The 72,089-nt window shown below is 34.5% G+C and overlaps 1 long non-coding RNA gene across 1 annotated transcript; it reads left to right on the forward strand.

Annotated features, from left to right (window-relative positions):
• Positions 1-21,873: 21,873 nt before the first annotated feature.
• Positions 21,874-53,042, forward strand: LOC141521410 (uncharacterized). Its single transcript, XR_012477932.1, has 5 exons — positions 21,874-21,957; positions 31,720-31,770; positions 49,450-49,540; positions 51,933-52,086; positions 52,750-53,042. It is a non-coding gene; the product is annotated as an uncharacterized LOC141521410 (long non-coding RNA).
• Positions 53,043-72,089: the final 19,047 nt, after the last annotated feature.

Below are 72,089 nucleotides of genomic sequence, written 5' to 3' on the forward strand. Positions count from 1 at the left end.
AAGGGAAGGAAAGAAGGGATAGAGAAAAATGTGGAACTCAAAATCCTTATAAAAATGATGGTTAAAAAAATAATTCTACATGTAATTGGAAAAATAAATAAATTTATTTTAATTTTTTAAAAAAAGACTTTATAGAGATATGAAAATACACAAAAAGGTCATTAGCTACCACTATTTTTTTCTATCACATTTTTTCTTGGAAAGTAGAGAAGATACTTTCAGCAGTGTGCTTTTTTCCTCCAAACATTGTATATCCACATGCCTTTCAAATATTCCTCAACACCTTCAAAATTATTTGGGCTCTCTTGTGGACCTCATCTATGTGTACTTGATCTAGATTTTCAACTCTTTGCATTTTTGTTTTTTTTAATGCGCTATTTTTTTTCCTTCTTATGTAGAATAATGGAGATTGTGACCTTAAAATATAAATCTGATAATTCCATTGCTGATGATGGAGATACTAATTTATTGTAGAAATTTTGAACATTTTTTCCATTTTTGATCTGTTGTCTTCTTACTTTAACCATAAGCATATTTTAAATTTAGTAACAATAAGGGAGAAAAAGTTAAATATGATTCAGCTAGATGTGCATTTTCTTTCTACATATTGGATTTTCTTTTTGTTTTTTCATTTTCTAATTCCAACAACTAAGTGTTCTTGTTTAACATGACTAAAAATATTTAAAGTGTCAGACAGGGGGTGGCTAGGTGATGCAGTGGATAGAGTGGATAGAGTCAGGAGTACCTGAGTTCAAATGTGACCTCAGACACTTAATAATTAGCTGTGTGTCCTTGGGCAAACCACTTAACCCCATTGCCTTCCAAAAAAAAAACCCTAAAATAAAATAAAAAAATAAAGTGTCAGGCAAAAACTTCCAAGATTTTTCCTGCAGAATAAGAGAAATTCAGAAATTTACTCAATTTGTATTGACCCAGTAAATGTAAGTTAGAAATCTAAAAGCATTAATAATATTTACACTGGAAATGTTTCAGATTCTCTTTGAAAATATGCTGACTTCTGAAATGTGTTTGTCTTGTATTGGTAAATAGAAATCCTGTGTAACCAGATATGTCTGCCTAGCCTAAAGTTTGCTTTGTTTTAATCAAATCTGATTTATCAGTTCACTTCAATGAAGTCCTTGTTACATCTACTCTATTCTCTGTCAGCACTGAAACATATGGTATCCAACCAAACTCTGTGATGGAAAAAAAATAAAATTTTCTCAAACAAATGTGATAAATCTATATAGTCACAGCATAGTAAAGAACTAATTCAGTTGAAGTCTTTCTCAAAAGGAGTTTAAACAACACTAAAAGGCTTCAAAATTGAAATTATCACGTCTAATCCTGACTCTTGAGAATTCATAATGAAACACTTTCCTCTTCTTGGTAAATAGATGATAGAATATGGGTGTAGGTTGCTATGCAAGTTTTTAGTTTCGATTGCTCTGTTTTGTTTCACTTAGTTGTGGAATGTTTGCTATTGTTGTTTGGTGATGGTAGTTGTTTAAGAGAGGACTTTAAGTATCCCAGGGTTACTTTTTAAGACAATAAATTGCAAAAGTTTCTGATCTGCATTGATGGAAGATGTCCCCTGACCAGGTGCTCTGTACATTAATGAAATCTCGTCCTGTTCCTCCAGTTTATTTTGAGAGGGGTATTAGGAAGGGAAAATATTGCAAGTACAGTAACAATAAACCATTGTAAAAATTAAGTGTTGATTCTGAGTTGGATTTCCTATATAACCTCTCTTTTCTGGGGTTTCATGACACTATATTGGTTCTCCTCCTGTCTGTCAGCCTGTCCTCACTGCCCTGAGATAGCCCTCACTGCCACCATTCTCTCTCCCTCTGTCCCTGTCCCTGTCCTTGTCCTCCTTCTCCCTCTTCCTCTCCCCAATTTCATTACACAACTCAAATTGAGCTCCCCAAACTTACCAATGATCTTCTCAATGGTCCAATCTAATGGCATCTTCTCAAATCTTCGTCCATCTTAACTGCTTCACAATCTTTAACGTTGCCTCTTTTTAAAAAATCTTTATGGTATTTCTCTTCTTTGTCCTCCTGCCTCACTAATTACTTCTCAGGTTCTTTTGCTCATTCTTCATGTTTCATACTCACTAACTCTGGGTGTCCCCCACAGATCTGTCCTGCATCTCTTTTCCTTTTTTGTATTCTGTATCACTTGTGATCTCATCAGTTCCCAGAGGTTCAATTATCAACTCTGTGCAGATAATTGCCAAATCTATATATCCAGTCTTATTTCCTCTAATGAATCACAGTTTTGCATCACCAGTTACCTTTTTCAAGATTTCAAACAGCATGATCAAAAAAGAACTCATTTTCCCCCTTCTTCTCTTCCTAAATTCCCTATTATGAACGCACCATTCTCCTCCCAACCAACCAGGCTTGTAATTTTGGTGTTATCCTCTACTTATTTATAATCTTATTTATATTTTGACAATATCTCTCATATGCACCTTCATTTCTCCACTAATAGTTCAGACTCATATCATTTCTTTACTATACTATTTCAATATCCTTCAAACTTGTTACCCTGCCTCAAGTCTCTCCCTATTTAAAATAATCTACTTAACCACATAGGCAATTCTGTTTGACATTCCTCCCACTCCCCACTAAATGAGCTGTAATGACTCTCTATTATTACCTGTATCAAATATAAATTCCTCTGTTGGTCATTTAAAGTTCTTCATCACCTGGTCGCTTCCTCCTACTTTTCCAGTCTTCTTTCTCTTTATTCTTTTCTAGGCAGTCAATAATCCATTTTTCATTTCCTACTTTCTATCCCTTCTACATGATACTCTATCTCCTATATCTGTGCCTTTTCATTAATTGTCCTCATACCTGGTTCTCCATTCTCAGTTCTACCTTTTCCTCAAACTGCTAATGCCTTCATCTATTAGGCTGCCTTCCAACCACACTTTTTAAATCTTGTATATATCTAGTTATTTACATGTTTTCTCACCTATTAAAACATAAGCTTGTTTTTTTACCCTTGGGTACTTCTTAGCGCAATAATTTGTATATAGTAAATTGTTAACAAATCTTTGCTGACTGATTAAAAATGGGATAAAAATAACAACATATTTTTAAAAGTACTTTTTTTAGGTGACAAACACATTCTATAGGCAAGTAATTTGCAGACTCAAAAAAAAGACTAAATGTTCAAGTGGAATTCAGGTGTTCTAAATATTACCCAGCCATCATGTTTGACTTTACATCACCTGACTTTATATTCACCTACCTTTCAAGGTATCCTTGGGTCCCAAGCAGAGCTGTGCTGAATGAAGTCAGTTCAAACCAGTTTCTGAGAGCATCTTTATAAATTTTCAATGTGAGCATTAACACCTTGGAAATGAGCAAACATTACAAATCAGGGTTTGACTTTTTGTTGTTGATTGTCTATGCCTATTAAACGATGGGAAAATGGTAATAATACAAATTAAACTTAAAAATGCTTTCTGTGTATATTTTATTTTTTCAGAGTCAGTTATTAAAAACTATCCTACAACTGGTCCTAAACCACTGAGATCAACAATTATATGCTTTGGGAAAGTATAAGGAAGTTAATCTCTTGCTTCAAAGTCTTCAATTATAAATTTTCCTTCTAAAATACATTAAGGAAACTTTCTGGAATGCCCTTTGCCTTTCTGAACCTAACAATTACAAATGTTAAATAATTGAATAAAAAAGAGCAGGATGTTTCAGGAATTTCCCTTACTTGGAGGTCTTCAAGCAAAAGATGATTGATGAGTTGTCAGGTATAAGGTAAAGAATATCTTTTATGTAAACATAGATTGAACTAAATGATGTCTCCTCCATCTCTGAAATTCAGTGGTTTTATGTGTGGCTAACAGGGACATGTATGTGCATAAAGCTGATGTTTCTTAGGGAGATTTGCTTTGCAGATACACTCAGCATTTCCTTTTGACTTCACCCTTCAGCAAGTGTTCTATGAAAAAAAAATGTAATGTTAGTATTATGTGCCCAAACTGATATTTTTGGTCTGTTCACCTTGCTTTTGATCAGGCAATGATCCTCTCATACATACATACACACAAATACACACAAAAGAAAATCTGTATAATTATTCATATAACTAAACATTACTTGAAACATTGCCATGGGTTTATGAGCATGGTGATGAATTTATAATCAGAAACACAGTAATTGTATTCCACTGTGAATAGGGTATGTAATGCTTTCTGGAGGCAAAAGGCTGTCAATAGGCAGCTTCAAAAAAATAATGGATGTTTGCAGTAATAATTTCATGGGTTGACTGAAACTTAATAGCCTTTATTTTCAATTTAGCATCATGATATGTTCTAGCAGTAAATAGTTGCTTCAATGAAATATAGTCTATTACTAGACTACTTAAATCCCTTTAAAATATTTTGTTGCTAGATTATCTGTTTTTGTATATAGGCGCTGTACATGCCACTCATCTTTGATTTTTGTTGTATTTATTTTAGGCTTCTTGAATGAATTTCCTATTATCCAGGGGTAATTTCTACAAGGATTGATTATCTAGGTCAGGGATATCCAACATACCACCTGTGGGTGGGTTTTAATTTTCAAGAGTGAAAAAATAAAATAATTTGCAATGAATACATATTTGATTTTTTTTAATTCCATCACTAATAAATAATCTTATTGATGTTAATTTTCATTGGTGTTTTTAAGCAGTATTACAACCAGAACATATTGCACAGAATTTTCAATTGATCTGTGGAATGTGTTCCATCTGAACAATGTAGACTAGTCAGTATGCTCCTACCTTTGTACTGTTGTGTTGTCACTTTGTTGTTTTGTATTTGCTTTGTTGCTGACATGCATTCCTCCACTTTCTAAGAAATTAAAAGTACCTTGATTTTTCATAGTACTTGCTAAACCTAACTAAGGTAAGACTACAAATTAACTATTATATCAGTGTATTTTATTTTTTATTTTGATTGTGGCCCTAGAATAATTATTTTATTTTAATGTGGTCCTAAGATAACCAAGGTTGGATAACCCTGATCTAAGTAATATTTTTCACTTTTTCTTCTGTACCTGTACTTTCTGTACCTTCACCTTTCTTCTGTATCTTTCATTCTCTATTAAGTGGCACCTCAAAAAAATGAATGAAAAAGGGGGAAAATGAAACCAAAATTAGTTTACTTAGTTTGCTTCTGGCCTAGCTAATGGAGACAAGTTTAAGATGCTTGGTTAAAATGAGACTTTGGTATCTATGAAAGTTCCATTTGCTATTGCTATGGATATGAATTTGTTGTACCTTATTGAGGGAGTTGGATTGCAAGTATTCATATGAAAGAAGACACTTCTATTTATACTTGCTGATATGTTTTTTCATATATACTGAATACAACCTTAAATAGTTGGGGAATAAGGATGCAAAGAAGCTTAGGAGCCCTCAAGAGTACAGAAGATAAAGTTTGTATGGCCTCTTGTGTCTCTAAAGCAGGGTCCATGCAATGACAAAACAAGAGATTTAAGGCAGTGAGAGAGGGGAAAAAAGATCAATAAAACTGTGTTTTCTGTAGCATTTACCAAAAAAAAATCAATTTATTGACCACTTTTCACTTTCCAACCGTTTATTTTGGTGTTGTACAGTGACACCTACAATTGTGGATTTTGTTCCTGTTGATACCTTCTTGTGCAGAAAAGCTACCAACTCATTCTGCCACAGCACAAACCATTATGATGATTGTAAGGACTGGGCGTTGATTATCTCTGTCCTAAGCTAACTTTAAAATAATAATTTATTTCACCAAGCCCCCCATAGAATTAACTTAGCTTGAACAAAATTCCACAAAGTATTCAGTTTTAAAATTCAGAGAATGAAATTCTATCAATTCAATTCATCAAACATTAAGTTCCAATGACTTATGAAGCATTGAGGATACAAAAGATAAAAAAATGAAGCTGTTCCTGAATCCAAGGAATTTACATTCTAAGAGAGGTGTTTTTAGTATTTCTTCTTGATCTTTTATAATTAAACCTTAATTTATGAAGCAATTTTGTAATAGTGGTATATTTATGATTTATATGAGTTATAATTCTATTAAATCATGTGGGTATTAACCAGCAAGTGAAGAGAGATTTCTAAACAGTTCTATATTTCACTGAAAATGTTGCAGCTGATAAAACAGGTGTCATTTGCTTGTTTCCTTAAAAGCAGGAATTGAACTAGCATGTTCAAGAACTTGGGAGCAATAATGTAGAGGAAAATACACCATAAGTCTTCAAGTCTCTGATAAATGCTGTGATCAGTCATGACTTCTGACCACTTGATGACAGAAGCATGGCCCTTGCTTTTTGTTTCAGTAAGGGAAAGTGGATGGATAATGAATGAGGAAAGAAGACATTTCAAAAGTGACCAATGAGTTGGTTTCTTTATCTTGATTGTATTTATCTGGTGGGTTCTGTTATAGTGTAGGGGGAGTTTCATGGAAGGAAAGGGGGACAGTGATTTTTTTAAAGAAAAGAGTATCAAAGAAACATTTTTTAAAAGATATAGGAGCAGAGATATGAATGGAGAGAATTTTTTTTTGAGGGAGAAAGACATTTAGAACTAAAGAAAAAGTTTTGTCTCATTGTGTCAAGTAAAGTAAACCCTCCACAGTATTAAAAAAATCAAAGGAAGGGCATATAGAAAAGCCCCCAAGTTGCCCCTTTTATCTAAAAGTGCCAGTAAAGCACTCTGGTGCCTTAGATAGAAACCAAGACTATCTTTATATTTTCAATAGCACTAGGCATTTTGTGGGTCTTCAATAAAAGTTAATAATTATAATACACCCTGTCCCCACTGGGACCCCTGACAAAAGTTATCCTCTAAGTTCCTCGTATCTGAGAAGACCATAACATTCTCTGTGTTCAAGGCCAACCCACTTCCTTAGGCAGCAATGGCCCTCTTCCAGGTCCAGTCCATTCCTGCTGGCAGCTCTTGTCTGGATCCAATTGGTCTCAGCTGGAGGTCCAGATGGCTCATTCCTCATTCCCCTGCAGGGTTTTGATGGTGTCCACCCCTTCCTGATCCCTCTGCCATTAGTGAAATCAGACAGGGCAAACTTACACTAGGTCACAACAAGAGCTAAGTAGGGCTTATGAACTTGACTACTGGAGGAGAGAATCACCGTCTAGCTACAGAAAGAGGCTGATAGTTTTTAGCCAGCTGCAAGTAAATAAAAAGCAGTAAGGGAGCCATGGAAATTCATTAATGCTCATAACATTTTATTAGAGTATATGATGATCTTCATGTTGTCTGTACAGTAAATAAGATCCCTGAGGCAGCTTCAAGCATTGGAGGAAAGGAGATGTCTATGTTGAGCCATTTGACTTCAAAGTGTGCAATGAGCTCTTATTCTCTAAGTCTTTTTGCTGTGAACTTTTCAATGTGCATATAAATAGATAGGTTTAACCACATTAAGAATCAATACTTTTATTTCCTTTAGTGAGTTAGCAGTTTTATGGGAACTAATTTATCAGTCATTTTGACTTCCATCTTGTCTTATTTTAATATGTTTGTATCTTAGAGATTTCATAGAACTGATAGTAAAAAGTTCCATTAAATTTTGTTTGTAATCCCACTAGTACTAAACTATTCCCAGAGAACAAAATACTGACTTTCCATATCTCTTTGAAACTAATCAAAGGTCAATTAATTTAACTTACCAGAGTTAGAATGAATTCTTTCTGGGGAGGACATATGAAAGAGTAGCCTTTAACAGAGGAGTAATAGTTCTTGAAAGTCAGCCATCAGGATAATGCATGATTTGAAAATTAGTCAGAGTCTCAGGACCCTTAAGAGTTTTGTTGGAGTCTGGTCTTTGCACATTTTGAAAATTTATCTAATGAACAAGTTGATGGAATGAATAAGCAAATCCCCCAAAAAACCAAATACATAATGATTATATCGATGTAAATAAAAACTCGCTAACAGGATTATCAATGAAGATTATAAAGAAGAGATAATAAAACATATCTCCTTCTTCATAGTGCAAAGGAAGGTAGAGGCCAGAACATGATGGGATTTGAGGGAATTATACCTGGTCAGATGCATATTTTGTCTAATTATCTTCAAAGAATAATAAAACTTTTTATAGATATATAACAATTTAAAACCACTATAATTGCTTGCATCATCAAGAATTAAAAGAAACTCATATAATCTCTCCCTACATTGGAATGTAAATAGTTCATATTTATAAAGTATAAATATTGTCAATATAATCATTTATTAAGCACCTACTATGTGATTTGTGCTGGATATACAAAGAAGAAATTAAAATAGTCTACAATCTCTTGAAATCTAACAACCACTGCTATTTGTGTATTGTTTTGTTTTGAATATTATTATAAAGGAGTGTCAGCCTAGAGCTGGAAAGAGGTTTTATTTTTTCCTCTAAAATCTTTTATAAAAACAAAAGGCAGCAATAAAATCTATTTGTAATTTTAAAAAAAAAGCATTTTCAAATAATTAAGGGGAAAAACTGCCTATGCTTTGGATAATAATCTAATATTTTTGAATACCCAATCCTAGCAATGAAAAAATAAAAATGGAATAATATGTTCCTTACTTCAAGAAGTTTATACTTTTGTTGAGGAGTCAAGACATCAAATAATTGATAAAATTATATTAATGATATAATGTTATATATATATATATATATATATTGATATAATGATAATTGAAATAAAATGAGTGTGATGAGTAGGAGTTTGTCCTTGATGGCAAGACCTCAGTTAAGTTCTGATATTTTAACTAGGTGTATAATCATGGACTTAACCTTTCCATCACCCAAGCAACTCTTTAAGACGAAGTTGTTGATCCACTTTGTCAGAGGGAATTTACACTCAAGGCATTGAAATCTACACCACAGATGAAATCACAGATCCCAAATAATAATTTCTGCTAAGAAATACTAAATATTTTACAATTTATGATGCTTCTCTGATTTCTTTCTCCTTCCAGACCAGCCCAAGGCAAAAATCCTTCATAGGAACTCTTTCTAAAGTTTTTTGAATCAGAAATTAAGTAGCCATTAATTGATTGGAAAGGCTGCTAAGACTAATCAATAAGAGTGATACAAAGACACACTACAAGCATATAAACGTGAAATAGTGTAATGCTTGCAGCATGTTGCATAGAAATGATCTGTGTTTTAACTGCACAACAAGTATAGGACATTTTTGTTATTGTATATAAATGATATATGTAATAATATATACATATGCACAGTGCATATATGTGTGTGTGATCTGACTTCCCTTAAGACTGAGAAATTTTTCATATTTGCTATATTTGTAAAAGGAGATACAACCATTGTTTGATGTAGAGTAAATGCTGACTGATACTACAAATCTATTTAATGGGGCTAGTTGTGGTAATCTGAATAATGGACTTACTGAGATATACTTATATGAGTAATGGTCTTACTGAGTTTGTTCCAAAGAAATTTTTCTACAAAAAAGATACATCAACAGAGAACATTCTAGGAAGAAGAGAAAGTCTCTGGAATGGCAGACATTAATGGGAATTCATCTCTATAATATGTGCATGCGCACACGCACACGTGTGTGTGTGTGTGTGTGTGTGTGTGTGTATGGAAAAAATGATATCTTGAAAAAATGATAGATAGATAGATAAAGAGACAGATAGAAAGATGGATGGATGGATAGATATAAATATAGATGCATCCATATTTGAAGATAAAGATAGAAATCGATCTACATACATACATACATACATATTTAGAGTTATGTGGTACAGTGGATATAGCCCTGGTCCTGGAGTCAGAAAGACCTGCATTCAAATATGACCTCAGGTACTTATAGCTTTGTGACCCTGGGCTAGTCATTTAACCTCTATTTATCTCAGCTTCCTCATTGGTAAAATGAAAATAATGACAGCACCTGCCTCCCAGGGTTGTTGTGAAGATCAAATGAAATAGTAATTGTAAAACATTTAGTACAAAGTCTGGAACATGGAAAGCAATTTATAAATGTTAGCTATTATTATTACAAAATATATCAGTATATCTAAGTATATTCATATGGGACACATGAGTATTGTACCTAGAGGTACATGTACACATGTGTGTAAATATACACCAATATAGACATACATGCATACTCACACAAAAATAAACATGCCCAACTGTGTAGTACTGATTTAAAAGTGGAGTATTTATTTAGAGAAGAGAGAAATCAGTACGAAAGAGGAAATGTAACTTGGACTGTACATTGAAAGATTAGTGAGATTTAGATTGACCCCCAGAAGTCAGGAAGCTATTCCAGTAAGGGAAATAGTAAAAGCAGAAACACTGAAACAAGAATGTTCATGGGTATGGTGTCTACAGAAAGAAGACTCTGATTGGGAGAATTTATTCTTGTTTCAATCGTGCCTGACTCTTCTTCCTCTGTTCATGAGGTTTTCTTAACAAAAATGACTTTATAATCTCCTTCCCCAGGAGACTTGAATCAAGGACATTTCTAGGCTGATTTTGAACTCAGATCTTCCAAACCCAGTGCATTATTTGCTTACCATCCAGCTGCCTAATAGGATGAGAAGAGAGATTTCTAAGACAAAAGCAACCTGTTTATTGACAATTGCAAGAAAGAAAAAGAACATTATGCTATATTTTACTGTTTTGGAAACTGGGAAATAAACTCAATTTTCCCTTTCATACCCTTTTAAAGAAAGAAGTAAAAGATTTTCATAGTGACAATAAAATGTATGAAGCAAAAACACTAAAAAGCTTTTATAAAAATGTAGGATTATCTCTTTATGGCATTTTGAAATTGTATCTCTGTAAGCTGCAATGGGAAGAACTGTGATTTGAGCTCCCTAGGGAATATTTTGTGAGAAAACTTCTCTCAAGGAAGATAAACCAGTTTCTTTCCTCCCCAGACTTTCTCTACAATACCCCAGAAATCTTTTACCCTGAAGTTCAATTCACCCCTGGACTTTACATGTTGGAAGTACCCTCTGGCCCTGAGATGTTTCTCTGATTGACTGGTTCCTCCAAGCACCTCTATTTTCAAGAGCCAGTCTTGTCTTTCCTGGATGTACTCTGAACTCTCCTAGCCTTTTTCTACAACAGCTCCTTGTCAAGTACCTTCTTCTTTCCATCCCCACCCCAACACCTCCTTTTTTAAGCCCAATGGATAGAGAATACTATGCTTAGTCAGAAAACAGAGTTCAACTAAGGTCTCAATTTAATAATTTTATGGGGGGCAGCTAGGTGGCACAAGGGGGCAGCTAGGTGGCGCAGTGGATAGAGCACTGACCTTGGAGTCAGGAATACCTGAGTTCAAGTTCGACCTCAGACACTTAATAATCGCCGAGCTGTGTGGCCTTGGGCAAGCCACTTAACCCCATTGCCTTGCAAAAAAAAAAACCCCAAAAACAAAAAAAATAATAATAATTTTATGGCTCTAGACATATCACTTAAAAAAGTCTGTCTGTTTCCTCAAGGGTAAAATGGAGAATCAGCATGAACTGATGCTGAGTGAAGTGAGCAGAATCAGGAGAACATTGTATACATAAACAGCAACATTGTGAAAAATCAGTTAGGATGGACTAGCTCCTCTAAGTAGTTCAGTGATCAATAACTATCCTAACAGACATCTGATGGAAGGTGCCATCTACATTCAGAGGGAAAAAACTGTAAGTCTGACTATGAACATAGACCAAAGCATAAAATGCTCACTTTTAAAATTTTGTTTTATGTTTTTTTCTCATTCCCACCCCCTTTAGTTCTGATTCTTCTTTCACAGCATGACTTTATATGTACAACCTATATCAGATTACTCACTGTCATGGCGGGGGGAGGTAGAAAAATGTGGAACTCAAAACTTTGCAAAAGGATAAATGGTGAAAACTATCTTTGCATGTAATTGGGAAAAAATAAATTAACATATAAAATAGATTTTGAAAATAATAATAGTGCTTACTTCCCTTGTTTGTTGTGAGAATCAAGTGATATATTTCTAGAGTATTTAGCACAGCTATATAAGAGATGTGGACTTCCTTCCTTTTAATCTTCCCCCAATAAAATTTAAGATCTTTGAGGTCAGGGACTGTTTCTGTTTGTATTTGAATTCTCAGAGCTTAATACAATGATTGACTGTTGTTGTTGTTGTTGTTGTGTTGATGTTGATATTGAGTCATTATCTTTATGACTGCAAGGACCACAGCACTCCAGTCACTTCTATCCTCCCCTATCTCTCAAAGTGTGCTTCCATGATACTATTTATCCATCTCATCCTCTCCCATCCCCTTTTCCTTTTACCTTCAATATGGTCCAAAATCAAGTCCAAAAAGTTCTATTTTCCCCTTCATGAGGTCAAAATATTTAAGCTTCAACTTCAGTTTATGACCTTCCAGTGAATAACCTGAATTATTTCTTTAAGTATTAGTCAATTTGATCTCCTTACTGGAGGCTCTCAAAGATCTTCTCCAGAACCACTATTTGAAAGTAAGGATTCATGAGGGCAGAGCCAAGATGATGACAGAAGATTCTCCCTTAGGTGCTCTCTCTCAAAGCTTATAAAATAAGGACTCTAGCTAAATTTTCGAGAGACAGAACCCACAGAGGGACCCAGTGAGGCAATTCTCCAGCCCAAGGTAACCTGGAAAATGTGGAAAAATCTCAGCTCCATGGGGTTAGAGGGGCAGCCCACCAGAGTGAAGGAGCTTCAGCCACCCAATGGAAGCCTCAGGGCCCTGGGAGCTGTGGCTCATGGCAGTGGGGGCAGTTTCTTGACCTATACCCTGGGGAGCACTGGGCACAACTTGGAAGATCAGTGGAGGGACCTCTGTCAGAGCGAGCACATGGAACCCAGCCCTCAGAGCACTCAGTGAGCAGTGTGGCAGCCCAGATCCAGGAACCAGAAGCAGGCAAAGCTGGTAAGCAGGAGCCCCCAGGCAACTTGAGCCTTGAGTGCCGAGCCTAGGTAGGGGAGTGGAAAGAGAGACTTCTGAGGCCTGTCCTCTGTACCTGGAACAGAACTCGAGGGCTCTGGTCACATTCAGATCCTGATCCCAGTCTAGGCCTCCCATAGAACAGCAGGACCACCCTTCTACCTAAGCCCCGTGGCAGAGGGGTCACAGACCAGGAGGGAAGACAGTGCTTCACACACGGAGATCCTTGTGGGGGGGTGTCCCAATAATACTCAAAAGCTCAAGAAGCACCCCAAGACCAGGCACAGGCTGGGGAAATGAGTAAACAGAGAAAAAAGAGAAACACCATTGAGAAATACATTGTCTATGATCCCAAGAAGGATCAAAATATTGAATCTGAAGATGAGGAAGTACAAACTCCTGCTTCTAAAGACTCCAAGAAAAACGTAAATTGGGTTCAGGCTATAACAGAGCTCAAAAAAGATTTTGAAAAATCAAGTGAGGGAGATAGAAGAAAAATTTGGAAAAGAAATGAGAGAGATGCAGGAAAAAGATGAAAATGAAGTCAGCAGCTTAGTCAAGGAGATCCAAAAAATGCTGAAGAAAATAACATGTTAAAAACCAGCATAGGTCAAATGGATAAAGCAGTTCAAAAAGTTATTGAGGAGAAGAATGCTTTAAAAAGTAGAATTGGCCAGATGGAAAAAGAAATAAGAAAGTTCTCTGAGGAAAACAAATCCTTCAGATCTAGAATGGAGCTAAAGGAAGCTTCTGACTTTACAAGAAGTCAAGACACAATTTTTCAAAACCAAAAGAATGAAAAATTAGAAGAAAATGTGAAATATCTCATTGATAAACAACTGATCTGGAAAACAGATTCAGGAAATATAACTTAAAAATTATTGGGTTACCTGAAAGTCATGATCAGGAAAAAAAGCCTTGACCTCATTTTTAAAGAATTCCTACAGGAAAATTGCCCTAGAAGTAGAATGCAAAATAGAAATTGGGAAAATCCACCATTCCCCCCAGGAAAGAGATCCAAAAAAAAACAACCCCCAGTAATATTATAGCCAAGTTCCAGAACTCCCAAGTCAAAGAGAAAATATTATAATCAGCCAAAAGGACAGAATTCAAATATCATAGAGCTGCAGTCAAGATCACACAGGACTTAGCAGCAGCCACATTAAAGGTTCATAGGGTTTGGAATATAATATTCTGGAAGACAAAACAGCTCAGAATACAACCGAAAATCAACTACCCAGAAAAACTGAATGTCCTTTTCTAGGGGAAAAGATGGACTTTCAATGAACCAGGGAATTTCAATTATTCCTGCTAAAATGGCCAGGGCTGAACAGAAATTTTGATCTTCAAATACAGGACTCAGGTGAAGCATTGAGAGTGGAGGAGAAGGGTAAAAAAATGAGGGACTTAATGATGATGAACTACATGTATTCCTGCATAGAAAAATGATACTGATAATACTAATAAGAAACTTTTCATTTAATAGAACAAGTAGAAGGAGTCTTTATAGATGAAGAACAGGAGAAAGCTGAATTTTAAGATATAATATATTGTAAAAATGGAGTCAATGGCTAAAAGGGAAACGTAATGAGAGTAAGAGAAAGGAGAGGTGGAATAGGCTAAGATATTTCATATAATAAGATTTTTTTATTACAATGAGTTATTGCAATGATATGGAAGGGGGTAAGGCAAGGGGGAATGAGGGAATCTTGGCTCTCATCAGAGGTGGCTCAGAGAGGAAAAAGCATATATACTCAATACTCTAGGTATAGATATCTAGAGTAAGAAGGAGAGAAGGGGGATGGAGAATGGGGGATGTTAGTGATGGAGGAGAGGATGGACCATGGGGGGAGAATGGGAAGATATAACACATTTTCTTTTTTACTTCTTGAAAGGGGCTGGGATTGGATGGCCTGTCCAGGACCACAGGGTCGGGTGGTTGCTGGGCCTTAGGGATGGTATATGGGCTCAGGGCCTCTTGGTCCCTGATTAGTCTGTTGTGCCACTCAGCTACCCTACAGCACATTTAAGAAGAGGGACAGAGTTAAAGGAGAGAGAAAATATAATGTATGGTAGTGGGGAAGTACAAATGGAGGGACTTGTGATCAGCAATGGTAACAGTGGAAAAAATATGGAAGTAGCTTTTGTGATGATCCTAAAGAATGTGATCCACTTGCAACAGAGCTGGTGGTGTTGGAACACAGATTGAAACACATGTATTAATATTTATTATTATTATTATTATTATTATTGGTGTTGCGGGGTGGATGGGGTTGGGTGGCTTGCCCAGGGCTGCACAGCTGGTTGATTCTTGGGTGTCTGGGGTCAGATTTGGTCTTGGGTGCTCCTGACTCCAGGGCCAGTGCTCTGTCCACTGTGCCACCTAACTGCCCCTATTATTATTATTATTTTTAATTTTAATTTTAATTTTTCCTCTTTACTTTATTGGTCATGAGGGTCTATATTTTTGGGGGGAGGGGGAATTGTGTGTACTCTTAAACAAGAATATTTTAGTAATGTATTAAAAAACATCATTTGTACAAAATAAAATAAATTTAATTAAAACTAAAAAAAAGAAAAAAGAAAGTAAGGATTCTACAGAGCTCAACTTTGCTTATATTCCAACCTTCATAGTCATATATTACTATTGGGAGAGACCCTTGTTAGCAAAGTGATGAGATCTTTTTGAGTGTGCTGTCCAGATTTACCAGAGCTTTCCTTCCAAGGAGTAAATGACTTTTTAATTTCATGGCTGCAGTTGTCCTCTGCTATTATCTTTAACTTCAAGAATATAAAATCTGACATTACTTCCATTCTTCTCCCCTCTATTTGCCAGGAAGTGATGGGATCAATTGTGATGGGGGTGGGGGGTGGGGGGTTGGGGGGTTGTTTTGTTTTAATATTAAGCTTTAAGCCAGCTTTTGTCTGTTCTCTGCCAACCTCATCAAGAGGTTTCTTAATTCCTCTTCACTTCCACTTTTAAGAGTGACATCAATCTGAATATTTGATATTGTTGATATTTTCCCCAGGCAACTTTAAATCCTGATGAGCTCTTAATAGTGCTTGTTGACTTAACTTGATTTGTTTTATACCTTTACTGTCTTAACCTTAGAGAGTTAGTTGCCTAGGGCACTGACAGGTTTAGTGACATATTCAGGGTCACACAACTAGAATTTTCCAAGAGACATAACATACTTGACTTGACTTGAAAACTAGCTGTCTATTGACTGCATCCTATAACCCTCTCTAACCTTTTAAAAATTACAATATACTATTTAATTTGGTGAATCAGAATGTTTATTATTTTTCTCTCATAATACAGGGGCATATTTCCTTTGTGTGCTTGAGTTATGTTATCAGGTTTATTTGTTTTCCCATTCAGTGACATAGGATAAGTCAGGAATTGTGACAAAATGAATTACAAGAATTCACTCCCTCTTGTCTGGATTGGCTGCAAATTCTGTATTCTCTAAATAATGATTAAATGGATCTACTACCCAGAAGGGAAGCACATGATAGTCAGAAAGATTTTTACAAAGAAAAACAGCACTGTTTAATGTTTTATGAAATGACCTAGGACTAAAGTTAATTTTTGATTCTAGTGACTCATGATGACACTATGGGCACTTTGGGAATTTAACATCTACTTTAAAAATAGGTCCATAAGTCTCTTCCTATTCCTTTTGGATCTTTTACATAGATTTCAAATTAATTAGTGAAATGATTTTTAGTAAAAATGTTTTAAACTATTATTAAAGATAGTGATAATAGATATCAGTAATATCTATGTTTCCTCAGACAATTAGAGCAGTATATAGCTGGAATGGTTCCACCTCCATTAAATTTGGGTTTTTAATTTTCTAAGTGCAAACTTAAATGGAAGATAATTAGAAAGGATGATCATCAAATTTTCTTAACCTATGTTTTTTCTAGTTAACTAATTTTTCCTAGTTTTATAAAGTAATTCTTTGGTAGTTAGATTGGTATGACATTGAATAAGTATACTGATTTTAGATAGTAGCTTTATTATTGTTGACTTATCCTACCCATAAACAATTAATATTTTTCCAATTACTCAGGTCTGTCTTTATTTCTATGAACAGTTGTTGGTAGTTGTCCTTACATAATTCTTATGTATATCTTGAAAGAAAGACTACTAAGTATTTTATATATTCTGTAGGATTTTAAACGGAATTTCTTTATCTTTTTGTTTATGTAGAAATTATATAGAAATACTGTTGCTTTTGTATCCTGAAAGTCTGCTGAAGTTACTTCACTTCCTTGCTTGACTTTTTAGGGTTAATATACCATCTTATCATCTACAAAAAAAGTGACAATTTCGTTCTTTCTGTACATATACTTAAACCTTCAACTTTTTTTTAGTTTTTTTGCAAGACACATGAGTTTAAGTGGTTTGCCCAAGGCCACACAGCTAGGTAATTATTAAGTGTCTGAGGTCTGATTTGAACTCAGGTACTCCAGGGTCACTGTGCCATCTAGCCACCCCAAACTTTTTTTCTTATTGCTAGAGATAGTGTTTCTATAGCAAATAGAAAAGGTGATAATGTATAACCTTGTTTTGTCTCTGAATTTATGGGAAAAAATTAAATTTATCTCCATTACAAATAATAGTTACTCTTGGCTTTAAATATATACCATTTATCATTCTAAGAAAAGGTTCATTTATTCCAATGTTTTCTGGTGTTTTTTTCAATAAATGGGTTTTCTGCATCTATTGATATAGTCATATGGTTTTGTTGATTTCACTATTAATATAGTTAATTAATTTTATAGTTTTCCTAATTTAATACCAACTTTATATCTCTGTTATAAATCCATTCTGATCATAGTAGACAATTTTTGTGATTCATGAATATGTATTTTTATATAGCCATTGAGAGAATTTGTTTTGCTTGACTATGCATATATGTTACAAGAAATCTGTTTTTCATTTTCTTCTTTTCCAATGGTATGGGGGGAGGGGAAGAGAGAAAAATAGATTTCTCAACATTTTTAAACACAAGCAGTGGTCTTATGGATGAAAAATGTCGCATTCATTTTCAGATAAGGTTAGTGTATATTATTTGTTTTGCTTTATTGCCAAAGACTTCTTGCAAAGTAGGATAATCTGTAAATGTAATATATAAAGAGAAAACATATCAACAGAACTTTTATTTGATGCATTAGGTACATAAAATGTTAAAAGATTAGAGTTCCTTTCCTCTAAAAGTTGCTCTACCTCAATAGATTTAGAAAAAAGACAAAAGAGAGGCAAAGCAGCATACTATTTCAGAATACATGCTATATTTACCTGTTTTAACAAAAAGCTCTCTAAGTAAGGAATTTCCAGTAGGAAGATTTACACTTAAAACTCAACTCTATCATAGATGTATTTGTAATATGAAGTGGACAAATTTCCTTTATTTATTGAATAAATAAATTAATTAGTAATTTTTTGAGTAATTACTTGATCAAAGAACTCCTTAAGTAAACTCTCTCTAAAAAATTGCCAAAACAATTGGCAATAGCTCTGCAACTTAAGAGTCTCAGAGGGTTATATGGGAGAACTAAGAGGTACCTAGAGTCAAATATTCACTGTAAGGGTGAGTGTATGGGGGCAACTAGGTGACACAGGATAGAGCACTAACCCTGGAGTCAGGTGGACCTGAGTTCAAATTTGACCTCAGACACATGATACTTACTAATTGTCTGACCTTGGGTAAGTCAATTAACCCCATTGGCTCACCCAAAAAAAGAATGAGTGAATGAATGAAGCATTTATTAAATACTTACTATGTGTAAAATATTATAATAAGCCCTGGGGATACATTTAGAAAAGTAAAACAGTTCCTTGTCTCCAGGAGCTCACATTCTAATGAGAAAGAAAGGAAAGTTTCAGGTCTAAGTCAAATAAAAAGATCCCGTGGTCCTTAGGGTTCAGAGGGTAAGTAAATAGTAATTCCTCTTCTCTAAAGGTAATTTCTATTGATACTGATTGATCAGTTATATTGATAATTAATATTAATTTCTGATTTTTGATGAAGATTTGATTGTATTAAGGACTTGTGACAATAATTTTCTTTTATGTAACAGGTTATGTAACTCAGGCTCTTTCAGACACAGCACAGGGGTTGTTTTCTGGGAATGATTGGCAAGGGTTCTAGTCTACAAGCATTGCTATTCCAAAGGATTAGGGAGCCCAGTGTCCCGAGAGGATGGATGGTCATCAAGGTGGTGGTAGTTTGGTTTGTTGGGTACAACAGGTCTCCTTTCTCAACCTCAAGGAATCTTGCTACATCAGCCAGGCTAGCTTGCTGTCTTTCCTATGTGTGGTAGTTGGTTGGCAGTGGCTAAGGATGGCTGATTCCTCCACAGGACTTGCCTCTCTGACTCTACCCTGTGAGAGCTGGTCTAAAGGCAAGAATGGTGCTCCTGGGGGAAGCCACCACTCCCAGAGTTCCTGTGCCTATCTACCAGGTGATGACAATTGACCAGCATTTGTAACTGATGGTAATGAAGAAAGTAGGATTCCCATTCACAATTAAACTTCCCCAAATGATGGCCTTGGTAGGTGGGTCATAGAAGTAAGTAAGGTATGTTGGTTTGGAGGACACTGCTATTCCTGAGACTATGTTCTAAAACTCAATGGGATCCTGAACTGTCTCCAACAGGATATAAGGTAGGGAAAAGTGGTCAAAGTATTGCTAAAGGACTTGAACCAATATTTCCTTGTCTGCTAAACTGGACTTCTATCCCCTTTTCCATGCTGCCTCTCACTGTAGTGATAAAGTAAATACCAAGTATTCAGTAATACTAAAGAATTTTTTATTTCTCTAAATTACTTAGTCTTTAAATTACTAAATATCAAGTAGTATTTAGTAAATATGAAGAAATATTTATTAAGTCATCAGTCAATAAATATGTATTAAGCACCCACTATTTTCTAGGTTCTGTGAGTACTTTGGCCACTAAGGGTTTTTTAAAAAATACTAGTCAGAGGAGCAGCTAGGTGGTGCAATGGTTAGAGCACAGGCCCTGGAGTCAGGAGGATCTGAGTTCAAAGTTGATCTCAGATACTTAATAAATTGCCTATCTGTGTGACCTTGGGCAAGTTATTTAACCTCTTTGACTTGCAAAAACAAAAGCAAAAAATAAAATAAGTCATGGCCTGTTCTCAAAAAGTTTACAATCTAATTGAGGAGACAAGACTAACATCCAGGAAATGGGGTCAGAGTGGGAGAAAATAATTAACAGTTAAGTAAAACTCTTGATGTACTGACTAGATCTATAGCTGTCTACTGTAGGAAGAAAGGGGGCAGAACTCTGTGATGCTGACTATAAAGACAATAAGAGTCTGGAGATGAGATGTCTAACTTTTCAAACCCTTTCTCTGATTCTCTCCTTCAAAATTATGTAGAAATAAGAATACACTTGGAGTAGTTCAAATTCTGAGCATAAAACTAGTTCTGCTTTAGGTTCACATTGAAATGAACATTCTTTCTCCTTTTGTAAGAACAGCAGGACAAAATCAGAGTATGTATAGATATAAAAATAAATGATTGCTATTCCTCACCATCTAGCATAGTCCCTAGCACACAATAAGCCCTTAGCAAATGTCCATTGACTAATTGAAAATATGCTTTCATCTTCCTTTGTGGAAAAAACAGAGATTGTGGACTGGAAATAAAAATAATTGTTTGATTGAAGGTAGATACACATGTAATAAAGAGAGTACATTGTTAAGCATTAGCTGGTCTAGAAGAGGGCAAGAATGAGTCAGGAAGTAGTGAGTCAGAACACCAGAAGACCCTTTGAAAAACTGTATACAGACTGACCATAAAAACTTAAACAAAAATGAAAGGCCACTGAACTCATACTAGAGGCAATGTCTAGTCTTAGAGTCAGATAAACAGCTTGGTTTTTAAACTACTAGTGTTAGAGAATTGCCCAGAAAACAGAGGGGTTAAGGGTCATAAAGATTGTCTATATAAACAGCAGGACAAAACTTTGGAATTTTCATCACTCTAAGGTGGATGTGATACCTTCATGACTATACATATTTACATACACCCATCTCCCCATATATCTAGCTATCTATAAATCTATAGATGTAATATATACATATATACATATATGCACACACACATATATATATAAACTCATATACAAGTACCAGTGTGCATATTGTGTATATGTGTGTATATATGTATATATGTATGTTATATGTATATGTATATATATCACAAGAAAAGAATTTGAACCAGAATAAATATAGATACTATTTGTATAGCATTTTTAAGGTTTCCAAAGCATTTTAAACATGTTATATATTTGATTCTAACAATAATCATTTAAAGCATAATTTTTATCCACATTTGATAGATGAAAAAACTGAAATTAAGAGAGATTTAATAACTTTCTCACATCTAGTAAAGGGAATCATGTTTCAAATTAAGGTCTTCTTTAAGTCCAGTGTTCTTTCTACTCTGCCACCTATAACATAAGGAGAAAATAATAAAAAACAAAGTATATGAAAGCAATATTGAAAACAAAGAAATAAAATACATATATATATATATATATATATATATATACATATATTTAAATTGAAGAATTGAAAACAAGAAGTATTTTTAATTTTCCTGGCTAGTTCCTGACTGGGAGGTGAAGGTAAATCATAAATGAGCACCTTTTCTGGTTCTCTCCAGAGTATCTTAACTAGGCAATGAAGACAGAATTCTCTTTATGTGTCATTCTAAGTTGGGGAGTCTTTTCCTGGGATCAAGTCCAGGAGTCAATGTACCCACTTGGTAGACACTCGCTCATGATTTGGTGGTTTTGTATACTTTTAAAGGGAACTGATTAAGTGATATGTTTTCTATCAACTGAAATTCACAGGCACATTATTATGTTTGACAGGAGCAATGAGCTACAGAACAAGGATTTCCTGAGGAGAAATATCCAGCCTGCCATAATGGAGGATTTTCTTCTAAGGCTAACTTCATCAATGTGAGTTTCTAAAATATTCCTTGAAAAAAAATGCATGTACATGCTTCACATTTCCAACATTACTCCTTTTCCTTTAGAAACCTGGAATAGGATATGATACATTCTTTTATTTGCCAGCTGCTCTAAATGGGCTATTCATACAAATCATAAAAAGATGAGGCTCCCCCCCCCCCCCCCCCCCCCCGTCTGGACAGAGCATAAGTTAAATATCCTGACTAAAAAAGATTGTTGAGGGCTCAAAGGCAATGATTGCTGTGCTAGGAAGAAAAAGACTGGGTTTCTTTGAAAGACAAATGAATAGAGGTAAGTCTCTTTCAAAACAGATTGATTTGTGTATTGTATTGGGCAGGAGGTACAGCAGTAGAAAGATATGAACAGGTTAATGAATTGCAGGAGGTTAAAGAAGATGAGGTTAATAGCAGATTGAATCTCTGAATAACCCTAGTCCTAGAGAAAAAATTGTATTCAAGAAGGAAGGTTTTTTTAAGCCTTATCACAAAGGAAGTCTTGAATATAAAATCCATATCATCTAAAAAAAACCCACCCATTGAAGATTAGAAACCCATCACCATGTCAGAAGAAAGTTAAACAGTAGGTCTATGACTTATACATATATTCCTTTTGTATTTATGATCCTAAAACAGGGCACTCAAATGACCATTAATAACCTACTAATACAATCTTACAGATAAAGAAACTGAGTCTTTAAAATAAAGTTAGTGGTATTTTATAGAGAGAGAGAACCTTGCAAAAAATTAGAAATCCTAACTCATTACTTAAATACCAAACCAAGTTAAAAGCTACTTTCTCATTCTCAAATATCCTTAAGCATCAATGTAGGGTCTGGAATATGAACAAATTCTGAAGAAATAAATGATATTTGATGATACAAAAAGAAAACTAGATTAAGTTAAGAGCCAAGATGCTCTACTATTTACCATCTGTGTTTTTAGGGAAACAGTCAAAGAATCAGCAGACATTTTTTAAGTATCCACAGTGGATAGTGTAAGATCTAGAGACAGAAAGACTCATTTTCATGGTTCAAATCCAGCATCAGGCATTTACTAGTTATATGATCCTAGGCAAGTCACCTAACCCTATTTGCTTTCATTTTCTCATCCATAAAATGATCTGAGGAAGAAATTGGCAAACCCCTCCAGTATCTTTGCCAAAGAAAATTCTAAATGCATCACAAAGACTCAGATACAACTGAAAAGAGTGAACAACAACAAATGTTTCAGATGCTGGGGCAAGTTCTGAAGAAACAAAATAAAAATGAAATATTCCCTGACCTCAAGAGCTTACCTCCTATCAGGAGAGACAATATGTGCACATAAAAGTATAAGCAAAATATTTAAATACAAGATAATTTTTCTGGGCACTAATTTCTCATGTGGGGTTATTGGACCAGAGGACCTCTACCAGACTTTGAGAAAACCCATTGAGATTCAAATGATGCTACTAGACTATGTCTTTAAACCCAAATCACTCTGGCTCTCACTGATTGGCCATTAGGTTTTGATATCTCAGAGTGAGAGAAAATAGCAGTAGTTTCTGCCAGATCCTGAAACCCTGAGGGTCTTCCCCTCCCAGATATACTCTTTTGGGATAGCAAACCAGATCGTCTTTGGCCTCAGTTCTTACCTAGCCTTTAATCACTAAATGGGTATTGCTTCAGATAAACTGAGACCTGGGAATGTTTAGAAAGGTCATGGTCTCCCACTATATCCAGGGCCATCTCCAGTCATCCTGACCTGTGTCCTGCTACTGGACTCTGATGACTCTGGAGGAGAAAGTGAGGCTGATGACTTTGCACAGAGCTCTGCCTCACTTTAAACTCTAATTCACTTGCAAGGCAACATATAATCCTTCTTAGAGAATGAAGGACTAACAACAATAGGGTCTCTTCCATCCCTGAGTATGAGTTTATACTTCAAAGTAGTTTCTATCAGGATATCGGTACAAGAAGAACCCAGTTTTCACTGCTCCAAATAGTCTTTATCTGAATAGGATCTAAAGGTAGAGAAAGATTAGATAAATGTCTTCATGCTGCTCATGAAGAAAGTATAAGCTTCTGTCAGAACTCTTAGCAGGGGCAGCTAGATGGTGTAGTGGATAAAGCACCGGCCCTGGAGTCAGGAGTACCTGGGTTCAAATTCCTTCTCAGACACTTAATAATTACCTAACTGTGTGGCCTTGGGCAAGCCACTCAACCCCATTTGCCTTACAAAAAAACGTAAAAAAAAAAAAAAAAACCTCTTAGCAAAAGAATGATTCATGAACTGTGTCTTTGGAGACCTGGTGATGGAGGAAAAACCTGGTGCTTTTCATGTGATAGATTCATTCATTTAGCACTTATTAGACATTCAAAGACTTTTTTATTCATGCAAAAAACTCAGCTAGGCACATAGTAAATACTTTTTTAAAAAAAGATTTTATTTATTTTGTTTAACAATTTTTCCCCTAATCTTACTTCCCTTCTCCCACCCCTGACAGAAAGCAATTTTCCAGTGTTTACATTGTTTCCCTGATATACATTGATCCAAATTGAAGGCACATAGTAAATACTTAATAAAAAATACTTTGACAGTTAAATTTATGTTGTTACTATCATTTGCTCATTTTTCCAGTCATGTTTGACTTTTGTGATCCCCTTTGGGGTTGGCAAAGATTCCATAGTGGTTTGCCATCTCCTTATCCAGCTCATTTTACAGATGAAGAAACTGAGCCAGGTTTAAGTGACATATGAAGGGTTACATAGCTAATAAATGTCTGAGGTCAAATTTGAACTCAGGTTTTCTGACTCTAGACCACCTAGTTCATATTTATGTTGTGTTACAAGACCCTTTGTTCACAACTCCATTCTGAGATCAGTAGTATTTTATTATCCATATTTTGCAAATGAGGAAACAGCCTTAGAGAAGTCACCCAATGGTGACTTGTTCACAATTTTAGAACCGAAATATCCCTCCAGTAGAATGTCAATTCCTTGAAGGCAGAGATTGTTTCATTGAGTCACAGATTCAGAACTAGAACAAAATGTAGGAGCCATAGAGTCCATCTGCCTTCATTTTATGGTTGAGGAAACTAAGACCCAGAGGGATCAAGTGATCTGCCCAAGGTGATGCAAGTAATAAATGATGGAGGCAGGATTTGAACCCAGGTCCTTTGTTCATATCCATGGCTCTTTTCCCCTGTCCCTGCTTCTGCTTCTTCTCTCATTTTTGTCTTTGTAACTTTAGCACCTATAACAAGGCCTGACAAATTGTAGATACTTAATAATTACTCATGGAATTGAATTGAATTAACATACCAGAGCTGGTACTCAGTATTAGAACTGAGATATTCTTAACCTAAGCCAAGTATTCATCACCTGTTGTGAAATCATGAGACTAATAATATATATGAAAGAAATGTCTTTAGTCTATTTGAAATGGTTAGAAAGAGGCCTATTACAATCCCTTTCTAGTGTTACTACCATTACCAGATATTCATCCAAAATGAATAATAAAAATTTTAAAAAGCAATCCAAACTTCAAAGGTAAGATAGGAAAGACATGCTGACAAATGTTTCTCTGTTATATGACTTTTTTTTTATTTTCTATTAGGAACTAAAGGCAGATGCAAGTGGAAAGTGAGTCTTCAATGTGTTTTGTATAAACGCTAGGAGTAAACATAAAGAGCTGCTGAATTAGAAGCATATGTGTGGAAGGAGAAGTGTGATGTAATTTGAATAGCTAATTTGGGACCAGTGATAACAATGGCCAGGACACAAATTATCTAGGTTTTAACTTCATGAAGGGAAGAGGAATGGATAGAGGGTAAGCCTTTGTGGGTCTTTAGAGTTTTTTAGGTTAGAGAGTTATATAGCACTATTCTACCATCTCTTTAATATTTTTATTAATGACTTAGAGGCATCATGGAGAAGTAAAAAAAAGTGATAACCTCAAATCTAGAAAGACCCTCCTCTGGCCCATGTTGGCTGGACTTTAAGCAAATCATTTAACCTCTCAGTTTCCCTAAGTAGCTCTCTATGTCTCTTAGTTGTGGAGAATTTCCTCTCCCAAAGCTCCATTTGTCAATAAAGTCTACTCTTCCTATTCTTGTCCCCCCCCCCCCTTTTTTGAGGCAATCTGGGTAAAGTGACTTGCCCAGGTCACACAACTAGTAAGTGACTGAGTCCAGAATTAATCTCAGTTTTGCCTCATGGTCAGTGTTCTATGCATGGTACCATTTAACTACTCCTAGTTCTTTTTTTAAAAATAGTATTTTATTTTTTCCCAATTACATAGAAAGACAAATTTTTAATATTCTTTTTTTTTAATTTTAAGGTCCAAACTTCCTCCCTCCCAAACAGGCTAACAAGCAAGTAAGAGCTCACTAATCAAACTGGTTTTGCTATGGAGACTAAGAAGGACATGGGAAGGACAATATATGGACTGAGTTGGGGATTGAAATTAATGAAGCAAATGTCATTTATGTGTGGGTAGACTTCCTAGGCTGGATATCTACCTCACCCAATGAGCACTAAAATATATTGAAATTTAATTTCCATTGATTTACTATTTTTATTAAGTACCAACTATTAATAACTATCTACCTCACTGGGCTTCTGTGAGAAACTAATTTTATAAACCTCTAAGTGCTATATAAATATGAATTGTTACTTTAATGATTATTTCCCAAACAGGAAGGATTTTTGGAGGGGAACTGCTAGTGGAGAACACCCTGTACCCATGCAGATATCCCTACCAGTTTATAATTCAATAAACTAGTCTCAGATAATTGTCTGATGCAGCTGCAGTGGAAATTTAAGTGACTCCCAGGAGAATCTTAAGTGGGATTTGAATTCAGGTTTTCCTGATTCTAAGACAAACCTGATCCCCATTCTGTAGTCATGTCATTATCACTAGCACATTAAGGATAACAGGTAATCCAAGACAGTGTGTGATGGTAAATATATCACAATCATAGGAGAAAGTAGCAGATTTTTCACTTCAGTGAGAGAGGCAATGGAAAAAATGCAGGGTCAACTGGGAACAGTTAGACCTGCATTAACCAAAAGGATATTTTCCTGCTGTGGTCATGACCTGCCTCTTATGCTTTTCCTGATAGGACTGAAGAAGGAGTGATGATCAACACACTCTCTTGTATACCCTACTAGTTATAAGTTTTCTCCAGTGGTATTATGGTTCTAGGTGCCAATAGAAGCAATAGAATTTATAAAGGATGCTCTTTGCAGCTCAGGAATGCTTCCCCAGGAGTTGGAAATTCAATGAAGGTCTATAATAATAGTAGCTTCTCCAACAGCAGCAGCAGCAGCAGCAGCTGCAATAACATCTAGGTCTGTTTAGGATGAGAAATTCAAGGAAATATAATGAATCTAATCACTGTGAGGTGGGGATTGGAAGCAGAAATGTGGAAAAGATAGAAGGAGACAAGGCTATAGATAAGAGAATGAGAGGCAAGGCAATGGATAACAGAGCATCAGAGAAAGTGTGATAAGGAGGTCAGGGAGACTTCAGGACCACACTGTCCTGGAAGGGAGAAAGATCAGAAGAGACACATGGGAACTATTACTTTTATAAACAGGCAAAGAAAGTATGGGGATCCCCAGTCAATGAAAGATCAAGTATCCTCTTATTTCCAAAGTCAGAAAGCAGATACCAAAGCTTTGATCTTGTTGCTATCCTAATCTCTGCCTCCTGAAGATAATTATAGTAAAAGGCATATAGATATTGATAAGTGTCAGACCTAGTATTTCAGTGATATAGGGTAGGGACAGAGAACATCTAGCCCTTGAACTGAATAAAGCCCATGAAATCACATAGCATCTGCATGTGGGACTCAATATTCATTAAATCTAGGATCTTTTTAGGGGTGAATTTACTAAATATTTGACCAAAGGCCAATTTTTAAGTTGATAATTTTGTATGCCCCATGAATGATGTTATAAATATTCAAATGGCCCTTGGCAGAAAAAAAAGGTTTCTCCATTCCTGATATAGAGAATTCTCACTACCTGTGAAGGTTGGTACCTTCTCTGTAACTTAGAGAATTACCTTGAACATGAATAGGTTAAGTGACTTGCACAGTCACATAGCCAGCATTTGCAAGTAGAATTTGAACTCAGATCTTCTTGACTCCAGGACCAGATATCTGATCTCCTGCATCATGCTGCCCCTCAAGGGAAATGTACAATAGAATAATTCATTGAAAACTTTCATTTTAGTAAGGACTGATAAGGGAGTCAGGACCAGTAAAAAGAGTGGCATCTTTGGGGGTTTCTTTTTTCCTCCTCAGGATATCTCTATATCTTTAGGTAGACCAGAAATCAAAATCTGAATTCAAATGTGGTCTCAGACAGTTATTAGCTATGGGTCCATGGATAAACCACTTAATCTCCTTCAGTTTCCCTAAATAACAAAAATAATAATAAATACTAATAATAATTATAAGACAAAATGAGATAAGATGTTATAATATGATATAATAAATGTAATGTAACTTTGCAATTATAATATGATATTATATTAGAATAATTATAATACTTGTTCCAATCTCCTAGGATTGTTGTAAGTTTGTTAAGTGCTTGTCACATAATAGATTCTAAATGACTACTTGTTCCCTTTCTCCCCCTCCCAGCAACTGTAAGTCTTTTACAGTGTCTTGAAGAAAACTTTATGCTCTGTTGAAGTAGATAATGGTCACAGTATCATGTCCTTCCTTCATGTCTTAGCTTTGATTGATCTATTCACTGCTTCCTTGCAAAAGTCTTACCAGGTTCTAACCTCAATTCTCTCTTTTTCCCCACTGAACCACCTATGCTCTTTAAGAAATTCTGGAGGGGCAGTTAGATGGCACAATAAATAGAATACTGGCCCTGGAGTCAGCAAGAACTGAGTTCAAATTTGACCTGAGATGCGAGACTGGCAATTCACTAAACCGCAATTGCTTCCAAAAAATTAGAATTAAAAAAACATAAATACTGGAATATGGTATCTACCCAGAGTGACATCAATGACACAACTGCTTCTTTTTATTAGGTTTTGTTTTCAAGGCAAATAGGGTTAAGTGGCTTTCCCAAGGCCACACAGCTAGGTAATTATTAAGTGTCTGAGGCCAGATTTGAGCTCAGGTACTCCTGACTCCAGGGCTGGTGCTCTATCCACTGAGCAACCTAGCCACCCCTGACACAACTGCTTCTTAAATGAAGTTTTTCCTCAGCCAGTAGATCTTTGTCAAAAAAGAGACAATAGAGGTTAAACCTGGTAAGAAAGAGCAAGGAAGCACTGAATAGAGCAATCAAAGCTAAGACAGAAGGAAGGACAAGAATGTGACCAAAACTCAACAGAGCATAAAGGGATCAACAAGACTGAAAAGCCACAGTTTCATGGGAGGGAAGAAAGACAAGGAAGGATAGTCTCAATTCATCTGTTGTGTGACAGAGAGGGAAAGTCAAAATCATTAACAATCAAGAGATTCTTGAAGACTCCTTGGGTCTTTAAATTTTCCCTGTAGATGAACTGTTAAAAATATGTTGTTTCCTCCCCACCCCTGGTAGAATATGAGCTTATTGAGAGCAGAGGCCATCTCATTTTTATCTGCTTTGTGTATTACCTGCACTTAGCACGGTGCTTGGCATATATAAACACTCAATATTTTTTTTAAATTTGATCTTTTACTTGGCAAAATTTAAATAAGACAGGATTGATAAATTAGGCATAAACTGTTGTTGTTCAGTTGTTTCCAAGAATTCATGACCCCATGGACCATTAGTATATCAATACTGTTTGTGGAGTTTTCTTGGCAAAGATAGAGTAGTTTGTCATTTCCTTCTCCAATGAATTAAGGCCAACAGAAGTTAAGTCATTTGCCCACAGTTTATGTCTAAGGCTGAATTTGAATTCATTTCTGAATACTGAGCCCAGAACTCTAGCCACTGAGCCATCTGTTTATATTGTAGAGGACTTTAAATCCAAACTAAGGGCTGTGGGGGGAGGGGGCAGGAGACTCCATTTGATTCAAAAGACAATAGGGAGCCACTGGCATTTATCATTAGCTTTAGGGAGCCTAAGGGAACTCTAACAGTGCTTCACATATGGTTGGTTGAAATAATAAATGTCTGCATTGATTTAAGTGAAGTTCAATAGTCACTTCAACTCACAAACTCCTTGTGAGCAAATCATTTCCAGAACCAAGTTAACCAGGCTAGACCTGGACACCATCAAGAATGAAATATTTAACGCCATCTTTGCCATTTTTGTGCAATATTGGGTCAAAAATCTTTTCTGCAAGTGCCATGACTACTGTTAGTCAACCTTTTTCTATTACATTTAGACCCTGAAGTTTTCTAAATTTCCAAAACTTTCTATAACACAGTTTTTTTGAGTATCTTTCTCTCTATTATTTCTATTCTTCTCCAAAGGAGACTCTCTCACTGAAGACTACTGAATACACTACTAGTTATAATGGAGAATTACAAAGGAAAAGGAATTGTATGATACTCACACTGGAAAAAACTTACCACTTAACATCTGGACAAGATCAACACATAAAAATACATAAAAACACATACAAAAAATGAGTTACAACTCTACAATGATTTAAACCAGAATATCCTATTTTTCTGACAATTATAAGAATTGGGGGGGTATGATTAAGAACAATTTTTTAAGTTTTCAAATAGGTACATCTTTTTATTTTTTAAATTATTTTTAAAAAATAATTATAAGAAACTTAATATCTACATCTATAACTTGCTTAATTGTGCAATCTTGAGAAATTTCTCTGAACCTATTTCTTTATCTGTAAAATTTGATAATACCTGGACAATGGACCTCACAATGTTGTATTAAGTGAAAACATTTATACTTTGTAACTCTAAATTATAATATAAATTAAAGCATTATTATTATAATTGTAGTAAAATTAGAGAAGAAATGGATGCCTTAAGGTAAAGAGGAAATCTTTACCAAAAAGTTTATGATTTTAAGCAATAAGGAATTTAAGGTGATGATAGAAATACAGATCTACTGATTCATATATGTATATATATATATATATGTTAAAATTAAAATTTAAGGGCATTTAAGAAGCTAAAAGATAACTAATTCATATATATTAGGTGCTGAATTTTTTAAACTTCCAACTAATTCTACACCCTTCCTCTCTTGGGTAGCTCTATAGATTGGTTTCAAAAGAGGAAAGAGTTCAAGGAATTTAAAGCGTGTCCTATTACCTTGAAAATCAGTCTGATCTTCAGTTGCCTTGCTGTTATGTTTCCTTTCTATAGTAATTGGAAACTTTTGAATGATTTTCACTCCTCCAAAGTACTTTTTAGTTGTCTCCCCCTGCCCTGAGGTAAAATGTGTATTTGTGGTGTGTATTTGGCAGGAAGTATGGAGAGGCAGATAAAGCTCTTATTGTATTTGATACTCTGACAATTTGGGTTTTATTCACCTGTAATGAGATGGTTGAAATTTCACAATAAATAAGACCTATACCCTCTCTTGAACAACAAGACTCCATGTTTGGGAGAACAGATGGTCTGAGTGTAGATGCCAAAAATTCAACAGTTTCACTATATTCACTAAGAATAAGTTTGAATTGACAAAATATCCCTTAAGAATATGAGCTAAGTGGATGCTTTGATTTGTGATAACAATGATAGCCAGTGGGTTCTCCAAAGTTTCAGTACTTTTCAGAGATCATTTTCCCTTTTGTTTATAGATTGGTTTTGTTTTTTTTTTCTTTTCAAAGGATGAATTTGTAGTACTCAAGGGAAAGGACACAGCAAGAACCTGTTTACAGGTAGGGGAAAACTACACTAGGATTATTGAACAAACTTGCTGGTTTCAAAAGCTCCTCCAAACCCAGGGATTTCTAATTTAGTTTTGAGGCATCCAAAGGCATCACCAACTAGGTCAAGGTATACCTCCAGATTCTCAAAATAAAATAGATATCATAAACAACAGATCAATAAATTGATAAAATATTTTAACTGAAAGGAAGTTTGGGGGGTAAGGAACAAATATATTCACACACATATGTGTATATATGTACATATATATATATATGTTTGGTGAAATTGCACTAAGTGCTTTTACAAATATTATGTCATTTAATACTCACCAAAAACCCTGCAAGGTAGGTATTATTATTATTATCCCCACTTTACAATTGAGGAAATTGAGACAAATGAAAGTTAAATGATTTGCCCAGAGTCACTTAGCTAGTATCTGAAATGTGATTAGAACTCAGGTCTTCCTTACTCCTTATCCAATGCTCTAGCTAATATTTCATCATCTGCCTCTGTATCATACTAGCTTTGTGGAAATGATTGCGAGATATGAAATAGATATTCCAAGTACTTTGTGAGGAAGGAAACACAATACCAGGGAAAGAATATTGATGCTTGAGGAAAGCATTTGGGTTTAAACTCAGCCTCATATCTATAACTAAATCATTTAGTCTCTTAGTCACTTGGTCTCCCTACTCCTTGACTTTTTTCATCTGTAAAATGAAGGGGTTAGACTGCATGGTCTCTGGTATCCCTTCTAGTCTAAGAACTATGATTAAGAATTGTCATTTCTTTATCTGGAAACCATGCAACTCTGCCTCACAAAAAAAAATGATAATAACAAAAGCAACAATAACACAGAACTCTGAACTTTAGGTACAAGTCTACCTGAAATATTTTTTTAAATAAACATTTTTCTATATTCAAAAAATTTTTAGTTTTCCCAAATCCAATTTACAACAGTCTTCTAATATAGTCTCTCCTGCTTGGGAGTCTACCTACCAAGGAAAACTCAAAAATTCTATGAAAACAACTATAAAACACTTCACATATAAAAAATCAAATCTAAGTAACTGGGCAAATATCAACTGCTGGCTAAGCTAATATAACAAAAATGGCAATTCTACCTAAATTAAACTACTTATTTAGTGTCTTACTAATCAAACTTCCAAAAAACTACTTTAATGAGCTAGAAAAAATTATAATTAAATTCATATGGAGAAACAAAAAGTCAAGAATATCCAGGGATTTAATGAAAAAAAGTGCAAAAGAAGGTGGCTTAGCCTTACCAGATCTAAAATTATATTATAAAGCATCAGTCATCAAAGTATTGATAATGTATTGGTTAATTGGTGGCTTAGAAATAGAGTGGTGGACCAGTGGAACCAGTTAGGTGCAAAAGAGACAGCAGGAAATGATTATAGCAATCTATTGTTTGATAAACCCAAAGAGTCCAGCTACTTGGATAAGAATTTGCTCTTTGATAAAGACTGCAGGGAAAACTGGAAGATTGTATGGCAGGAACTAGTATTAGACCAACATCTCATAACCTATACCAAGAGAAAGTCAAAATGGGTGCAGGATTTAGACATAAAAGACAATATTATAAGCAAATTAGGAGAACAAGGAATAGTTTATCTGTCAGATCTATGGAAAGGGGAGCAGTTTATGTCCAAAGAAGAGATAAAGAATATTATAAAAAACAAAATGGATAATTCTGATTACATTAAATTAAAAAGGTTTTCCACAAACAAAACTTCTGTAACCAAGATCAAAAGGAATGTAATAAAGTGGGAAATAATTTTTACAACTAGTATTTTTGACAAAGGACTAATTTCTAAATATATAATCAAGTCAAATTTTTTTTTAAAAATCAAGTCATTTCATAATTGAAAAATAGTCTAATAATATGCCAATTATCAGATGAAGCAATCAAAGCTTTCTATAGACATATGAAAAATTGCTCTAAATCATTATAGATTAGAGAAATGCAAATTAAAGCATCTCTGAGGTACCACCTCATACCTCTCAAATTGGCCAATATGACCAGAAAGGACAATAATCATTGTTGGAGGAGATGTGAGACATCTGGAACACTAATGAATTGTTAGTGGAGTGGTGAACTGATCCAACCTTTCTGGAGGGCAATATGGAATTATACCCAAAAGGCAATAAAATGTGCATATCCTTTGATCCAGCAATACCACTACTGGGCCTGTATCCTGAAGAGGTCATGAAAAAGGTAAAAATTCCATGTGTATAAAAATATTCCTAGCAGCTCTGTTTGTAGTGACAAAGAATTGGAAATTGAGCAGATGTTCATCAATTGGGGAATGGCTGAACAAATTGTGATATATATATATATATATATATAAATATATATATATATATATATATAAAAGCCTGGAAAGACTTGCAAGAATTGATGCTGAGGGGGTGGCTAGGTGGTGCAGTGGATAGAGCACCAGCCCTGGAGTCAGGAGTACCTGAGTTCAAATCCGGCCTCAGACACTTAATAATTAATTACCTAGCTGTGTGGCCTTGGGAAAGCCATTTAACCCCATTGTCTTGCAAAAACTAAAAAAAAAAAAAAAAAAAAAAAAATTGATGCTGAGTGAGATGAACAAAATCAGAAGAACATTGTACACTCTAAAAGCAGCATGATCTAAAGAAGCAACACCCTAAAAGCAGATAATCAACCTTAATGAACTTGCTCACTCCATTGGGGACAATTTTAGGGGATCCGTGATGGAGGAAATCATCTGTATCCAGAGAAAGCACTGTTGAGGTTAAATGAAAACCAAAGATTATTATCTTCAATGTTTTAAAAATTGTCTTATGTATTACATAATTTTGCTATTTTAAATATTTTCTTTCTTCCTTTTGGATCTGTTTCTTCTCTCATAACACATTCAATTTTGTTCTATGTATATCATGGATACAAATGTAAAGGACTATATCAGAATGCCTTCTGTTGGGGGGAGGGAGGAGGGAAGGGAGGGGGAAAGAAAAATTGTAAAACTCAAAACCTTGCAAAAAAAATGATTGGTAGAAACTACCATTGCATGTAATTGGAAAACAAATAAAACATTTTTATAATAAAAAATATATAGTCTCTCTTAGTTCTACATTAGTAGGTTATTATAGGTAAGCAGCTAGTGGTAAAGCATTACAATGCCTGGCCTGGATTCAGGAAGACATGAGTTCAAATTTGACCTCAGACATTTACTAGCAATTTGAGCTTTATCTCAGTTTCCTCATCTATAAAATGAGGTGGAGAAGGAAATGGCAAACCACTTTGCCAAGCATCTTTGCCAAGAAACTCCAAATAAGGTCATGAAAAGTAGGACATACCTGAGAAATGACTGAAGAACAGCAAAAATCTTTGATTAACTTTTGGACATATGATGCTCATATTGGGGAAGAACAGGAATAAAGACATAATTGGTAATTTTTTTTCAAAAAGGCATGGGGATGACTAACATGGAAATATGTTCAACTCAGTTGTACATTGTACATGTACAACCTTTATCAGATTATTTGCTGCCAAGGACAGGATGGTTGGAAGAGAGGGTGGTAGAAAAATGCAGAACTCAAAAGCCCACAGAAAGATAAATGTTGGCAACTACCTTTGTGAGTAATTGGGGGAGAAATGCTTTCTAAAACTTTTTTAAAAGGCATGTGAAGGATATAGTGAGTAGAATGGTTTGAACAACTACTCTTGTATAGGTGAGGTACATTTGTATAGGGGAAGATCTTAAATGCCAGACTGAAGCTTTTGGACTTTATTCTGTTGGCAAAGGGAAGTCATTAAATGCTTTTGAGCTGCATAAAATTGGTTAGAGAGATGATGAAAGTGACAGTTCATGGAGATTGTCTTGCTTTGTAACATACTTTGGAGATAAAAAATGACTGGACAGGAAGATCAGATAGAGTTTTGTAATACTAGTCAAGATAGGAGGTGATGAGGATCTAGACAAAGGTAATAGTAGTGCAGATAGAGAGAGACAAAAGACTTATAAAAAGTAAATGATTAGGAGTTGGAGACTGATTTTTTTATTATAATAATGACTGGATATGGAAGACAAATGAGGAAGAAGAGTGAAGGATTTGGCTCCTTGGATTATGTTATGTTAAAAAAATCAGAGCCATCTGGGTAATAATCATTTTTTCTTTTTAAATTTACATATATATCTTCAAATATTTTAAAAAGTACTCTCTGAATTGTTCATTTTTACATTTAATCATATGCTACCATGTATTAGAATCTTACATTCTAGGGAGTATAATAAAGTAAAAAAAGAATGATGAGTTTGTAATTACAGAATCCAAATTCAAATCCTAGATTCTCCACTTATTACTTATGAGACTTGGATAAGTCACGTGACCTCTCTGGACCTGTGAAATGAAAATATTGGACTAGATGATCTCAAAGGTCTCTTGCAGTCTGATACCTATAATCCTATCATAGCTATAATTTAGAGTTGGAAGATACTCCACAGGCCATCTAGTTCAACACCCTCATTAGGAAACTAAGATGTAAAGATTCCAAGTGACTTGCCCATAGTTACCCAGGTAGTAAGAGGTAAATCAGGGATATGAAATTGGGCCCTCTAATTTTAAATTCAACGTACTTTGCAAAGTACCATTTTTATTTGAAATTTTTCATGAGATGTCTCCATAAGTGAAGCACAATCTCTCAATGAGCATAGTTTCCTTTTGCATTTCTCTATGTTTTTTGTATAATAATTATACATGAAGGAGTTATTCAAAAAATATTTTTGAATGGATAGATGAATGTTGGATGGATCAATGTATGTAGGGAAAGAAGGAAGGCTGAGGGGGTAAATGGAAATTACTTCCTCTGAAACTCTGACTAAATTACTATTATTAAATTATTTGCTTACTGGTAGAGCTGGAAATTCCTGGAAATGTATTACCTTGAGTGCATGTGGTTGATATCCAGTCTTGGATAAAGATCTTAATTACAAGAAAAGTAATTGTGATTATGAGCATTATCATTTAGACTCATAAAATCACAGAATAGTAAAAGATTTCAGAAGTCATCTATTCCAAGGATCTTAAACCTATGGTCTTCTTTTTGTTGCTTGTGATACTTATCCCTTGGAGTCAGAAGTTAAAACTCAGCTTTGCCACTTACTATTCATCAGGTCTCTTAATCCATTTATCTAATCTGTTTTCTCTTCTGTAAAATGGGGATAATAATTTTGCTCTCTGTTTCATGGGTTGGGAGGAAATCATTTCATCACCTAGGAGATTTCATATAAATGAGAGCTATTATTTGTTCAGACATGTATATAATCAAATTGGCAAGACTTTAGTAGAATAGAAACTCCTTGAGGATAGGGATTATTTCTTTGCATTTGAATGTCCAGCAGAATAGAAACTCTTTGAGAATAGGGATTATTTCTTTGCATTTGAATGTCCAGCAGTTAGTACAGTGTGTTCTAATAGTGGATCATTAATAAATGTTTGCTATTTGATCGCTTTATGAGAAAATTCACATTTTTATATGTTAATAGTATGAATAGTTCATTTTTAAATCTTTAAGATGCATTTAGATTTTTAGATCTGTCTCCTACCCAGTGCAAGGATCTTCCTTACAACTTTCCTAACAGATGGTTATTGAGTCTCTTCTTGATAATAAAGTTAACTGAAGCAGCAGTTCCAAGAAAGGATTAACAGGAGGTACCTGTTACTGTAATGATTAGGGTAACCCACTATAGTCCTAGGGAATAGGGAAAGGGCATTGAAAATGATCATGCCACTGATCTAGCATACAGAGACAGTGTCTGAGATCAATAAGGAAAAGAATGAACATTTCTCATTGTGATAGGTGCAAAAGTGGTGTAAAAATCTGTTGACTTGGTTTAGAGTTCTACATGCAAAGACAGAACTAAGAATGTTTATTCAATTACCAATAAATCAGCATTGATCTCTCCCTTCTTTAAACTCCTCTTACATTTATGGTCAGTGTCACAAAATTTAGTACTAACTTCTCTGTGTCGAATTTTGTTAGCTCTGACTTATACTAGCTTGTAAGCTCATTTAGGCAATGTTGCAGACATTTTTGTCTGCACCATCTTTATATCTTTTTGAAAAAATCTAGATCTATGATGTCATTGATATAAAGAGCTCTTGATGGGGAAACTCCCTTTCTGATGCACTTCTACAGCTCTTCTATAATTCTACTCTTGTACAAATCTGGATTAGTAAAAAGGGAAGTGACTTATCCATGATCATACAGCTTTGAATGTCAAAGACAGGACTTTAACACAGTTCTTCTCCAAAATGATCTACTCCATCCAATATGTCAATATGACATTCTAACTTGTACATGGTGAGTATTTAATAATAGAATGAGTTTTATGAAAGTTTTTAATTTAAATTAATTTATTGTTTGGTATTTAACATTGTATAGAATTCAAATGATACAACAAACATAGCAAATACAATAAATAATATAAAATATGTATCAATAATGCTACAAAAATAAATAATATATAGCATTTACCTTCAAGTAGTGTATAATCTAGTGGGGAAATTAGAACTTAAATTATTAGAAAAATAATTTAGTGCTAATTTATGTCATCATGCTTGTGCAAATTTGAGTCTTTTATATATTTATATATAATTTAAAATTTTTATATAACAATAGATAATTGTTATGGTTTTATGGTAGAGGAGAATTTCAGTGGAACTTTAAAGAATGAACAAGATTTATATGGGAGGTTGGAGATGGTATTGTTCAGAGCAGTTTGGAAAAAAGTGGTAAACAATCCTCACCATCTTACCGAATCTAAAAGCAATAAATAAAGCTGCTGTTCATTTGAAGCAAGGACAAGTTTGACTTATTCAATTTGGCATTGGGTCTCAGGCTGTTTCTGAAGTCATATACAAAGTAGGTCTCTTGGAGCCTTTTACGGAAACTTGTTCCCTCTCTTTCCCAGTAACACTTGACATTCACCCTGCTGTGGCTTTTTGGTAAACAGTAGAAAGGTATGTGTCACTTTCAGCAAATTTCCCCATTACTGCATTCACATGTTAATAAGTTTCAAGTTTTTTCAAGAGAGGAATTTACTGCATTGTACAGGCTCTCTGTTGGCTACTTTTAATTACATTCACACTGTTGGTTGCTTGCAAATAAGACTGCAGGAAAAGTTGACCTTAATCTCATCATTTTGATGATTAGGGATTTGACTTATTCGCCCTTGATAATGGCCTTGACAAAGCAGAGGATTTCACCAAGCTACAAAAATGGACTTAAAAAGGCAGGGTTTACACATTTTCAAGATTAGTCTAGTTTTGCTCTAACTGCTGCTTTGCACACTATTGCTCAAAACAATAGTGTTACAATCTCAAGAAACTAATCAGATAATGCTTCGGATGATGTGACAGATTGTTTCAGTGCATCTTAACTCTTTTGATAATGAATTGGACAAGGAAGTACGTTTTCCATAATGTTATCTGATGTGTGCTCTGACAAATAAAGAAAATGAATGTCAAAGGCAAGGATGTCTTGGTTCTCTTTATGATGTGAACAGCTGTTCTTAGCCCTCACAGAGTAGACTCTTCTTTGAAGTTAGCTGATCTTCTTTTGGAGGAAATAGCTCTCTAGGAATCATAGAATGCTAGAACTAGAAGGAATCTTAGAGATCATGTCTCTATTAAATAAACAGAGATCTGAAGAATTGAGTATTTTGTCCAGATCATACAGAAAATGGGTGGCATGGCTAAAATAAAATTCAGGTCTCTTCGCTCTTCATTCTGTGGTCTCATTACTTCAAACTGAATAGGTACTTAAAAAGATACCCAAACTTTTGACCTACTAGAATCCTTTTGTGCACTACAGCAGTAACTACATCATTTATTCATTTATTCAACAAACATTTATTAAGCTCTTTCTTTGTTCTAGGCAGGTGTTGTGAATTCAAGATAAAACAAAAATATCTCTTCCCTCACAGAGTTTACAAGTATCCTAGTAGCACAAGTATCAGTAATATACCTCTTTAATTGAACATTTTTTACAATCTGGTTGAATATCAAGCAAGAGTATTAATCATTTAAGATTCATTATTAATTATTCATCCTATATCATATGAATGGCATGGCTAGATTTGAATTCTATCAGCCTCCAGTTTGTAGATGATTACATTTATCTTATAGAGTACCTTTCCCATCACCCCAAAGCTCAACAAACTACACACAAAACAGTTTATAGCTACACAATTTAATCTTATGAAATTAAAAACACACCCAATAAAGAGAAGAGCGAGGATATGAGACAAAAGAATGAAATAGAATAGAAAAGGGATATACATTTAACAAATAGAATCAGTTTGAATAAACTTTGGAATATACAAGACCACAACCAATATCCTCCTGTTTGTCATATAGGAAAGGCTGCCAAGGCAATTCCTCAGTTTCACTCTTTCCTAGCCCAAACTTCTGCTACAGAAATGTTGCTAGTAATCTTCTGGATAAGAAGAAAATTGATTTTTTCTCATCATTTCTCATGTTTCCAGGGATTGGGGAAGAACTGAAAACTCCAAGGCATATTGATTGATATTCCTTTTTGCATCAGGAAATGAGACTGGAGAATTCTCAAATATTAATTAAACTCTGTCTGCATTGTGCCTACAGGACATCTCTGCCTGGATGTACTGTCAATTACCTTGAGGTCAGCCTTTCCAAAATTCAAATAACTATTTCCCCTCAAATGTATTCCTTTTTCTGACTTTACTATTTCTGTAGGTGGTATCCTCATTAACCTAGGCTCCCAATGTTTGTAACTTTCTATTATCTTTGATTCTTTTTTCTTTTTCATTTCTCATATCAACAGCCACCAGTTTCTATGGTTTTAAATTCTACAACAAATCGCATATGTCCCTTCTTCTCTGTTTTCAGTGCTACCCATAAAATGCAAAAATTTGTGAGAGGCAGCATGGGGTAGGGGAAAAAATATTGACCATAGTATTAGGAGACCTAGATTTGAATAATGACACTCACTCTGTCATCTATGAATTTTACTGTACCTTAAATATTTCATCTTTGGGATGGAGATATTGACACTGCCTTGAAGAAAGTACTCACTTAATAACCCCCCAAATACTTTATAAATGTAAGTGAACTATCCTGGTTCCTCATTACCACTAACTTGGACAATTACAATAGGTCCTTCCAATAGGCCATCCCATTCTTTATACAACTGAAAGGCCAGTCCTTTTTTTGCATAAAGGTAGTCACACCACTCAGCACAAAAACCTTTTGGGACTCCCAAATACAAAGCAAAGATTAAACTTTATGCTTTGCATTCAAAGTCATTTTATTTTTGGTGCCACTCACCCTTTCTAGACTCAAATTATTCCTTTCCACGTGATCTGTATTTTAGTTATGCTGTACTAGTATGCCTATATACCTTGTACTTTCCTTTTCCCACACATCTCCTTAACCTATGAGTCTTTCCTTTCTCCCTTTGCCTAATTAATTTCTCCTCATAATTTAAAGTTCAGTTCAAATGTTGATTTTTCAAGAAGTCTATCCCAATCTGCTGTTAGTAAGATTTTCCTATTCAGACCTCATACAGAACTTTATTTTTTAACTTCTAAAACCATTTATGATATAATATTCCATATTATCAGTTTTTCCATATCTTATTACTTGGTAAACCATAATCTCTATAAGGGAAAGCATATATGATAAGCATTTATTAAATTTATTTGTTTTTGTCCTTCATTCTCAAAGAGGAACATGACATCATTAAGGTAAAGTCATGACTTGCAAATGAATTGGATTTAAGTGAGAGAGGACTTCACAAAGTTACTAGCCTCACTTTTTTCCCAGGAGCCATCTGTGCTTAGTGGCAAGATGTAGATTAAGATGAGTAGAGTTGGCCCTGGGTGCAGTAGTAGATCTTTATTTATTTATTAAAACCAGTGAAGGCACTGTATTAGGCACAACAGAATTTTTTAAGAAGAATGTGATCTACCCATTGCTCTGCTCTGAAGGAAATTATGATCTTTGTATGGAAATACAACATAAATACATTTAAAAAATATATGAGGTTAACTATAATTGTAAACATTTTGAGAACTGTCAAATAACAGTAAATAATTGCCAAATCAATAGAGCAGACAATTTAAGTACAATAAATGTTCAGAAGTGAGAGATATTCCTTTTTAAATTGGAGTAGTCAAAGAAGACCTAAGAAATATGAACTGGTTCTTAAAGGATTTTAAGGACTGAATTGTTAGTAACCATAAAAATTTCAAGTTCATTCCATTGAGGGCACCAGCATTTAGAGAACTACTAAACAAAGTGTGGCATTTGAAAGGAGTTGAATTACCATCACATGATAAGAAATGATAAATATAAAGCAAGCACTGGGAAGACTTATATGAATGGATGCAAAATAAATAAGCAGCATTATAAAAACAATATAAATATCTTCAATAATATATGTGTGTATGTGTGTGTGTGTAAATAACACTAAAAACCAGTTAAACTTGTAATAATCACTCTCAAGTTCAGATAACAAATGATTATATAAAAATTATTTCTCTTTTTAAGAGATAGCTATGGAATGGAATGTTATATATGCCATCAGATGAAGCTTCTATAGTTACTGGTTATGCTTACTTGTTTTGTTTGTTATAAGTAGGGTCCAGTGAATGTGGATTTTAATGAAAAATGACTGTAGTCTTTTTTTTAAGGCAACAAAAGAATTTTTAGGAGTATACATTTTATATAATTTTAGATAACTATATCTTTTATGTAAGCATAAGTGATTATACGATCAAGTAATCTACTTGAATAAGGACTACATAGGTTGTAAATTTCTCAGCATTTATGGTACAATAGATAGAAGGCTAGGTTTGAAATCAGGTCAACCTGAATTTGAATCCTAGTTGTGTGGCTCTAAACAAGTCACTTAATTTTTCTTAATCTCATTATACTCATCTGTAAAATAGGAATATTAAAGCACCTATATACCACAGTGCTATTAAGAGGATCAAAAGAGATAATTTATGTAAAATGCTTTATAAAAAAATTTTCTTGCTTTATTCAGTTTCCTTGCTTTAATTTTATATATTTAAAAATGTTATTATTGTTATTATTATTATTATTATAATACTAAAAATGTCCTTTAATCAATAAACCTTGCATTTTTTTTCATCTTATTTAACCTTCTGGATAGCAAAATAAAACAATGCAGCAACAATATCCCTTCCATTCCTTCCCCCAACCTAATCTTGCATACAATCTTTCCCCATTGGAATATAAGCTCCTTGAAGACTTGACACCAATTCCAAATGGAAAAATATCATATAAAGTTGTTTGGATTCAATCTCTAGGAGATGCTGAGAAAGGTAGGGAATAGAATGTAGGGGAAGTTGTGCAGGTTACAGTGCAAAATGACTGGTCTGTGGTACTTGACTCAACCAAACCTTGACTGGTCTGTTCACTCTAGTGAATTTTCCACTAAGACAGATCATTAGGGGTTAGTTTAAAAGAGATGCTTGCCATTGAAACATTATCTTCTAATAATTATAAACCATCATTCAAACCTAAGTTGAAGAGACTATGAATGGTCCTGGAAAGCTGATCACTACAAAGTCACAATGCAGTTCACAAACACAGACTTTGTTTTCAGAAGAAGCATGATGTTTCAGGGGGTGGTCAATCTACTCAAAAACATCTAGGAGAATCTTCCTGGAAAGCTAAGACTGTCACTATTACAATTATAATTCTAACAGAAAAAGATTACAGTAATACAGAATTAGATCTAAGCTGATTTCTCTTCCCCTCATACCTTTCTGATTACTGTGAGACTGTTGTGGGAAAAAAGCTTCTACTTATGAAGACAGTTCAAAAACAAACCCACTAGCTATGTGGGATGTAGCAATTCCCCCTAGCATTCAAGACATCAAACTGGGAAGTGGAGGCAATGCAAAGGAATGAATAAACATTAAGGCAGTTGCAGCACAGGATTAGAAGTGCTTACCTTTTTTAGCAATAACTGTTTGTCTATATAGGTATGATGCATATGTCTGTCTGAGGTTCAATAATACCTGATATATTGGAAAACAGTAGTTAATGCAAATTATACTAAGCTTCTTGAGGGCAGGGACTCTTTCTCTTATGTATTTTTTTTTTGTATCATCAGCACTTAATACAAGAAAACCTTAATAAATGTTTTCATTCTTTCTTCCCCTACACTATCTGCTAAGTTAATCATATGCATAAGCTCAATTCTTATCTTCTGCATATTTATTTTAAAAGATATAGGACATTGGACAAGGACAATGTTTTTATCTTTGTATCTTTGAGAATTAGCACAGTGTATGGCAGGTATCTGGGGTTGAAGAAAATCTTTTAGAATTGAAATGAATGAACCCCACAGAGAATGGGGATTTGGTTGGCTCTTTAGAAGATGGAGATTGGGAGGAATATCCAGAGGTTTCTATTTTTATTAAAAGCCAAATGCTCACATCTTCAAACTCTAATTTTAGGACTTCACAGCAACTTTTCAATTTTTAATCACAGCCTTCTAATATTTTGCAGTGCTGCCAAATTAAACATCAACAGTTGTGAGGCTCATCTGCAGATCATATGGTGAATAACCTTTAAGACAACTTGTCTCATAAGTAAACCAGAAATAAGACAGGAGTCAAAGAAATGGATATTGCATAATATAAGTATGTAAACACACACATATACATATATCTACATACATACACATGTATATATATACAAATATATATCTATATATAAATATATTCATATATGCATAAATGTATTTATTTTCCCCCTATTTGAATAAATGGAATCAAATCAGATGCTGATGACACTAGTCAAGGAAGTACAATATGTTTTTAGAAAGGATAAATTTTCTCTAAAATTACAGTGCTTGTGTCCTCAGATAGTCAAAAAATTGACTTTCTTGGCACTAAAATTTCTAATATGTCAAAATTTCTCATGACAGTCATGTTACAGATTTCTAGAAATGTGTGTGTTGCTCTATGCTAATCTTGTCCATACAAGCTGTTTCAATGAGATTCTGCTCAAAACAACTTGGAACAATTTGTAATAAATATATTTCAGTCCCTTTTGTTGCTGTTCAGTCATATCTGACCTTTCAGATTTGCTTGGCAAAGATACTGGAGTGGTTTACCATTTTCTTCTCAAATTTATTTTGTAGATTGAACAAAGTTAGGCAAACAGGATTAAATGACCTGCCTAGGGTCACACAGCTAAGTGTCTTAGACCTGATTTAAATTCAGGTCTTCCTGATTCTAGCCACTCTAGTTATTGGCTGCCCAATTCAGTCCCTAAGTGTTCATATATATTATACATCTCTTCAGTGAATTTAGAAGAGTTTTCAAGTCATGTATTTGTTATAAATACTATGTAAATGTAAAAGTCTTATAATGATAAGCCATTTTTATTCTAATCATTTTTATACCTCTCCAGTAAGCAAGGAATTTTTAATAGTAAAAATGTCATAATATTTTTGGAGACAACCTGTTTCCCAGAACTAAGACCCAGCAAGTAGGCTGTATCCTGTGCTTGGCATAACAATAATGCTTCACACTCTGGATGATCTCACCTTCTGGTAAAGTATATTGCTTTGACCAGCACCAGGTGTTCACTGAGGAATTTATGATTTCAACTTCCCTATTTCCCAAGGACCTGAGAGTCAACATCTACCATATCTCTTGACATGTTCACAATTCTGGTTCTGTACTCGACATAGTAATCATGACCCCCAAGACCCAAGACAATCAACATAAGAACTGGTCCTAAAGGACCCAGGAATACCTTAATGACCTGTCATGGGAACAGCAACTAAAGACCTAAAAATGATTATGTCATGGAACTTTGGATTTATCTATATAAACTCAGTCTTTCCCCAGTAAAATAAGCACTCCTTATAAGCTGGGGAGGGGGTGGGGGGAGGTTCTAAGGTACAAGCATAATTTTCCTCATTCTGAAGTTAATTAAAGTTCCATTTGTATTCTGACTCTCTTATTCCCAGTTTACTTTATGCAGCTCCTGCTACTTGGAGGTGGCCAGTTCCAGTTCAATTGGCATTAAAATTAAGGAAATTGAAGCACTGACCAATAGGTGCCTAACTAATAACCTAAGTTTTGGTCTAGAATCCATACTAAAAATGATATTCTGTTGTATCCCTAGTGGAGAGAAAGATGAGTTATCTTTAGAAATAATTAAATTAGTAAGACTTGTGCCTCTAAAGCAGAGGTAGGTAAAATGAGGAAGATCAATAAAAAGCCTAGCATGGCAACTATCAAAAGGATGAGAATGGCAAGGGATGTGAGTTAAACCCTACAAATTTCTATGACTGTAAAGGCTTATATACTTTTTAGTAAAGATTTCACTGTGATCCTCATGGTCAATTAGTTTACTTAGAGTCGCCTTATTAAGTATGTAAAATACTCATAATCAGTGGGAAGAGCACTTGGGACTTGGGTTTGAAACATAGCACTAACTGTGACAATCAATTTCCTTTTTTGTTTTTGTTTTGTTTTGTAAAAAATATGAGAGTGGTCTGGTCAGATCATATGTTAGATGTGGTGTTCATTTCCATGTACCACATTTTTGGAAGTACATTAATAACCTGGACAAGCAAGAATAATCATGATGCTGCAAGGCCATCAGTTCATGCTTTAGGAGGATCAATTGAAAGAATAGGAGAAGCAACAGGAAAAGCCTCAAAATGGTGGCTGATTTTAAGAACTTGAAAGATTCCATATAGGACAGAAATTAGATTTATTCTGCTTGCCTGACAAGGAAAAACTAGCAATAATGGGTCAAAGTTGCAAAGAGACAAATTGGGCTTGATAGCAAAGAGAAGTTTCAAACAATTAGAATAATTCAGTTTTAGAATATTACCTCAGGAGGTAATCTATGGAGTTGTTAAGCAAAGGCTGGATTACCTCTTGTCAGATGTATTATAGAAGGGATTCTTTTTCCTATAAAAGTTGTTCAAAAGACTCATTGGGGTTCCTTTCATTTTTAGAATTATGTTTTCTTGTTGGTTGATATTTAAGGTCCTTTCTAATTCAAACCAATGTTCTTATGTCCACCATGCATCTGTTTGTTATACTTTGGGTCACTCTCAAGTCTGATCCAGTAATGACTGAGGCATTTCATAATGCATAAGATGGTCATACAGTACCCTGGGAGAATATTAGTCTCAGAATTTGGAGTTTTGTTGCATTGAGCAATTTGGATTCATGAAAGAAGTATTCAATTTCCCCAAAGTGTTCCAACTATTTTGTTGTATAGAACTGTAGCCAAATAGAAACCAATAAAGACAATATTTATTGCCTTCTGTACCCAAAATGACTCCATTAATGTTAGATACCATGACAAAAGTCCATATTACATTAAGCCTTTGGTGAATGTTTGAAAAATGATTCTAGATAGCTGAATTTTCCAGATGTCTTAGTTAACCCCTTTTAATGCCAACATTTTCTTTTAACCATTTGGAATGAATCATGATTTATTTCTTCTAATGATTCTTGATCAACCCTATGACTATTAATTATCATGTGCTGTGGTTAATTTTTACTAAAGTCTTCATGATATAGAATGTCCTTTGAAGACTATGAAAGCCAAGGACAATTTCTGGAGAGGCTTATCACACTTGAAAGGATTCAAGTATAGTTTGTGATTAGAGGACCAGACCAGGTAAATTCAGAAATGTGCATCACCAGATTAGCCACAGCTTGGTGACTTTATCAGTCACTTTAACAATTTATTAAAGTATAGAGGGGCTGTAATGAGCTTTGGCAGAAAGTTTACCTCCATGGATAAGCAATCACAAGTTCATAAAGTATTTAAAACACCACAATATACTAAAATAAACTAAGTTGAAAATAAGACCACTGGTGCTTCTTGACTTGTATTATTTACCTTACACTAAATGGACTCAGACTATTTTTTTTAGTTCCTGGATCTGATTTTTCTTATTTTTAGTATTGTAGTTCTCCTTTTCCTATTAGGCCAGTCCTTGATATTATCAGTACATTTCCCTATAGCAGCCTTTCTCCTCCTTTCTGATATACTTAATCTACAGAATTTGGTGACAGCTATTTTAACTGTTCTCACCTATTTTTTCATGTTTTTTTGCTTAATTCTCAAGCCTTAACTATATCCCCAAAGAGGACAACTGAGCCTTGCTTGCATGAGATACATAGACACACATACAAAACTATTCATCCTTCACACGGACTTAATAAGGGAAAGAAGAAGCTAAGACTTTCTTCTGCCCCTTGTATAGACATGAAGGATTGTATAATCATTCTCCACCAATGAGAAGGCTTATGTTAACAGGCTTTGAACAGTGGGTTACATCAGACAGTCAGACTAAGTAAGATATTGAATTCTTTTGATCCACATGTGATCATGTTAGAAAGGTGGAGTTAAGAACAATACTTTTCACCCAGATCTGAGTTCAAAGAAATTGGTTTCATGCACTTGTTTGGATCATCACTGGCTCTTGGAACTGGGTATAGAATAAGAATCTTTACCTTAGAATAAAGGAAAATAGTATCCTAACTTAGAAAAGGACACGGGTTATCATGTTGAAGTCTAGCAAGTTTCAAAAGAGAAGTAATTTTCAATTCTAATTAAAATGTACTTCACAGACATCTTCAAGCAAAGAATAACATTATAGCCAATATTTAGGTGATGTCTTAGTGAACAATATGTTTCCCTGTGAGGTGTGCACATCATTACAATCTAGATTATCTCAGTATTCTTATTTAAGAAGTATAATATAATATACCATATTCCCTTGCATAAAAGCTGAGGTTTTGAAAGGATTTCAAGTCTAACTAGTATCTGGGGGTATGAAAAATATGTCTAATTTCATTTCTACATGGTGACCAGTCAAATATCATTATTCCCCATTAATGCTTCTCTTTTATGAGTTAAATACGCTCAGGTTTCATCTTCAACAATTTCTTACATAATGTCTGTAAATTATTTAGCATAATTACATAGTAAGCACTTAATAAAGGCTTATTCCTTTCCCTTTTATATGATGTGGATATTCAAACCTTTCATCATCCTGATTGACTTCCTCTGAATATGTACTAACTGATCAATATCCTTCTTAAAGTGTAGAACACAGAACTCAATACAATACTTCATGTGTGGCTTTAATAATCTGTATAGAGTACAATGAGACTTATCTTCCTTGAATTGGTCTGTATCTCTCTTAAAGTATTCAATAATCCCCCCCAAAAGGTTCCCTATTACTTCTATGATCAAATATATACTCCTGTTGATCATTTAAAACTAATTCCAACCTACTTTCTAGTTATAGTCCCTCTTTACAACTTCACAATTCAATCTGGCCTTACTTACATGACATGGAATTCTATTTCTCTCCTACAGAGAATATGGTCTTTACATAAGTCATTTCCCATTCCTGGAATCTATTCTTCCATCACCTCTCTCCCTCTTAGGATTCCTTATTTTCTTCATTTCAGATCAAGAACCATGTTCTACATGAAGACTTTTCTGATATTTGAAATGGCTAATATCTCTCTACACACACACACACACACACACACACACACACACACACACACACACAAACAATAACCTTATAATCTTTTTTGTATATACATGTGTAGATCTATGCTGTCTCCCTTGATAACCTGGAAGAAAGGAGCAATTTGCCTTTGATTTCACATCCTCAGCACTTGGAGAAGTATCTGACACCTGGTACGTACCTAATATTTACTTGATGTTTGATCAATTGCTATTTATAGCCTAAGATTGCATTGGCATTAAAAAAAAAACCCAGTTCATACAGTTGGTTAATATCAAGCTTGCAGCAAACCAAGTATTCTCTGACTTTTCTCACAAGACCTATTTTTATAATATAGCTCTGTCATCCTATAATGTGCTACTGATTCTTTTAATTTAAATATCAGACTTTACATTTACCCTTATTAAAATTCTTCTTATTTTCTGCCTGTTCTCATTTTTTAAATTTATTTTGTGACATCTAGTTTTTTATTATTATGCTTTCTATATTGTCATGTAAGTTTATTTTTTAAAAAAATATTGTCTACAAAGATAGAATATTAGTTTCTTGAGAGTAAAGACTCTCGTCTTTTACCTTTATGAGTCCAGTACCTATATGGGTTGGCACAAAGAAAGTGCTCAATAAATGATTATTAATTGATCAATAAAGCCAAAACAAAAATCTATGATATATTACTTGAGATCGTTTTTTTTTAAGGAAGGAAGTTTCTAGTGTCAGACAAGCATGAAAAGACCGAAATTATACTTGTGAGAAAATAAATCAATATTCTGCCAGTCTTGAGAGTACATATCCTAATAACTGAAAGAAATATTCCTATCATCATGACTGTCTAGGGGCTGTGCAAATCTTAAATCAATCATGTCATGCACCAAAACTGAAGGCAAAATAATCAATCAATCAACATTCATTTATTAAGCATCTAGCATGTGCCAAGTCCCACCTAATCTTTGCCTTTATGTAGCAGAAGGATTTGCATAGCTCAGTGAAATTAATGCAGGATTACCCAAGACAGACAGGTCATACTGGAGAGTGGGGAGGAGAAAATAGCAAGCTACTCCAGTATCTTTGCTAAGAAAATCCCATTGACAATACTAAAATAATAACAGAGATGACATTAGAAGATAAAAGCGATGACCCCTCAGGTCAGAAGAAGAGTGGTGAGCAACTGCAACACTTCCAAATTTTGGTTCTGGAGAAAACTTTAAAGAATATCTTAGATAGCAAGGAAATCAAATCAATTAATACTTTAAGAAATCAATTCAGGCTATTAAGTGGAAGGTCAAATACCAAAGTTGAAACTTAAAAAGTGACTGTAAATTGAGAAGATGAGACTCATTGAAAAAGATCTGATATTGGCAAAGATTGAAGGAAAAAGGAAAAAGAAGGATGGCAGAAGATGAAATGGATAAATAATATCATTGAACTTGGACAGATTTCAAGAGAAGTGAAGGATAGAAGGGTCTATGTCCTATAGTCCATGGGATCATGAAGAGTTGGACATAACTAAATGACAACAAAAATAAAAATATGCCGAGCACTGTTAGACATCAGAGATATAAAAAAGAATTTCTATTTTCAATGAACTTGTTTTATAATGAGGTATATAGGTATATATAAATATATATGCTGTCTATATGTAAAATAAAAGGAGATGAATACATGTAGCAAATTTAAGAAAGGAGAATACCAGCAGTTCAGAGGATCAGGAAAGGCTTCATGCAGAAAGGGGTGCATGCCTGAGTTACATCTTAAAGAGAAGAATTAGATAAGGTAAAGGCAAAAAGGTAATGCTTTGTAAAAATGGGATCTCCAATCAGAGGAATCATATTCTCTCCTTTATGATGTTCCTGTGTTATTGCCTAGCCTCCAAATTCATATAGTTATTAGGGTCTTCCAAAGGGAAGGGAAGTCATCTTAATTTGCCACACTATGGGGAAAGCAGAAGAAACAGGTCTTTCAAAAAAGAGGGGAGCAGGCAGCTAGGTGGCCCTGGAGTCAGGAAGACCTGAGTTCAAATTCAACCTCAAACACTTAATAATTGCCTAGCTGTGTGACCCTGGGCAAATCACTTAACCTCATTGCATTAAATTTTAAAATATTTTTTAAAAAGAAAGAAATGGGTCTCTCTATTCATAAGAAAAAATAAAGATGGCTTAGAATGTGACATGTAACTGAATGGAAAGAACAATTGAATTAGCAAGTATTTACATTGTATAGACACATATATAAAAATTCTTTTAGATGACTTGCACAAAAAAAGTGGCTTTAGAAGTCAGATTCATAAAGTGAGATAATCCCTGGCCCTGAAGTCAAAAGACCTAAACCTTTGATACTTAATTTCCCTGGTTCTATTTGTATTATATTTTAAGTTAACATTGAACTATTGGACAATTTACACATAATATGATGGAAACTATAAAGAAATCAGCATAACCAGGTTTTATTTCCCAACAATAGTAATATGTTTATATGAAAAGCATAATAAAAGGAGTAGCTATTCAGAAAGTAAGTACTGAGATCAAGCTTAATGTTGAAAAACAATGTTTCTTCTATTGATTTTTATAGCCTCTTGTTGAAAAAAAGAAGTATGACATGGAAAATGGAAAGAAACCCTTGAAATCAGAAAAACCTACATTCCAATAATTTAATTATATAACAACAAGCAAGATCTCTAACCTTTCTGTGCTCTTCAAAACTCTTCTAACATTATAAATTGCAGGTGAGTTGCAAATCTACATCACTGAAGGGGGTTTTTCATTTCCTAAGTCCTCCAAATGGAGAAAAATCATGGATCTAAACCCTCCTCTTCTTCCTCTCCCTCAATAAGAAAATAAGATTTAAAAGAAAATTAATGACAGTTTGGCAAAGTAGAAACAAGACTGGTCTGGGAAATAGCTCAGTTGAATTTTCTAATATGGTCTGCCTTGCTAGTTATGTAACCTTGAGTTAAACCACTGAGTTTCAATTTCTTCATGTGAGAAATTGAGTTGTAATTTTTTTCTACTTATCTAATTTTATCTCATATCAAAAGATGTGCATATCAAAGTGTTTCATAAGCAAAATGTAGTACATATGTAAATATCTTCTGTCATCACTTGGGCATAGGCAGAAGTTATAGAATCATGGGCTTAAGACTAGAAGGGACATGAAAGATAATCTAATCTAACTTCCTCATTTTACAGATGAGATTGAACCCTAGAAAGTTTAGGTGGGAAGAACCTAGATTTTAACCCAGATGCATGGACTTAAATTCATAACTTCTTACATTAATAAGTTCTATTGTTGATATTGTAAAACTAAAAGATATATATTTTTAAATGCAGAATTTAAAGGAATTTTATTAAAATCTTACCATGTCTTTATTATTGATTTTTATTTAAAGGTCCATAAAGCCAAATTGCCTGAATGTCATCCTATCATGTAACATGAAAAACTTATCTCCTTTGAAAAGATTATAAATTAATTTCATAACAGACTATTCTAGTAATAACCAACTACATATAAGAAGTAATAGGACAAGAGTCAGAAGAGACTACCAGCAACAGACACCTTATGAAGAGAAAGGCAAGAGACACTGAGAGGTTGGCAAGTAGGACTGGCCCTCCTGGTAGAAAGGGTAAGCAACTAAGGAGACAACATACCTTCATAAATCATAGTAAAGGAAACACATTAGCAAAGCTTGAACTTCTCCAAAATACATCCTACTGCTATGTAGGCTGCTATGATCCTGACTCACCTTGAATTTTTCTTCATGGATCTAAACCCTCCTCTTCTTCCTCTCCCTCAAGGGGAGGGGAGGAGAGGAGAGGGAAGGAATGAAAGAAGGGAGGAGAGAGAGGAAGGAGGAAGGAAGGGAAGTAAGGAAGGGAAAAAAAGGAAGAAAGGAAGGAAGAAGAAAGAAAAGAAAGAAAGAGAGAGAGAGGGAGGGAGGGAGGGAGGGAGGGAGGGAGGAAGGAAGGAAGGAAGGAAGGAAGGAAGGAAGAAAGAAAGAAAGAAAGAAAGAAAGAAAGAAAGAAAGAAAGAAAGAAAGAAAGAAAGAAAGAAAGAAAGTGCATTCCTAAAAAGTTAATAGTTAAAAGTTTCCTTTATTTTACCCCCTACACATTGTATCCCATTAACTTTTCAGGAATGCACATATTTTAAATACAAGAAAATACCACTCTCCTTAGCATGCAGGAGATAGAAAAGTGTGAACATGAAAAGAGAAAGTTGGTAAGAATGAAGTAAAGTGACACAAACAAATGGAAAAAGCTTTATGATTTTGTGCTGCAGACCAATGTGAGCAGAGCTACAACTGTTTATTAGCTGTGTGACTCTGGGCAAGTTATTTAACTTCACTTTGTTTCATCATTCATAAAATTGAAAGAGGGGTGAAGTTAATGACCACCTCTAAGGTCCCTTCCAGCTTGAACTCTGGGATGCTATGAGCCCAAATCACTGAAAGCAGACTCTATCTGAAACTGAAAGGTACTGCTGCATTCCATTAGGTGATGGATGGTTAGGGAGAGATAGAGTTATATTCTCTGAGCTATAGTACCTTGACTAGGGGATGCAGGAGAGGTAGAATCTTACACCATTCACTGAGTGCTCTCTGTAAAGGCTTCAAAAATACTGTGGACCCATGAGAGCAGAATTATAGTTTTATTGATGTAGGCTGGCCAAGTGAAGAATGTATTTCTCACATCCTATTTAATATCTGTGTGAAAGTTGAGACCTTCTTCATGCTTTGATATCATCTTCCTTCAGATAGACCTTTATGCAGAGGGACTTAAATTTCCTAATAAGAATGTCCCCAACCAAAAGAGCTCAAGTCCTTGATGCAATGTAACTGTACAAGTCTAATCATCCACTAAAAGATGATGCAGAGGGAGAAGACAGATCCAAAAATTTAGAAGAGAATATAGTAATAGTAGGGATTGAAATTTAGGTGAGTATTGCTAATGGCAGTATTTGCATGCTCATTCTTGGAAGTTGCATATCATTTTTTTTTGCTTGGATCACTTCATTATTTTTTTCAAATATATATATATATATATATATATATATTTGTTCCAACCACATGCAATGGTAGTTTTTACCAATCATTTTTTCTTTGCAAGATTTAGAGTTTTATATTTTTCTTCCTTCCTCCCTTCCCTCCCCCCTCCCCTGACAGAAAACAATCTGATATAGGCTCTACATTTATAACTATGCTAAACATAGATCGCTATTGAACATGGTGTGAGAGAAGAATCAGATCCAAATGGAAGAAAGAAAACAGAAAAAAATGACATAATATATGGCAACTTTTAAAAATTGAAGATAATAAGCTTTTGTCTTCATTTAAACTTCATTGTTCCTTCTCTGGATTTAGATGGTATTTTCCATTGCAAGTCTTTTAAAATTGTCCCTGATTATTGCACTGATGGAGTGAGCATATACATCAAGGTTGATCATCACCCCTCATTGTTGTTAATGTGTATCATGTTCTTCTGATTCCGCGCATCTCACTTAGCATCAATTCATGCAAGTCTTTCCTGTTTTTTTCTGAAATCCCATCCCTCTTGATTTCCTGTAGAACAATAGTGTTTCATCACATACATATCATATACCACAATTTGTTCAGCCATTCCCCAATTGATGGACATCTTCTCAGTTTCCAAATCTTTGCCACCATGAAAAGAGCTGCTCTGAATATTTTTGTACAAGTAGAATTTTTACCCTTTTTCATGATCTCTTCAGGATACAGACCCAGTAGTGGTATTGCTAGATCAAAGGGTTCTGTGTCATTTTTATTCTAATCCCTTTCACCACCTGACAGTCTGTTTGATCCTTCCCTCATGTTCCAGGAGTGAGACCCCAAAAGTTTGCTGATAGCTTATGTCATATAAATATGGAATTTCTATAAGAACTTGACCTAGACCATAGCTTGTTCTTGCTTTGAGAGAGCTTATAATTAGGGTAAGCTCTGAAATATGTAGTTATTGTATTTGCAAAAAAAATTATAGTGCATGTTAAGTTAGTCACCAGTATAACTTCTTGTCAGTGAATCAGGTGACCTTGAAAATAATAGAGCAAACAGTATAAGAGACATCCAGCTTTGTTGTCTTGATTTGATAATTAGGAAGAACTTTTCCTCCAGGGTAAATATTGAACTGTTGTCCCAACATAAAGTCATAATTTTCTTCCCTTTATATTTTTTAACTCAGGGTATGAATATGAGTATTTGTATGTATATGTCTGTTAGAGAGAGAGGAAAGGAGGGAGAGAGAGAGAGAGAGAGAGAGAGAGAGAGAGAGAGAGAGAGAGCTTGTTCTACAAGGCTATAGTTGCCCTTCTCACTCTTTACTCTACTGCCTACCTTATGGCTTATGGGTGAGTCCAGAGTATGCCCAGAACCAGGAAGCAGGAATAGAAGGGCAGAGAAGGGAATGAGTAAGTTCAAAGAAAACCAAAGTTATCTGTACCCACTAAGCTTTAGGTGCCAAGATCTAGGGTGTCAAACAGGGCAGACATCATGCAGAAGACAATTGTAAAGAAATTTAAGAAATTAAGGACTAAAGGGAAGAAACCCAGGCATGGGAGGACACTCTTTGCATGTATGGGTCTGTGACTAATTCCATTTCACTGCTTCACAGCAATAAATAAGCTGGAGAGAATGACTAGGAACCCAGACAGTTCAGTCCATGAGCATAACTGGAAGCATTTAAAAGATGGGATCAAAGCTTCTAGCCAGCAGCAAGTGGAATAGGAATCAGTGCCCTGTATCTCCAGTTTCCTCAACTGACCAGATAGCAACTATCCAGGGAAGCTGCCATATGGGCATCTCTCTTCTTTTAGCTGCTGTACCAAACTATGACCCAACTATGACCCAACTGCAGCCAACACCGCAGTATTGCCCATAGGGAAACCAAGCCTGGGACAGGAGGGGCTTGTAAACCTGTGGGGAGCAAATTATAGAAGGAATTAATAACCCTGATACTCTCCAGAGACAGAGGAATTTCTGCCTTCCAAGTCAAACATTTTCTTCAAGTGTGACCCTGGAAAGTGAAGCCACTGATGAGGATGACTAAATCTAAGGACCTGAACTAAATTGCTCCTACTTTGTAGGATAGTGAGAGACTAGCTAAGGGTTGTCTAGGTCTGATAGGTAGTTGCTTTAACATATTTTATTTTATTTCTTTGGTTTTTATGATAATGAAATTATATATTATGTTTGTGTTCTTAGCTTTCTGGTGATGTGTTTTAATGACTGATATTCACTCAAAAGCATTAGGAAGGAAATAGGGTGAAGTGGGTAAGAGCTGAGTCAAAAAAGAAAAGAAGGAATAAAGGAAAGAAAAAAGGAAGGGATGGAAGGAAGGAAGGAAGGAAGGAAGGAAGGAAGGAAAGAAAGAAAGAAAGGAGAGAGAGAGAGGAGGGAAGGGGAAGGGAGGAGGGAAGGGAGGGAGGGAGAGAGGAAGGAAGGAAAGAAATCCCAAATTATTAGATAAATTCACACAGTATTGTGGACAAAATTAAAAAATTCTTATTGATTCTCTTATCCCCTACCCCCCCCTGCCTCCCCCCCCCCCCAAAAAGGTGAATATAGAGGTAACCAGCTCACAACTTGACATTTACCCAGAACACATGCTGATGCTTGGTGAAATATTTTTGAGGAGGTTCAGCCAATTGAAAATCAGATCCCTTGTGGTTTAAAAAAACCCTATAAAATTCATAGAGATTGAACCTTGCTTAATATATTTCCCAATAGCTAGAAGGATTCTGAAAAATAGGTGCTTTAGATATTCATTTTAATAATATTGGTATCCATGTTCATCAGAACTATATATATTGTTTACCACATTCAAACTGTTGATCCTTATTTGATAGAGCTGGAGTATATAAAAGTATCTTGAAAACATGATTTCAGGGGGAGGAGGGGAGTGGAAGTGTCTTAGCAGAACTAAAAGATCTTGTCAGCACGTGATATATATTGTAGACACTTAATTAATGCATATTGACTGACTATAATAATGAATTGAATTAAATAAAGAACTAATCAGGGCTCACTTGCTTCTACATTCTCTGTTTGCCACCTAGTTTATGGGAGATTCTCAGTCAAACTGAATCCTATGTAACCTTAGACAAGTCGAATAATCTTTTGCAACCTCAATTTTCTCATCCATGAAATAAAGAGGTTTGGCCTAGATAATAGCTTTAAGTATATGGTCTTAATAATTAAATAAAGACTTGCACATATCTTTCACTAAAAAGGACTCAAGATTATAGAGAAAGTCCTTTAAAGAATTTTTAATTCACTAAAGCAACATAATATTCCTGTATCTTCCACAGTGACTACAAGACAGAGTACAGTTTCTGAATAGGGTAACCAAGTTTTAGCAAATAGATTCCCTTTATTTATGAATAACTGAGAGATGAAGAATGTAAGTCATTTAAAAAAATGTAATTGTTTAGACAATGCAATTTTCTACATATAACTTCAAAATATTACTGTTAATTTAAGTTAAATAAACAAACTTTTAAATACCAATAAAATATATTTTCACTGATCTTACTGTTATATAAGATTAAATTTCCTAATTATTTAAAGTTTTGTTTTTTTCAACCAATAAACAATAAACATTTATTAAGTGCCAAATATGTGCTAGAAACTAAGCTAAATTCTGGGATACAAAAAGAGGCAAAAATAGTCCCTGCCTACAAGGAGTAAACAATCTAATAGGAGAGATGATAAGCAAACAAATATGTACAAACTGATTATATACAAGATAAGTAAAAATTAATATACAGAGAGAAGACCAGGAAAGGTTTCCGATTGAAGATGGAATAAATATCCTAGCATTACCTTGCTTTCTTTAAGTCCTAACTATAAATATACATATACATACATGCTTGCATATGTGTATATGTATTTGAATTTGTGTGTGCATATTCTTGTGTGCATTTTATAAATATGCATGTACAGTATAAATATATATGACATTTATTATATAGTATAAAACAATATATGTTATAATATATTGTTTATATTTATATATATGAATAATAATTCTATAAATAAGGAAATCAAACATAATGACAAATAGCAATGATATCTCAAGGATGAAGGTAAGCAAACGTCTAAAATTCAGTGAATTATATAACAGCAATTTGGTTCAGAAAACAAAACTGAGGATCAGAATACAGAAATAAGTCACAACCAAGACAAATATTATTTGCCCTAAAAATCCTGTATATATTTCTGCTCAAATCAATAACTGAATCTGCTCTTTAGTTGCCTAGTTCCATAGATAATATACAGAGAAATAGGCATCATTTTTTGAAAAGCAAGGCAACAATAGTTAGCTGTTGGAGAGGTGATAGAAGGTCTGGGATTATTCTTAAAACCAAATGTGAATTTAAAAAAAAGATGAATAGATCTTTCTAATACTGATGACATTGTTCTTTCATATTGCCTACTCTACTCTCACATTGCACTTCTGTCAGAGTCATAGTAAGTCTGGCACAAGAGGCAAACAATGTGTCAGCAGTAAGCAACCTCAGACATTGGACTGCAGGAAACAAGGGCTAGTGGGTGGAGAGATGAAGATGCCACTACAGAAGAGTCAGTGTCTGTCAGTCCCCTCTAAATTTTGACTCCTAGGAAAAAGTCCCTGTTGCCTTACTCTAGTTATTATTCTGGCTACCACTCAATTTTATATTCAATTGGAAAGCAAATAAGTTTTATTATGAATGTGACAAGAAGTTATTCAAAAGGTTAGAAGCTCCTATACTCGAGGGGAGAATAGGAGCCAAAATTTATGGCAAGATGAGGAAAAGAGGATCAGCCAACTGGTAAAATTTGTGCTTTTTAAAATAGTTCTATTTTCAATATCATCTAGCAAGAAATTCACATACTAAAAAATGAATGAGGGTAAGGAGAACTTTTGTTTTTTTGTTTATTGATGATTCTTCAGGGAAGTCACAGGGTCACATCTGCCTGGCATTGGAATATAGAATGGACTGGAATAATGAGAGAATTGAAGCGATTAGACCAGTTAAGGAGTTACTGCAATAATCTATTGCAATAATCTAATGCTGATATGGGCTTGAATAATCATTAATTTCAGTTGATTTTTGGTAGCATTCTGCTTATAGTTGTGAGAATGGAAAGAAGGGGTAGAATTTAAGAGCTGTGAAAGTAGAAATAGCTAGAGTTGACAACTGAGATGAAGGGGAGTGAGGAGTTAAAGATAATGCTGAGATTACAAACCTAAATAAAATACTGGAAAGATGGAGTTATCCTTCATAGAATTAGGGAAATTTGAGAGAGGGAAGAATTTTGGGGGACAAATATTGAGTTTAGTTGTAGACACAGTAATAATATCTGTGAAGAGGGCTCACAAGATAGCAATCCATCCTTAGGCTGGGACAATGCTATTAAGAACAATCTTCTTTTTTTTAAATTTCATCTTTATACATCAACAGTATTTACACCAACTCAAAAACACAAGAAGCAGAAGGTAGTGAATAGGTCAAGTATATCTAGCTCATTGTGAAAGTTGATGCAATCGCTACTGAGACAGTCTATGGAGTCATCAATTTCAACTGCTTTTGATTGTATTCTACTTACTGGATTGCTGGCAGAGCAATCTCAGGCCCACTGTCTCTTCTGGACTAGTACATCTTCCTCACTTCTGGCCAAGTATGGGATATATGGAAACAGAAAAAGTGAAATGAGCTGATAGCATTCAGTGAATCTCCTTAGGTCAGATGTCTGCAAAAGGGAAAACAAAGAAAATGTTCCTATAATTCAATTATAAAGTTAAAAAACCATTGAGAGCTTAATACCCCTAGTATTGCTATAATCTAAAAATTAATTTTCTCTTCTTCCCAAATTGTACTCTGGCATTTCCATTAGTACTCCTCTTTGTCATATATTTATCTGAATCAAAAATAGCTGAAGCATGACATAGGCATCTATCCATTGCAAAATGTGTTATTTTAACTTGTCATTTCACTTCTGACAATGCCTAAGAGATGAGATATCAATAATCCATCAAGACTTTATAAAAAAGGGTGGCTAGGTGGCACAGTGGATAGAACACTGGCCATGGAGTCAGGAGTACCTAAGTTCAAATCCGGCCTCAGACACTTAATAATGACCTAGCTGTGTGGCCTTGGGCAAGCCACTTAAGCCCATTTGCCTTGCAAAAACCTAAAAAAAAAGACTTTATAAAAAGGATTCTCTCAAAATGTGTAAAGCAGCAAGAAGATAAAGTAACTGAAAGTGTCCAGCTAAAATTTTTGCAATAGCAAAAAAAAAGAAAAGCATTGGAAACAAAGTAGATTCATTCAGGAACTTTGGATAGTATTATGACATAAGGAATAACAAATACAAGGAATTCTGAGAAAAATTTCCAAACTTGGGGGAACTGCAGAACAAGGAAAACAGAAGCAGGAGAATAATATAGCCAATAGCCACAATGCTATAATGAAAGACAGCATTAAAAGATGACAGAATTCAGACAAGTTCAATGTTGATTCCAGTTGACTATAATATATGCCTTTCCTATAGAGAGATAATGCATATGGATGTGGAATATACATATATACATATCTACATACAGGGAATATTAATGTATAGATATGCATATACATACATAGATGAAACTATATGTGTGTATGCCCTATGAGTCATTCTATTGGGGAGGACAATTTATTGAGAAGTGAATGTAGTTTGTTTCAGTTTTTTAAACTAAACAGCAGAACATAAAAGAACAAAATTTTAAACTAAACAAAAAACATAATAAAATATTAATAGACACAAGGTAGATAAAGCATTAACTCAAAAAAATCACTTTTTGCAATCCAGAATGAAATAGTTTAACTTGAATATCACACACATAAAACTCCGAGGTGATTAACCTAATTAAGTGAGAGAAGATGGAACCTTTAATATAGATAAGGTCATAGCTCTATCCTTACATGGGCTAATTATTTTCCAAAGGAAAAAGCTCCCTTCTAGTCTTCTGGATTCTTTGGTCCTTGAGGGCAGGGACTTTAATATTTCTCATCCTTGTAAAACCAGCATGGAGCATGGTATCTTATGAAACAGGCATTTAATAATTGATCAATGAGTGGATGAATGATTAAGATATACTTTATCTCAATCAGTCACCTTAAACACATGGACTACAACTCACAAGGGAAATGTGGCAAAACCTGAAAGCAGAACTGTGAAATCCATCTGCCACATCTGGAAAATTAATTCTAAGCTTATTTCTTTCTGAGTAGCAGTGTCCTTACATAGCAATGACAGAACATAAATAAAAACAAAACAACATTTACCTTTCTAGTGAAAGGATCTTCATCAAAAGGAAAAAAGATTCTATGCCAGTTGCAAAAACTAATGTCATATTAAAACACAAAAAACAAAAATTAACTCTTCAAGGTGGATGTGCAACTGAACTGGAATAACTCACATTATTTGAGATAAAAGAAAGATTCTCATATTTTAGGTGAAGAATAGTATAATATATAATATTCCAAAATTATATATTATATTACAATAACTTTCTTTGACTATGGAAGATTCTTTTTAATTATAACCCTTTCTGTAATCATATCACTGCAGAAATTATACTCTAGATGATTGAGAAGGTCTATTTAGGAGATTGTGTAATTCAAATTCTTGAATTAAAATTTTCAGGATAATTTTTTTCTGGGCAGATAATTTTGAATAAGGCATTCTGTAATTCTTCAGGGATTTAAGTTAAGGTTTAATCTCATCTATGTTCACCTTCTTCTATTTTCCTTAAGAATTGAAAATCTGAGAGCTTAAAAGGACCTCATAAGTAATAATTAAAATAAAGAAAATGATTATTATATACTTTTATGACCTAATTCCTGTTTTTCCCCCCTTCTTTCTCCCTCACTCATGCCCATGCATGCAAAAGTACACACATACACACACACACACACACACACACACACACACACACACACCTGGATGACTCATCTATGTTCTCAGAGATTTGTAGTACTGTCTATATATTCCATTTTATCAATCATAGGAATCATGTACTTTAATGAAACTTTGATTGGACTTTCATAAGTCTTGTGTTTTGGGTAGAGTTTAAGGTCTAACTAAGCTTTCTACTGGTGAATGGCTTGTTTAAAGATGCTTCCTTTAAAATTACAGCTTATTCTTGGGAGTACTTTGAAGTGAACTGTCCTCTATAAAGAAACCAGATGAAGTCACCTAGATGAGAACAGGAGTACATATAGATAAAAGCAAAAGAATACTCTAACAACTCTCCACCTACATATAGCATTTGACAGAAATGTTGAGACCATGACTATTAATTCATTTTCTTTTGCCAGTTACCAAAGTTTTTCTTTTTTTTTAATGCTTAGGAACAAAACAACTAATTGTAACTTTTTATCCACCTTATTTTTCAGTTTCCTTTTTGATATAAATATAGGAAGTTATGTGAATCTTTAAATATTTAATATAAATTCTTATTTATAATGAAATTAAAATAAAAAGCATTTTTTCTCCTACGTGAAAAACTGATAATGAACATAATTGAGATTCTTTGTATGTAACAAATTAAAGTCTTCAGTTAAGCCTATGCCGACAACTATCTGCAAATCACTTCAAATTAATTCAATTCTACAAACATTTATCAAGCATGTAGTATTTTCTAGATGGGGTGTAGCATTTTCTATCAGCTCTTTGGATACAAAGACAAAAATGAAATAATCTCTGTCTTTGAGGACTTTTTATTAAGCTAGGAATCATGGTAGTGAAAGGCTACATCACATGTATATATAGAAACAAAGTTTGTACAAAATAATGTTCCCAACTCCCTTCAAAGTTCTGATAAACAGAGTGATCAGGAAGAACTCTCTTATAGGAGTGATGCCTAAGTTGTGCTTTGGAGGAAGCCTAGGGGTTGTTAATGGCTGATATAAGGAAGAGAGTACAGTGCAGATAAGAAGGACCATCTGTATAATGACACAGAAGTAGGAAAGAGAAATGTCCTCTATAAGGTACAGTGAGAAGACTAGTTTTACTTTCATGGAGAGTGTGTGAAGATTTATTGGAACATAAAATAAAACAAAAGTATATGAGAGATATTATAAAAGGCTTTAAATGCCAAACTGATGATTTTCCATTTTAGCCCACAGGTATTCAGGAATCACTAACAATTTTTAAGTAGGAAGATTAATTTGGCAGCAGTGTAGAGGATTGATGAGAAAGAGAAAACCTGGAAACAGGAGAACAATTAAGAGGTTATTATCAGTCCATGTGAAAGGTGATTAGAATAGGAACTATGCTAGAGGCTAAGGGAAAAGAAAGTGACAGGTGAAATGCAGTAGAAAAAGAATTTATCAAGATACTTGGCAAATGACTGGATTAGAAAGGAAAAGAGAGTCAATCCTGACTTCAAAGACACAAATCTGGATGAGTGTCTTCAATAGAAACAGAAAAGTCTGGGAAAGTGAAGGTTTTGGGGAGCAACATAGTGAAATCTATTCTAGTTATGTTAAATTTGAAAGAGCTGTATCATATTCAAGGGAAGATGTCCATCAGGCCACTGGTGATGTGGGTCTGGAGAGATTAAAACTGATCTGTTGATTTCAGGATCATCTATAGAGATGAACCCTTTGAAGCTGATGAAGACATGGAATGAAAGAGTATAATGAGAGGAGAGAAGAGGACCTGAAAGAGGATGTCTGCACTTAACAGATGAGAGAAGGACAATAATTTAACAAAGAAATCTGAGAAAGAAAACTAAGAGAGAAGCAGGAGAGAAGTTAAAAGAGAAGAAAGTGCCTAGGAGATGCTAATCAACTGTGTCAAAAGCTATAGAAAGAGGTCAGGTAGATTGAGGACTGAAAAAAGAGGTCACTGCATTTAGCAGTTAAGAAATCTTGGGGAACTCTAAAAGACAGAGAGTTTCAATTGAGGGTTCTGACAGATAATACTACTTTCTCTTAACACTAGCATATTTTTCTTGGATTGTTTCAGTAGTGACCAATTCTGTGACTCCATTTGGGTTTTTCCTTAGCAAAGAACCATTCCAGGACTTGTCTGCCATTTCCTTATCCAATTTCTTTTTTGGATAAGCAAATATAGAGAACTATAGGTTGTGACTTGCCCAAGGTCAAGGTCACATACCTAGTAAGTGTCTGAGGTCAGATTTGAACTCAGATTCTCCTGACTTGAGAGCCAGCACTTCTATTCACCATGCTACCAGCTGTCGACCTAGTTTATAGGAGGTGTTACTTAAGCATGTGTTGTTGAGTAAAATATATTAGTAATTTTATACTTTGAACTTATTTCACCTATGAATAAGCAAAAGTGTTGATACTGAGAATTTACAAATGACTTCTTCAAAAAAGGATAAAACAGAAAAAAAGATCAAAAATACTAGAAATGATTAGAACTGGTTTTTCCTTTGTCAATGCTTAGCTTACCAAGTCCCTAGGGCATGGTAACACTTATTAAACAACTGTCCCCCCCCCCAAATGAATTAGTTACCTACTACTAAAGTAAAGGGGCATAAAATAAATATCTATTCTAGACCAAATTTCAACTATTTCCTCTAGATCAATTTTGACTATTCTAGACTATTTTAACTATTTAGATCTGAGATGGCATGGAAGATTCCCTCATTCTTATTCATTAGTTTATAAAATCAAGAGATGGAAAGAACCTTAGAAGTCATCTAGTATGGACACACACAAATACTCACACAAAAACAAACAATATTTATTTATTCTTCTCCAGACTCTCCACTGAATTCTCTTTGCCATACCAGGTACCCATCTGGCACTCTCTACCATACCCACACCCATCAGCTCCCTTTTTGAGGACTGTCTTTCTGTCTATATTTTTATTCACATTATTTCACATAGTCCCTGACATATAACAAGTACTTAATAAATACTTGCTGATTATTGACTTAGTGATGGTTGAGAAAAATGAAGGCCAGAAAGGAATTCATTTGCTCAAGATAACTTCAACTTAGAAATAGAATAATGAAGATTTGAAACCAGGTCATCTGACTCAGAATCCAGCTGTCTTGTCACTAATTAACACTCCCTGTGCATGATTTCAATAGTTATTTTAATGACCAATACTCATCAACATTGTACAACAGAATAATGGTCCTGGCTCTCTGCTCTTGTAAGAAGGCAAAGAAGATAAACTGGGAAAATGGAGTGGTATTTGAACAACTAACAAGTTGAAAGTTTATAACTGATTCCTTGAAATAGCTAATCCTTTAGGTATTGATGTCAAGGGATTGCTGATGAAGAAAAGGTCCCAAAGTTTCACGCCCCAAGCCGATGATCTCTTTTCATTCAATGATAAGAATTTAAGGTGGAAAATATAGAGACCATACAAAGGCTGACTGTCTGGAGCTTTGTGCCATACTAGTTATAAGGACAGAATTTATTTAGGTCAGAACCTAATCCAGACAAAAAGAATCATCTGTGGTCAACCTGTTATCTCTTTCTGTGTGTTTGCTTGGATATTGAGAAATTAAGACTTAACTATTGCTACCCCCATATTTTTTCTGGTTGACTACCTTCTAGTATTTCTTTTACATGTTAAATTGTGAGTTCATGGAATTTTTAAAAGGCCACCAAATGGTTTTTTCTCCTGATGTTGGAAAATAATGTATTTATAACAGCACAAGTGGTATTTAAAATTTCTATTACATTTTTTCCTCATGTTGCCCTTTTGACAAGAATATGCATGCAACCATTAATATATGATCCAACTGTAGTAAGCAATAAATCATATTTTAGCACACCTTTGTATGCCCACATTTTGTGACATAAATGCCTTTGTGAAGTTATAAAACCAACCACAAAAGAGTACTTTATGAACATACCCCCTCCAATTTGCGGTAAAGTATATTTGAAAATATGCTCTAGATCTTTAAATATACCATATTTGTAGTTTATACCTTCTGTGGCATTTTAAATGACTCATGTATGGAGAAAGAGATAAGAACCTTTTCATATTATACCCATGAATATAAATACCTTTGCTGTATGAACTGTCAGTGAGAGAAAATGATTATTTATATAAAAGAAAAGATGCATTTCTGCTTTTGTGATGATACTCAAAGCTATTTTTCTCAATTATTCTTGTCATCATACCAAAAACTACCTCAAAGGATAAAAACAATGGCCATTTTCTTCTAGAAACAAAGTGTGAATTATTTTGTTTCATGATATTTTATTTCTTTCTCAGTTCTGAAAGCCATGTCAGTATAGATGACTTATTCTTCAAAATATTTTTCCCCATATGAAATGGAATGAAATAAAATCTTTCAACATTCAACTATTTTCATATTTTTAATGACACCTGAGAATGGAATTAAAATCTAAATATTTGGGAACAATTTTAATATCATAGCTAGAACTTTGAGGAAAGTAGGTGCTCAATAAATGTTGAAAGGAATAACTAATATACACTAAAAGAAAGCTTACATTCACCTTTTAAATTTACTTTGAGAAGAAAAGATAAACCACATGGGATAGGTGAGTACAGCTGACATAAAAAAAGGTATGTGCTTAGAATCAACCAGTTGACAATTAGAAAAGACATTGTGTTAAGAAATAACTTTTTGCATGTTTATCCTGGTTGATATGCTTTTAAGCTAATTGTTATAAAAAAAGAAATAGGAAAGAACTATTTTTATAAAATCTAAAACAAATTCAAATATCTTGCTACTGAATTTCTACTTTAGCAAATATTCTGTGTGGATTATAAAGTATAAGAACTATGTTCATCTTCCTTTCCATTCACGTCTATTCAATTCCTGTCCGATCAACCCTGAGACCTAAATCCTACCTTTATCCCTACCATTATCTGCAGCCCTCTCTTCATTGCCTAATACAGAGAGAACATTTCCAAGATGTGTTTGAGAACAAACAAGACTTAGTCTGACAGGATCATTTGACCCTTTAACTCCTGGGGCAGAAAAACACCAGGAAAGTAATATGATGCCTAATGTCTCAGAATATGTGCTAACATTTTTTTTTCTTGATCCAGGATCAAGAAAGAGCAGAACCATTTACATTCTTCTTAAGACCATATTTGTAGGGAGTTCCAGATCAGAAGTTCTTATCTTTCTTGACTATTTTGATTCATTTGACATTGTTCACTACCTCTTCCTTCTAAACATTATCTTCTTAGGCATGATAACTTTCATAACTGTCTCTTTTATAACTGCCTTTCTGTTTCTCTGTATGTATCTCTCTCTAACTCTCTTTCTCTGTCTGTCTCTATGTCTTTGTCTCTGTTTCTCTGTAACTCTCTTTGTCTCTGATTCTGTCTCTGTCTGTCTCCCTGTCTCTTAATCTCCTCTCGCCCCACTATATATATCAATTACCCCAATTTTTTTCATATACTCTCAGTGATCTCATTAACTCTCAAAAATTCAATCATAATTTCTATGTACACAACTTCCAGATCTATGTATACAGTCCTAATCTTTCTATCAAACCTACTTCTGTATCACCAGCTTCCAGTGGGATATTTTCAACTAGAGGACTCATAGGCAACTCAAACTCAAACTGTCCAAAACAGAACTCATTATCTTTTCTCCAGGGTTCTCCCTCTTCCTTATTCAAACTTTTTGTTGTGAACACTATTATTGTTTCAAATATGGAGATTTGTAACTGGTCATAGGGTTATAGATAGATATGAAAATGCTCCATCCCATGTCCCAAAGGATACTAGATAGAATTCTACCATTGTGTAATAAAAGGACGACAGTGGGTGAACATACCTTTCCTGACTCTCCTATCTTCAAGAGGGGTATTAGATTAGAATGACATAAATTACACATTACATATGTGAAGTCTAGACAAACAATTCTTTTGAGCTTCTAGACAAGTCATTTTTTCTAATTGCTGCAAAAGGCAAATATATGCATATCTGTGTGTGTGTATATATTTATATACACACATATATACATTGATATAAAACACAAAATATATTCACAAGGTATGAACAAACATGTTTATCAAAGCAAAGAATTAGTCAGAAAAGCCATCGACATTAGTTTCAGTGAAAGTATATAGAAGAGATCATGGGTTTGTGCCCCAAGGACAAGATGAATTTTCAAATCAATCTAGGAGAAAACTATCTCATCCACTGAGTTAACATTTAACAATTCAGTGGAGGAGAACAAAAATCAAGTGATATATTGGGGTACTAGGTTTTTCCTTACATATCTACAACTGGGGTAGGAGAAAATTTCTTATTTGCCATTAAAAGACTTTCTTGGGTTTTTCTGCTCCTTTCTCCCAACAATCTCTCATCCAATCAAGAATCATGTGTCCAATACCCATGCTCAGAGTTATAGGTCTACTCTTCAAAGAATCACCTCCAAAGGGAAAGCCTGTTCAATCTAATCATCACCCTCTACTCATTCTTCCCTGTACCATTCACATCCAATCAATTATTAAATATTCTAGATTATATTCCCATAATGTGTCTCATATCTATTCATATCACAACCATACTAGTTCAGGCTATCACCCCTCTCATTAAGATTGTGGTTTCCCCCATTCAAGTCTCTATCTTTCCAATTCATTATCACAAAAATGCCAAACAAATGCAGATCTGACTATGTCACTCCCCTGTTCAAGCCACTCCAATAGTTCACTCTTTTAAGTTAAAATATAAAATCTTCTCTTTAACTTTTGAAGTTTCTTACAAGATGGCTCCAGTCTACCCTCTTGAATTTATTGCACCTTATTCTTTATCATGTACCAGACATTTCTGCTAAATTGACCTGCTTGCTGGTCCCAGTATAGGACATGCCATTTTCCTTCTCCATGAATTTTCATAGGTCCCCCCCCATGGCTGAAATGTGTTCTTCATTTACACATTTGAGTTTTTCAAAAAAAAATTATTTTATTATTAAATTACCAGTATCAACAGCTATGAACATTTTAACATGTAATAGGGCAGATGTTGTCATATGGCATGCTAGGGGTATCATCATACCCAAAATGTGCAAGTTCTGGATAAATGTGCTGACCAGAAGCACACAGAACAGCTCTGTTCTGTATATACGTGTGTGTGTGTGTGTGTACATATATATATATATATACATATATATATATATATATATATATATACATATATATATATATATATATATATGTATAATACACATATAGAAAAAAGAAATGAAAAGAATGCATATGAAATTACTCATTAAATATAGCTTGTTTTCTATGTATACAACACATTTAACATGTCAGTTCTAAATCTATGCTGATTATCTATTTCTTTCCTGAACTTCCTTCTCTTTTCCCCTTAGGATGCGGTTAGGAGTTGTATAATTTTTAGAAAAGGGTATTTACTAAAGTATTACAGTAAGAACAATTAGTACAAAATACCCCCTAAAAGACTATAGGATAATCTTTTTAAAATAATTTTGATTTTTTTTAATTAAGAATTTGTTTTTATTTCTTTGTCCCTCTGATTTACCATGACTTGAGCAAATAAAAAAAAAATCCTTGTTAGATAACTACATGGATCAGAAAAACAAGCTCCTATATAGTCATGTAAAAATTTAAAAATTAGCCATGTTATATCTCTGAATTTTAAGTTCATCGGCTCTTTATCAGTGAGAAAACAAAGTATTTCTTTCCTATTCTTTTGGACTATGAGCTTATCACTGTATTGTATGAATTCTAAAACCAAAACTTTTTTTCCCTCTAAAATGTTGCTGTCCTTGGATAAAGTATTCCAATTCTGCTCATTTCATTGCAACACTTATTAAGGTCTTCCCAATTTACTCTCAAATAATCCATTTCATCATTTCTTACTATACAATAGTATACAGTTTGCTAACTTTCTGAGTTCTAAATTGCTTTCCAGAATGGCTAGATCAGTTCAAAGCTCTACCAATTACACACTAGTTCATCTATTTTCCCCCACAGCCTCTCCAACATTTGTCATTTTGCTTTTTATTATCTTTGCCAATCTGATATGCATGAAATGGAATCTTGAAGTTGCTTTTATTTGCATTTCTCTAATTATTATTTTCAGCATTTCTTCATATAGTTCTTTTGAAAACTATCTGTTGGAAATTAAAGGGATCCTCATTGATTGATGAATGACTGAACTAAATGCGGTATATAAATGTGATGGAATACTGTTGCTCTATTGTAAGAAATCATGAGCAGGAAGACTTAAGAAAAACCTGGAAAGTGAAGTAAGTGAGTGAAGTAAGCAGAAGCAGAAGCAGAACACTAAACATATTAACAGCAACACTTTGTGATGATCAAGTACAATGGACTTGGATCTCCTCAGCAGTACAATAATGAAAGACAATTCTAAAGGACTTGTGATGGAATATATATACCATCCATATCCAGAGAAAGAACTATGGAGTTTGAATATAGATCAAAGTATATCATTTAAATAATTTGTTTTTATGCTTTATGGTTTTTTAACCTTCTTATGGATTTTCCCCCTTTTGTTCTGAATTAAAGTTTATTTATTCCATATAGGAATAATGTTTAACAAAGTTATGTATGTATAGCCTATATCAGATTATTTGCAGTCAAGGGGAAGGAGGAGTGAAAGGAGAGAGGAAGAAAAATGTAGAACTCAAAAGCTTCCAAAAAAATGAAAATTATCTTTGCATGCAATTGGTTAGGTGGTTGATTGGTTGGTTCTTGTCCTTCCTTATTAAAGAAGATCAAAATGACATGACTATGTTTGAAACAAATTATAGTGTGCCTGACTGTGGCTGATCAGACCAATATGAGCTCAGAATGCTCTACCACAGGTTGGGCACAAATAGTCTATGTGAACACCTGGGGTGCTTCTTCTAAACTTATGGATGTTGTGTTTCCTTTTAGCTGCTTCAATTTTGCCTTCCTTATAGAGTGTAGCACCCTCATTGATGAGGGCACACCATGCTGGGTGGTCCTGTGTCAGTATCTCCCATGTTGTATAATCAATTCTAAGGTTCTTCAGTGAGACTTTCAGGGAGTCTGGTATGGCTTCTTCTGACCCTTTTATGAGTGTTTGCCCTGAGTGAGTATTCTATAATGTAGTTGGTTGGGGTTTTTTTTGGAAAGTGTATGTTTGGCATTCTAACGATATATCCAGTCCATCAAAGTTGTACTCTCTTTAGTAATGTTGGAATACTAGGCAGTTTAGTTCAAGAAAAGACTTCAGTGACTGGTATCTTCTCCTGCCAGGTGACCTTCAGAATCTTCCTAAGACAATTTAAATGGAATCAATTCGGTTTCCTGACATGGTACTGATAGATTGTCCAGGTTTCACAGGCATACAGCAAAGAGGTCAGCACAATGGCTCTGTAAACCTTCAGTTTGGTAGTCAGTCTACTACCTCTTCTCTCCCATACTTTCTTTCTGAGTCTCCCAAATACTGTACCAGCTCTGCCATGATGAGTGTCAACCTCATTGTCAGTGTCTACTTCTTTGGAAAGGACACTGTCAGGGTAAGTGAACTTGTCCACAGTACTCCAAACTTCTCCATGGATCCACATATGGATGGTGTGGTGCAGGCTGATGGAGCACCTGTGTTTTCTTTGTGTTAATTATCAGACCAAAATTAGCACAAGCAACAGAGAAATGAGCCATACTTTGTTGCATCTCAATTTCAGAGGCTGAATTGAGTGAACAATTATCTACAATCAGAAGATCATGCACCAAAACTCCCTCCACTTTGATCCT

Source organism: Macrotis lagotis, chromosome 1 (genome assembly GCF_037893015.1).
Source record: "Macrotis lagotis isolate mMagLag1 chromosome 1, bilby.v1.9.chrom.fasta, whole genome shotgun sequence".
Classification (NCBI taxonomy): domain Eukaryota; kingdom Metazoa; phylum Chordata; class Mammalia; order Peramelemorphia; family Peramelidae; genus Macrotis; species Macrotis lagotis.